The 60,948-nt window shown below is 33.2% G+C and overlaps 2 protein-coding genes, 1 long non-coding RNA gene and 1 pseudogene across 4 annotated transcripts; 2 read left to right on the plus strand and 2 right to left on the minus strand.

The window, feature by feature from the left end:
- Nucleotides 1–16,638: 16,638 nt before the first annotated feature.
- Nucleotides 16,639–19,159, minus strand: LOC146723795 (uncharacterized). Its single transcript, XM_085481024.1, has one exon. It carries the CDS (start codon nt 19,157–19,159, stop codon nt 17,606–17,608), a length of 1,554 nt encoding a protein of 517 aa, XP_085337150.1. The 3' UTR covers nt 16,639–17,605.
- Nucleotides 19,160–22,784: 3,625 nt separating this feature from the next.
- LOC146723796 (uncharacterized) lies at nt 22,785–34,028 on the plus strand. The gene is made up of 2 exons (XR_014924346.1): nt 22,785–22,918; nt 27,547–34,028. It is a non-coding gene; the product is annotated as an uncharacterized LOC146723796 (long non-coding RNA).
- Nucleotides 34,029–34,051: 23 nt separating this feature from the next.
- Fdh (alcohol dehydrogenase class-3 Fdh) lies at nt 34,052–37,285 on the minus strand. The gene is made up of 7 exons (XM_029315419.2): nt 37,011–37,285; nt 35,779–36,022; nt 35,442–35,662; nt 35,047–35,263; nt 34,779–34,909; nt 34,417–34,691; nt 34,052–34,274 (listed from the first exon to the last, which is right to left on the minus strand). The coding sequence occupies exons 1-7, from the start codon at nt 37,029–37,031 to the stop codon at nt 34,250–34,252; spliced, it is 1,134 nt and encodes a 377-aa protein (XP_029171252.1). The 5' UTR covers nt 37,032–37,285; the 3' UTR covers nt 34,052–34,249.
- Nucleotides 37,286–39,403: 2,118 nt separating this feature from the next.
- Nucleotides 39,404–56,075, plus strand: LOC146723797 (zinc finger protein 862-like; annotated as a pseudogene). The gene is made up of 3 exons (XR_014924349.1): nt 39,404–40,054; nt 54,268–55,510; nt 56,019–56,075. The product of XR_014924349.1 is annotated as a zinc finger protein 862-like (transcript).
- Nucleotides 56,076–60,948: the final 4,873 nt, after the last annotated feature.

Genomic DNA, 60,948 nt, shown 5'->3' on the forward strand with positions numbered 1-60,948 from the left:
GCAGAAATGGATATATCACATTGTTAATTTTGAATTAAAATGTAACATAAAGTAAAATTGTATGCAATCATTAAATTATTGTTAAATTGGTTGACGGTTATAAATTGGTAAATTTTTGATTAATGACATTTTTTGTCAGATTATTACTCTAAAAATCGTGGCGATCGTTATGAGAACCATCTTTATAAGATTGAAATATAAAATATCTCGTAAACTATTCACTTTTTAACCATTCTACCTTTATAATTTTGTATGCAGAATATTGTGAGGAATCAGTTTATGTAAAAAAATGTAATAGTTCCATTAAAAAAATTCATGGTGACATTTTATTTATAAAAATTTTTTTTAAATTTTTTATTTCATATTAAAACTTGCGTAAAGCAGATTGATTTTCACTCTATAAACTTTTTTCTAAATTAGCAAAAATGTCCCAAAAATTGTGGCGACCGTTACGTGAACCACCCTGTATATACTTTTTACTATATCCTTTTTAAGTTTAATATACTTTATTATAATTTACATAATAAATTTACATAATAAATTTACATAATATAATTAATATATACGTGATTGACTATAATAATGTCAACAAGAAATTAAACCTATATAAACTTAGTAACTAGTATAGAAATATGGGACAGGATGCATTTTTCTGTTTTCGAGATTTCTATTCGAAATATTCATTCGAGTTGTCTGTGTTCACTATTCGAATTTTAGTAACTTTTCCTCGAATCGAGAACTCGGACTGATATCTAACATCATGGACTTTATACGTATCGACAGAGCGCTAGTAATATCGCGAAGTACTACTAGCGCATTCTCGTGTCAGAAGCTGGAAACGTATTCTTTTTTTTTGTTTTTTGAGACCGCAAGGTGATGTTTAGGCCGGATCTACAACAGGTGTAGTAAGCTCTAAGTTTTAAGAAATTCACCAATCACAGTCAAGAATGAGGGGAATAATTGATTGCGATCGATCAATTTCTTAAGACTTAGAGCTTACTACATCTATTGTAGACCCGGTCTTATGATGATAATGACGACGTATCTTGCTACAGAATTGTCACATTGAAACTTTACATTATATCTTTAATTACAAATCCACGTAGAGCAAAACTAAAGATATTTTTATTATATAATTAAGAGCCAAGCTATCCATTAAGTCGGATCTACAATAGGTGTGGTAAGCTCTAAGCCTTAAGAAATTGATCAATCACAGTCGATTATTCCCCTCATTCTTGACTCTTATTGATGAATTTATTAAGGTTAGAGCTTACCACACCTATTGTAGATCCAGCCTTAATCCTACTAAGAATTCATTCGATTCAATTGTTATTGAGAACCAGTAACATGAGAAACTCGCAACGGGGCCGCTTGCGTATAGATACACGCTTGGCCTGGCTCGTTATTCATTTTTATTATAACAAATATACACTTGATGCCAAACACCTTAAAACATATATGTATATTTAGAAGGGGAATTGCTTTGTTCTTCGTGGAAAAGATCTGGGTATCGATTCTGTAACTTTTTCTAAAGTGAATACGTAAAAAGTGAAAAATTTTCCGCCAATCGCACACCGATTTTATTTTAAAATCAATGCGTGATTGACGGAAATTTTTCACTTTTCACGTTTTATTTTAGAAAAAGTTACAGAATGGATACCCTGAGTCTAAGTTGGGTGTGAGAGAAAAAGGTAGCTTGTAACTCGCGATGCGCAAACGCGAATGACGTCACGCTCACCGCGTTGTTTGAAAATGGAGTTTTAAATTTTAATTGTGATACAATTGACGATGATAGAATAGGTGATAATTAACGTCGGGCAGTGTACATAACAAATAATTTTGCATACTGATGTCACCGATATCTCCTAACCTCCTACAAGCATTGCTTTCACTAATTCGCGCTTGCGTATTGCGGATGGAGGTAACAATCTCCTTCCCTTCAATGCCTTTCTCTTTCTTTAAAACGTGGTTCTTTCTCGCACCCAACTATAGGCTTAATCTTTCATTCCTCTTCTAGGTATATATGTTCTAAGCCAGACACCACCGTCTCTCTTATAAGAAGGTTGAGACATTTCCCATATAGTTATATATCCATGATGTTCTGCGATATACGTCTGCGCACAACCGCAGTTGATGTGCGCAACTGTGGGTTGACAATTTATAGGTTATTGTTAATATAATAAGAAATAGAAATATTGGTAAATAGAACATATAAATAAATAAATGTTCAAATAAATAAATACATTTTTAACTATATGGACAAAAAATTTGTTTTATTATAGATATGTAGACAATATAATATTGATCCACCCCATTTGAACTGCCCCATTTAAAGACATTGACAAAATTGTGAATATGTTCAACGAATATCATGAAAGAATACAATTCGCAATCAAACAAGAAAGTAACCGTAGCTTGAGTTTTTTAGAACTCACAATCGAGATAATTAATAATACAATTTTTATAGACTGGCATCAAAAAAAAACGTGTTCGGGCAGAGTTTTGTCATATTTTTCCAGTTATCCCGAGGTTCATAAAATTGGAATAATTTACAATTTAACAGATAGATACTTATTATTATCACACCCACAATTTTTTAATAAAAATATAGAATTAATAATTAATACATTATTGAGCAATGGTTACCCTCTTGATTTGATTTTCAACAAAATTAACCAGAGGATAAAATATCTCGTTACCAATGACATTATGTTAAAAAAACATGATAATAAGTTAACACAGGTTAAGATTTCAAAAATAGAAGAAGAAAAGAAAAAGATTTTTGTTGTTTCTTACATTAATAGAGTTTCAGAAATGATTGTCTTCTCAATTAAAAAAATCAACAAAAAATTTAACATGACGGTAGGGTATCGCTGTTTAAATAAACTCAATAAAATCATAAGAACTCAAAAAGATGTTAACCAGCATTCACAAAATTCTAATGCCATTTATAAGATCAATTGTAACAATTGCGATGCATTATACGTGGGTTAAATGAAGAGACAATTAAAGACTAGAATAAAATGAACATACATGTAAGAACAACATTAGATTAGATAGTAAAAAACATTCAGTAATATCAGAACATAGAATAAAAAAAAACATAATTTCAATGAGAAAAATGTTAAAATTTTAGATTACGAGAACAATTATTACAAAAGACTGATTACAAAAATGCTTAATATTAAAGAACAAAAAACTGATTAAATTTGAATAAAGATACAGAGCTACTTAGTGATTCTTATTCTGATATACTAAAAAAATTAGTAACCTTAAAAAATCAAACAAATAAACATGACATATAGATTGAGCAATAACAAACAATTTTGTCATAATCCCTGACATATAAATACACACATTATAACCTATTCACATTTTATCGTTGGAAGTGAGATTGTTACAACAACATAACAGATTATTGTACGCTTATTAGGAATAGACACATAGGCCGGTATTCATAGTCCGATTTTATATTTAAGATCGTCTTAAGTCTGGTCGGAGGTTGACTTAAGATCGCATTCAACCAATCAAATGGCTACGTGCCTTAATCTTAAATATAAGATCGGACTATGAATATCGGCCATATGTGAGTAATTTAACATTAATTTTTTAAATTATGTCATCCATAATATTAAAAGCATTCTTTCTATTTAGAGGGTTCTTTATAATTTCGAGGTCTATGACATTTCCACACTTTCAAACAATGGAATTAAAAAAGATTCTCCACATCTAAGACCATATTAAGAATTCCAAAGAAAAAATGCATCTACATAATTCACAGATACAACTGTCCATTTTAGTTTGACATTTAATAAGTTTATATAATTGATTTAAACATTGAGGAAGACTGGCGTACAGTCGAAACGTCTGTTTAACTTTATAATATCAATTTTGTTTACAATATTTGGATGTAATTATAGTATATTAGCTAACAAGTGCGGGGGATCGTAAATCGGCCGATTTATGATCCGTACATGTTGGCTACGATATTTTGTGTGACCGGTGCGTGGAAAGGGAGCCCTTTCTAAAATCCCATCATGTGCGTAAAGGGCAATTTTTTGCGCGCCGGTTGCACAAAATAATTTTTTTTAAGTTTTTAATTTTTTATTTAACATTCTTTTAATTTATGCTTGATAGTTGGCCTTATCAACACATTAAGATTATTATTGTAAATAATACACGAGCGTCATCAAATTTATAATAAATAAATTAATATAAAAGTGTTGTATTTTTCCAATTTTAATTATCTATTTTTTTACAATTGGCAACTATAACATCAATATATCACCATGCATTTCAAATCACGCAATGCACTATGAGTAGCTATATGTGAAATATATAGGCTAATAGGATGTTTTATAACCTTCTTATACAGGGTGTCCGGTAACTAACGGACCAATGATTAAGGGCGGATTCTCTGGCCAATTTGGAGACGATTTTTCCTTAGCAAAAATGTTGAGAAGTCAATAATTTTCGAGTTATAAGCGATTGAAAAAAATGGGTTTTTTGAAAACTAAACGTTTTGGAGTTAAAAGTCTAACATAATTACATTCTTCAGTTAATTTCAGGTAGAGTTTACTATAATAAAATTTTAATTTGAGGCTGAGTTATAAAGATACATAATGACAAATATTGGAAAGTTGTAAAAAATGATGACCTTTTTCGACATTTTCGCTGAGGAAAAATCGTTCCCAAATTGACCAAAGAATCCATTTGTAATCGTTGGTTCGTTAGTTACCGGACACCCTGTATATGTATAATCCTATTAAAATCAAACAAAAGTCTCGTTGAGATGACTATTTAGAGCATATGGCGCAGTAAACAGGGCGCATTTATAAATATAATGATTTATTAAATCGTATAAAAATAGCAAACATTTCGCCTCATATTCGAGCCTTCTTCAGCGCGGAATAATATACAATAAGCCGGTATACAAAAATTATTCGAAATAAACATAGATATAGACTTCTAACCGTATGTAAGAGAGTAACGCATTATGTGAGTTTATATATTTGAAGTCTCATCCGACTAGCAAATTGTTGAAAGTATGTTCCAGCATCTGTAGTAATAATTATTTAACTCATTAATAACCAAATTAAAAATTGCAAATATTAAATAAAAACAAACTCACAACTCCGCAAAATTTGCCATAAATCGCAAAACACACATCTTCTTGAAATTTCACAGTAGTTTTAATTATATTAACATCATCTTATACGTCTACAGCGTTAGCAATCTGAATAATGTTCATAATCTATAATCTTATTGTTTCATATTTCCCGCATAGACAGAGGAATCTACCGGAAACTCTTTTCCGCGGTATCTTATTCCCACACAGCATAAAACATTTCAGAGGCTTTCGCAAAATTTATTAAAAAATGTCTCATATATTTAGAAACGTGAAAATTTTTGCTATTTTGTCACAAATATATTTATAAAAGGTTGCACAAACGTTTGAAATGTTACGTTTTCTATGTTATGTTTTTTAAGTGTTCTAACAAAGTTTTAATGTTATTTAGAAACCATATTTAAAACTTTGAAATGTTTCTGCAATATTTCTGTTGAATTTTGTGCTGTGAGTTGTATTCGGATTTCAACGTGTTGTATAATTATAAGATTCATTGCATTGAATTTTAATCGTACGGAGAAGCATGTAGTACACTCTTTGTAATTTCAGCGATATTAATTTAATTGTAAAATTTGGTGATAATAAATGTTAATGTGGTATTATCTGTCGTGAATGTAGCTTTTATGCATTTAAATTTTAAATGCATATGAGTACATGTTCAGGTTCCTGAGTTTAGATCGGTGTGTTGAAGAAGTATGACATAAACTATAAACTGTACTCGTTCTCTATTTTTAGTTTATTTCAATGTACTAATTTAATTAGTCAACATATGTCATTCTCCGAATTAAGAATTTAGACGCACACTCCGAAGAAAAGATGATTAATTCTTTGTTGTTCTAATTTTATTTTGAAAAGGACCACATCCTGTATGGTTGAAACGTAAAATATATAATAACACCTATTAATTTGAAGTCAGTGTTATCATTTTAATTTTATAACTCTCTTTATTTAACCTTTAAAATGCCAATATTTTTGCATTAAAATAGTAGTTTTTTCCCCAATAATTTATTATATAAATAATATACACGTGCAGAATTTCGAGATTTGTTTAGAGCCACAAAAATGGCTTTCCTGGCAGTCTGCTAAAGGATAATATAATTCTACAGTAACTTATAGATAATTAAAATTCAATCTTATCGAAAACATCAATTTATTTCTATCGCGCAATTTGAATACAACGAAATTATATCAGTGTACTACATCATATGCATATAACGTGCAGATTACATACAAATAGGTCTCAGGTTTGATTCCCGATTTAGCAACTTTTGGATCTATATTTTTCTCTTGCATTTATTTCTTTATTTCTTTAGGGGAGTTAGAGGAGTTTTATGAAATTAAATCTCAAGTGAGATTATTTCATATTATAAAGTTCTGGTAGTACACCAAGAATAATACGTGCCTTGTGCACAATTGTTCATTTCCAACGAAAAATTAAATTTTGTTGAAATGTACGCAGGAACATCCGCGTATGGCTCTTAAGGCTTTTCTTAATTGTATTTATATAAAAAATTTTAATTATACCCTCTCCTGAAAAAAATCTTGCGGACGCCCATGATTGTATAATTGCACAAATATTAAAGAAGATTAAAGGAACTAAACAGTACGGCTAATTCCGTTACTGTAAAAATGTAACGACGGTACCGTTACCGTTACAGATGGAAAAAAATAACGATCGTTACCGAAAGAAATTGTAACAGTAACAGCGTTACAAGTAACGCATTACTTCTCAACTCTGTAAATTCGTGTAATGTATGCGTGGGTTTATCGTTGTACACTCCCGTGGTAATGTTACATTCAATACAAATAATATTAATTCGAAATAAACTGGTTATGAAAGCCTAACGCGGATGTTTGTTTGGATAGCAAAAATTAATTTTTCGGTATGCTTTATAATTATGCATAAGGTACGATTTGTTTGGCACGTGCGAAGACTTTGTTAGGAATAAACATAGATATATTAAATATACATAAAGTTTTGTGCCATCTTTGCCTATATCTGCGCGTGTCAAGATAAAAGACAAATTTTTATTCCTTGCACATGCGCATACGTTTCTATTAGCAGATCTTGTTTGTGAGGTTCTGTGCACAATAAAGATTAAATATAAATATTTAGGATTAAATATTATTTTAAAATAATTCTGATATACAATTAATAATTCAAATATATATGGCTAGTAATAAGAGCGTTTAGAATTCTATATTAATTAAAAAATGTTATAATTATGTTATAAAAATTATAATACAAAAAATGAATTATAATTAAACAATTTATAAAATTAAATTAGCAATTAAATTATAATTATAATTAAATTAAACGTATAAGACGGGCAACAAGAGCCAAATCGCGGATGACAATGCGTTATCCTAACGAAACTAAATAATTTTTCGTTAGAATTAAATACCGGTGCACAAGGCACCAAATTTTTACTTGGACACGGCCAAGATTTTAAATATGAAATAATCTCATATTTTGAGATTTAATTTCAATACCCCTTTTTCTCTTGCATTCATTTATTTATTTTCCGTAGGAGGGTTAAAAGGGGTATTGAAATTAAAATCTCAAATACGAAATTATTTCATATTTAAAATCTTGGCCGTGTCCAAGTAAAATTTGGTGCCTTGTGCACCGGTATTTAATTCTAACGAAAAAATTATTTAGTTTCGTTAGGATAACGCATTGTCATCCGCGATTTGGCTCTTGTTGCCCGTCTTATACGTTAAATAAATAAATAGTATTTGCCAGTACGGTCGAGAGAAGATTTTTACCTTTTTTAAATTCTGTCTGGCGATTCTCAAATATCTACGTTCTTATTTTTACGCTCCTGGACCTGGATATGGAGCCCATATCCCGAACCTTCTCGACACAGGTAATTAATTCTAACGGAAAAAATTTTAGTTTCGTTGGGATAACGCACTGTCATCCGCGATTTGGCTGTTATTGCCTGACTTACACTTTAAATTTATAATTTAATTTAATTTAATGTTTATAATTAAAGATATTGAAAATAAATTTTTTTTGTCAATTATATAGATTTGTTTTACTAATTTACTTCTACTTTTCTAATTACACAGGTAATTAATTCTAACGGAAAAAATTTTAGTTTCGTTGGAATAACGCACTATCATCCGCGATTTGGCTCTTATTGCCTGACTTACACTTTAAATTTATAATTATATTACAGAGCCTTGTTAAACTCTTAAATTAAATTATATTAAATACATAAATTAATTACATTAATTACATTAAATTTATTCAAATTTTTGTAGGAAGCACAGTTCTGATGAGAATCCTTTAAAATCCTTTTGTTTTAAAGCCTTTTCCTATAAAAAGAAAAAACAAAAAGAATTTGTGGCTATAAGAACCGATCGCGGATGTATGTGCGAAAAGACCGCGAAAATTTAAATTTTTTGTGGTCTTATAATATGTGCACAAAGCACGAAATCCTTAGCCCATTGCTAAGACTTGTATAGTGATATAGGTGAGAAAAATATATCTTTTCAGGGGAGTAAAAGGGGAATTATAAGTCTCAAGAATTGAGATTCTTATAAACAAAAGTCTTAGGCCTGGTCTACAATAAGTCGTATGTCGCAGTCGGATGTCGGAACATAAGCGATGGTTCAATGAGGAAATTTTGTTATCGAAAAAGAAATTTTCTCATTGGATCATTGGTTACATTCCGACATCCGACTGCGACATACGACTTATTGTAGATCAGGCTTTAGTAATGGGCTAAGGATTTTGTGCTTTGTGCATAAATTATAAGACCACGAAAAATTTAAATTTTCGCGGTCTCTTCGCACATACATCTGCGATCGGCTCTTATAGCCTTTCTAAATTTTCAAGTTATTTAAAATTAATTATCGCTGTGGTCTGGCTGCGAAAGTGTCTTTCTCATACGAGCTATACGTTGCTCCTCCCAGTTTTTGACTTTGTTCATCATGCACTGAACAGTGTGTTGGAATTATTTTGGGTTAAGTTGATCCCCAAAAACTCTCAAAAATAATTCTGAAAATAACAAAAAAATTTATTATAATTATGTATTTAAAAAAATTAATTCAATATTTATAGAAAAAAAACAAATTTGAGAATACACGTATCTCCTAAAAGCTTATAGAAAGTAGTATCACTTAGAATTTCTTTGCCTTTAATTTTTTTGTGGTTGTAAAATGCATCGCTACATCTCGCACAAGATATCTCCTGACAATTTCTCCCAGGTTTTTGGAAGAAAAAACATCAATATTGATACGTTTCATTTTTTTTCTTTGTAACAAATTTAAATCTAAATAATTTTCTAACTAAAAAACAAACAAATTTTCAATTTTAAATACGTTCATAAATAATACAAAAGAGAACAAAATTACTTACAAATAGGGCTTTGAACTTTTCATCATTTTTCAATTTTAAGTCAAATTAAAAAAAAATCCTCATACGATTGTACTGGTAACTGAATCTCATTGTCTTCTTCTATTAAATCCAGCTGGTCCTCGGTTGAATTACATTGTCGTATTAAATTCCCTATTATTTAAAATGACAATTATACAATACAAAAAAAGATCGGCTCGAATAATAATAATATATTATATAATCGAAATAATTAAACAAAGGCCTTTTTTCAAGCAAATTTTTTTGACAATTAATTTATTGTCAAAGCTGTTCAGTGCATGATGAAAAATCATACACTGCGGAACGTTTCGAACATTTACTTATGTCATCTGCAGCCGCTAATCCTTACGATAAATACTTTACAAATAACATGAAAATGTGTGTAATAACTCCATAAATACGTACATAACTCGACAAGTCAATTATTAGTCATGACAATTAAAAACACAATTAGTGTACATGTGTAATATTTTTATAAATCGTGCAAAAATACGTATAGAGACACAATGGGTTTGTTTTCTGTTCCTGCACTAATAAACTAGTTCACACTGGTGCAATAAGTTAGAGTGAGACAAAATATACTTGTCTCATTCTAACTTATATTGCACCAGTGTGCACTAGTTCATTAGTGCAGAAACAGAAAACAAACCTAATATAATGACATTTTTATTTTTTTGTTTTTTTTTATAGTAAAGCGGGGAGCATACACTCTTGCATAAGCGCATAAGCATACGCATAAGAAATTCGATTGGTTGAATTTCTTATGCATACGTCTATAGACCAATCAAGATTATTATGCTTACGCTTATGCGCCTATGCAAAAGTGTGTGCTCCCCGCTTAACGCTGTTACTATGAACTATATCAGTACTGACACAAGTGTATTAGCATATATATTATCTACAAATTAAATATTTGTCAAAAATTAATATATTTCAATAATAAGAATACTAATTGTAAGGCTCCTTAATATAAAAACAATATACATCTCCTTTATCTCGGCCAATAGAGCCAAACGCGATATTATTGCGACAATTAAGAAAGAAAATTTGAAAACTAAGGAATTTGTATCCTATGGTTGGGATCTCAGGAATTCTTCTTGTTTCTCTCTTAACTTCCCCTGTAAAGAAATAAGCGAAAAAAATATTGGTCCAAAAGTCTGCTGAATCGAGAATTGATATATTTCATTTTCAGAAACGTACTTAGATTGTTGTTCACTCACCTTCATTAATTTTGAGAAATAATTTATTTTTATTTTTATGTTTAATTTATTTTTAGCAATTTATTTTTGTTTAATTTATTTTTAGTAATAATTTATTATTTTTATTTATTTTTTATTTTTATTTTTAATTTATTTTTAGTAATAATTTATATGTGAAGAAGGGGCATGGTATCAATTTTTTCTTTTACCGTCGCGTCGTGCTTAAGGGGTTATACCTACCTGCAAGGTCTGAAAAACACGTATTTTTGGGAATTTTTTTTTTAAATATTTGAAGTGCTTTGGAAAGGAACATTTATGTTTTCAAATATTTCAAAGATATATATTTCAAAGATTATTTAGTATTTTTTTTATTGCAAAATGTTGATAAATAAAAAAGATATGCTTAATCTTCCAGAAGCAGTTTTTTGAAAAGCGTTTTGCGGTGACCACTCTAACTTTGAACTGGTTTACCAGAAATCAAAAAACCCGAGAAATTTAGTTAATATATAAGATTATCTAGTGCCCGATCGTTCATTTTTTTGAAAAATTAATTTGCGACAAAATGGCGGCTGTTCAAATTTGAAGGTATGATTTTGCTACCAAAAATTCGCTCGTTTTTTTATTATTAAAAAAAAAAATACGCAACGAAAAAACAAAAGCCACGATCGGGCACTAGATTTTTTAGTATTAAAGATGTCTACCAAATTTTATTTTAATCGATGCAGCGGTTTTCGAGATATTTTGGTCACCGATTTTAAAAATGCTGTTTTGAGAAAAACGCATTTGAAGTTTCAAATTAAGTTCACAACCAAATAATATATTTATATATATATTTATATATATTTATATATATTATTTATTTATATATATTTTGGCTTTGTATAGAGACCGCTTTTGTCCGCGTCGCAGCTGCCGTTCGATACCTGAGACCCGTTTCTGTACCCTGCTTCTAAACAGCAGGATACGTTCACACCAGTATACCTTTAAACTCACATAACTTCGTTAATTTTTGTCGAATTGACTTGAAATTTGCAGGGAATATTTTTGAAAGTATGTACTTTAAGAAAATATCAAAATCCAAAAATCGATTTTTTTGAAGTTTGCAGGTAGGTATAACCCCTTAAATCAAAGATGACCATTTTTTGATTCACGTCGTTCAAAAGACAAATAGAAACAGTTCTTGAATTTGTTCGCACAACTCACATTTTCATTGCTGCCGAATCACAAAAAAATGTGAATAATGATTTTTCCTTGTTCAAGATAAAACTATTGATTTCTATATTATTTTCATGTCCATTTGGTAGCAAATTCATATTGTCAATTTGGAGTACTATGCTAGTTTAAAACAGTATTATTTGGAGACTTCGTAGTTATTATAGAATTTTTGTATTTAACACGTTTTACTGGAATTTGTCCTCTACCATTTGGACGAAATTTTCTTAAAATTTTAATCCGTGATAATAAAGTTGCTATCTTTTCATTCATAAAAAATGATTCATGTAAACGACGAACAATTTGAGCAAGAGGTCAATTTCCACTCCGAAGAAATTTTTTAATTTTTCCAAGTGCATTTTCGAAAGGGAATGCCGTCAGAAGAGAAAGAGGACATTTAAAAAAACGCACATCTTCAGCCAGATGAATAAGACTATGCATGTTGTATATTAGACTTTTCCGTCCATATATATGTGATGCTGATGTCACAAATGTGATAAGAAATAGTTTTAAATTTAAACCACCTTTCTCTCGACCGAACTGACAAAATTCCTTAATTAATTCCAAATCACAACGTTTCGACTAAATTTTTAGTCCTTATCAAGTGATATAACTATACAAAAACATACAAAAAAAAAATGAGATTTAGTAACATTAGTAATTTCAGATAAGAAATATTTTTATCGGCTCTCAATATTAATAATAAGTATATTTTTTAAATCGGCCAATAGAGCCCAAGCGCGAAAAATTAATTCTTCAGAACTGTATCTCTTGGTTTGAGATTACTAAGTTTCATATATAAATTAATCTCGAACTTACATATGGAGAAATAGGCGAGAAAAATATAGGTCCAAAAAGTCGCTGAAGCGGGAATCGAACCCGCGTCTTTCACTTTCCGAGCGACTGCCCTTATTAAGCTATTCAGACCCTTTTGATCCTATATTTTTCATTTTGCTTTTTAGTAGATGTTAGTAAATAACGCCGTGATAAGGCCCAGGCTTGAATAAAATTAGTAATTTCGCTATTGATATTCTAAAGTTAGATAAAATTTTATAAGTACTTGTAAAAAAGAAATGAAAGAAATTATCACAATTCAAAGATGTTTTAGGAGAAATAGTGTCTGTTGGAGGTTGATAGGTGGAAAGTCCAATAATATATATAATTAGTGCTGAACGAAAGTTTTATTTTAATGTTCTAAGCCGTCCTCTCTACATGGCGTATACTCGTAGTAGTGATGTTTCCTTCTTCTTCTTCTTGCGTGTACCGTTTATGCATGCGCCCTAATCTATATGCCATACGGTATCATGCGACATTTATTACATGCTCATTTAACCAAAATGTATAATAGTATAATATGGCGGTTTGTTCGAAAACATAATTTTCCTACATTTTCCCCCTATAAACCGACACTATGATAATAAGTAAAAGCTTCTTAATAATAATAACATAATATTAAATTAAATACATCTGTTCGCAGCACCACTCAAGTTTTTCTTTGGCTACGCAATTTGTGAGACAATCTGCAATCATGTCTTTGGTGTTAACATATATTATAATAATATTATCATTCTCAATATTTTTATCTCGTACAAAGTGAAATTTTAAATTGACGTGTCGCGTTTTATTAGATCTCGCATTTTTTATCCATTGTATAGTCGCTTAATTATCGCAATAAATCTTTGTAGGTTTATCTAAATAATTGGGTTGATTGAGCGCGGGTGGTTGGTTGGCCATGTGCAGCTAGTGACGGCTAATCGGGCCGTCACAAAATATAAGACTCGTATTTTTTTTAGCGGCGTATCTCGACATTTAGGGGGTAAACCACTCCCTTGAAAAAATTGTTTTTTTTTATTTCTGAACTAATATCGTCAAAACGGTAAATAATATTAAAAAATGTTTCGAGTAAAAGTTTTATGGTTTTTAATACTCTTTAAAACAGTGCAAAAGAATTTTTCAAAAATTTCAAATTTTTCGAAATTTTTTTCCTCCATAATTTTTAAAAATTTTTAATTTTTTTAATAAAAATTTTGAAAGCTTATTTAATTTCAAATCCAACCATACATGTATAAGAAAGTTGTATTCCGACAACGCATTTTTGAGAAATAAGCTAGAAATACTACTATACACGCTCCATTCGTATCTGCCAGACGCTCGCTACTCGTGCAAACTGCAACGTTTGCGAAACGTCGGCATTACGCTGTTCAACCACGCGGCATCCATCCGGAAACCTTTTGCATCGATGATTCCAATGGCCGCGAAAGTCTCAAAACTAGAATATGCTGCATGTTGAATATTACATTTTTTTAAAACAATTATCTGTTTTTTTTTTATACCAGTTGATTGGTCTCATTATTTCATGCAAAAAAAGTATTAAGGTATGATTACTAAAAACTGAATATTTTATAAGATATTTTACATTTCATGTCAAAAAATTGTTAACTTCAAACCTTTATAACTCAACAAGAACTCTATAAAAAACATATTTTAGTATAGGGTTTTGTAAAGCTTTTGAAATAATACATACAAGAATATGTAATAAAAAATAGGTAGTTTTATTTAATAAATTGAAGGTGACCTTCACATGACTATTCAAGGTCAAATCAATAGCACGATCTTATATTCCCCTCGAAACTCTACAACTTTTGTTTGAAACATTTTTTCGTATCTCAAGTCGTTTCTAAGATAAAGAGCCCGGGTCGGACAGGGTTAAACATTGTATATACATATATTATTCAATTTATTATTGACTGACATTAAAATCGGTCTAAATGATCTTGGAAAGTTGATGTTACCAAAATATTTACCAAAATATTCGGCTGAAACATTAAGCAATCTCGATTTATTGCGAGATATCGATTTACGTGATTTTCTCTAAACATATGATAATATTTAAATGTTCTCTGCATTTCTAGGAAAAACCAGTATGGTTTTTACATTATTTTAGATGTATGAGGCCTAAAACAACTCGAATTTTACTTTCCGCTCGAGGTCAAAAAATCGCACTTTTTGGACATTCTCCTTTGCATTCTTACCTGAATTAATCTTATTACTATCTTTCTTATTTTTGCCATATACCGACGTTTCTTGATCCGGTTTGTATTTCTTGCGATGGTAACAATCCTTTACTATATGTCCCTGTTTTCCGCATACATAGCATCCCTTCTGGAATTTCTTACGATATTTTGATGTATATGCTGCCGTAAACCAGCGGAAGCACATTTTACTGCTAAGCCTCGCACACGGCTTATATATTTGTTTATTGACTCAGTATCTACTATTTTTATATTTCTGAGTTCTCCGGCATCGATAGCACGATCCTCGGCAGGTCCGGCATAGGTATCATGTATCGCCTTCCACACCAGTTTTGCATTCGTCTCATTAGCAAATTGTAGTAATTGGCCATCGCTTAGTGACAGACGTATGCACGCGACAGCATCAGCATTCTTCTCGTCCCACTCATCTATTTTCTTTTCCTTGTCGTCACCTCTTGGTCGATTGCTTGATAGAAAATGTACTAACCTTTTTAATTGTAGTACCGATTCCATTTTGACGCGCCAATTGAAATAATTGTCTCTCGTTAGCAACGGGACAATGAGTAATGCTGTTTTTTCCGCCATTGTTTGTCCGATCTTGTGTGCTTTTTCAACGTCTTCTCTCGGGTGCCGGTATTCTTAAGGTCCTTGACTTCTGCTTTCTTCAGTCTATAACTACGCTCTGCTACCAATTGTTAGAGGTTGATAGGTGGAAAGTCCAATAATATACTTATATAATTAGTGCTGAACGAAAGTTTTATTTTAAGTTCTGAGCCACAGTATAAGTAAGAACAGTAGGTACACTCGTGACGATTTCATTGTTGTTTTGTGGCAATCATCCGCCATATTGTTGATTGGGCGCGCTTTCATTTGAATGTAACTAATAAACGAAACTGCTTAATAACTGACATTATTCACATTGTGTCACACACACACACACACACACACACACACACACACGCGCGCGCGCTCACACACACACACACACACACACACACACACACACACATATATATATATATATATTATATATATATATATATATAGGAGGAGAATGATATTTAATTTATTTGCGGATTGTATGTATACGAGTTTTATAATTTTCTGATTGTACCGATTATCTTTTATTTTTGTTTCTTTGTATTTTGCAGCTACTGAAGAAGACCCGAAGTGGGTCGAAACGTTTAGAATTTAATAAATGAGTTTGATTTGAGATCTCATTTTAATTTATTAATTTTGTGCATGTCATCCGCACAGGCTCCGATTGCCGTCGAGATTTTATTTTTATTGTAACACAATAATTTGAGCCGAGATTATCAGTTTTTTTTTTTTTTATATATATATATTATATTAATTAAAGAATAAAAACACAATAGTTGGAAATACATTCAATGATAAAACGTTATATAATAAATCGATATATTTATAAATGCAAATACAAATACAAATACTTTAAGTAATAATTTTAATTTTAATGACTTATATTCTCTTAAAAATATTAAAATTTATAAATATCTAAATGTAATTTATATTATAAATGTATTTAAATGCAATTTATTAAACACTGTACAATTTTTATTTATTAATTTTATATACTAGTTTTAATTATTTTTATTATTAAAAAAATAAATAAAATTTTATTAAATTTATAATAAAAAAATCAACACATTTATAACCACTTCTACTCATTTTGGAAAAATATGATATAATATTATTCACAAAATAATGCTTTTTCGATTTAAAATATTCAAATATTACCGCTGCTAGGCAACAGTTCGCCATATTGTTGGTGTGCGAGTTCGCCATATTCATTACCACCTTTTTAGGAGAGTGTACTTACTTATACTGTATCTGAGCCATTCTCTCTACATGGCATATACTCGTAGCAAGATCCGTAGATGAACGACGGGAGGGGAAGGAAGGTCGTCGCATGAGTCGCCATTTTGGGACCACGAAGTTATGTGTGTTGTATGTCGGTGTGTGTCGTACGAAGAGTTAGTGAAAAAAACTATAGTTGAACAGCTGTTCGGTGGCTGGATTGGCGACGCCATTTTGGGGCTCATGCTGAAACAATGATGCGACGACCTTACTTCCCCTCCCGTCGTTCATCTACGGACCTTGACTCGTAGTAGTGATGTTTCCTTCTTCTTGCGCGTACCGCTTACACATGTGCCCTAATCTATATGCCATACGGTATCACGCGACATTTATTACATGCTCATTTAAACAAAACGTATAATAGTATAATATAACGGTTTGTTCGAAAACATAATTCCTACAGTGTCTAATAGACATCACGTCAGATATATTAAACGGATAAAGAGAGACTAAACGACCTTTATTATTTTGTCGTATATATTACTTAAATTATCGGTGTTTTTTTGTTGATTAATTGTGTTGTTTTTCTTAATAAAAAACATTTCAACAATCTTTTTTTCTAACATGTTTTTTTTGTGTAAGATCTTAAGCATAGATCAATCAAAGTCATGGTCAAATTCTATTTTATGTTTGCTAATTACCGATAAATTGCTGAAATGCATTTTAATATTATTGAAACGTTCTTTTATTCGTGTACTTAAATGCCTCTTTGTCTGTCCAATATACTCTCCAATATATTCTCTAATATGGTTTTGAAGAGGTGACACCGTTAGATAAGAAATAATTTTGCATGTTTCCAATATTTAACTGCCAATTCTTTCAAACAAAAAATTCGACAAGCAGTACTAAGGAGTAAAAAGTTGTTATAAAGATTTTTAGATAATATTTGTTTTAAAATGACAGGTCCAGAATAGAGCAGCAAAAATTTTAGTTCTGTGGCCTTGAATTTTTCGACATCAGTAAGTGAACGAGTAGTACGTTGAAATTCACTGGAACTTGAGATAGGAGTCTCAATAACAAATAAACGTATCTTGGCAGGCTTTCTCAGCTGTGTGGTTGATTTTCTATGTATCCAATAAAGTAAAAGTTTCTTCATTATTCCCAAATAAACAAGATACATAAAATCGAGCACAAACGTAAATATCATATCAATTCTAGTTTTCATACTTAACAATGGTGATATTCCGATGTGGTGCTCTGGCTTAGATAGATTTCGAAACGATTCATCTGTTCTCTCTTCTACATCGTCTCCAAAAATAAGATAAATCATTCGATTTTCAATTCGTTCACCACGTACTGTACATTGTTCACATGCCCAGTATCCATCATGACCTTTAATATTCTTCAAGAATGCACGGGCAGGTCTATCACACACGAACGTTTTAATCTTGATGTTAAATTTTTGTTCTTTTGTTTCAAGCCCAATTTCATGCAATTGATCTATTTCATGCATAAATTTATGCAAATATTCTTCAAGATTTGTTGGTTTATGATTGTCAGAATAAATGACAATTGAGAATGGTTTATAAATATCTTTTTCGGAAAACACTTTACATAAAATAGGCCAGAATTGTTTAAAGCTTGATTTGAATAATTGGAGCCCACTAATTATTAATTCTATTACATTGTTTGTATGGAATTTAGAATTGATTATTGCTTGAAGTTGCTCTTTTATACCTCTTTTTATAAAATATGTGTGTGCATACTCACTAGAATCTTCATTAACTTGAATATTGTATTTGACACTTGCCGTCTTCAAAAAAGTTTTGGAATTTTTAGGTAAACTTAGAAGTAGTCGTACCCTTAATATAGCTAATAATTCGTTAAGTTTTGTATGAGGAATCGTTGGATTTCCTGATAAAGCCCAATTTTGAAGCTTCTCAATTTCAGTTGATTCAAAATTACCTTCATTAATTTCATCATCAACTTCAGTAAATTCATCCTCATTTATGCTAGCTTCTACTAAATCTATCTCGTCGTTTGTGTCAGATATTTCTGTCTCATACTCTTCTTCTTCTAAATTGTCTTCTGGATCAGCATGTGACGACGAGTAAAAATTATTCAAATTTGAAATTATTATGTCCAAGTTATCATTGTCCGAGAATTTATTTTCATTTTTATAAATATCTATAGTAATTTCTTCCTGTTCAATTTGATCTACTTGACTTTTGCTTGAGCCTGCTGCAACGTCTAAAATATTTAATTCTTCAAAAGAGCTTTCGTCATGTATAAATATTGATTGTAACGAATAATGCCGATTTTGACGAAATCTTTGACTACGTAAACGTCCCAACTTCTGCATTTTTTGCTTCTTGTTCTCCATTTTTATTTTAAAAATATTAACACATTAACACAGTTTATTAATACACGATATAAGATTAAATCAATGTCGATATATACTAACAAAATATGTAACCGCACGTATATATAAACACGACGTATATATTGAAAATAACAAAACAATTACACGGAATATATATTCAGAATGACCTATTTTTGAATAACCCCACTTAATCTCATCATATCGTTCAGTCTTGTTTACAACATGTGTTCAATTTTTTTATAATTGTTAAATATAATTAATATTAATGTAATTAGTATATTTAAATTATATAATGTTTTTCATTGCCAATATTTTTGAAAAAATTGATTATTTAAAATTATATATATATACATACATATATATATATATATATATATATATATATATATATATACAGGGTGATTCAGGAGGAAAGGTAAAGATTTTAATGGGTGATAGTATAGGCAAATGCGAACAAAAAATGTCCTATTAACATGTGTCTTATTTTTCGAATTATGAATACTGCTGCTCTCATAAAAGAACGTCAAGATGACCTCAGAAGAGCTACACGTAGTACAGTCAAAAGAATTAGAAAGTGTATTGAAGTCGGAGGTGGCATTTTTAAAAATCAACTTTGAACTTAGTCATTTGCGTCTACTTTTGTTTGTGCCTTTGACTTTTTTCTGCTGTGAGTGGTTTATTGTAACCAATAAAAATAAGACACATGTTAATAGGACATTTTTTGTTCGCATTTGCCTATACTATCACCCACTAAAATCTTTACCTTTCCTCCTGAATCACCCTGTATATATATATAATTGCATTATGTGTATTATTGCAATATATATATATATATATATATATATTGCAATAATACACATAAAAAACAATAATGCCGTATCTAATCCTTATAAGGCGATCTGATCCGATAAAATTCCGGCATATTTATCAACGGATGCATATCTAGACCTGATACGGACCTAATCAGGTAAAATTGCGGCATATTTTTATAAATACATCATATTTACGCCTTATGCGGTCCTGATAAAGTAAATTTATGGCAGCCTTATTTAAGGATACCGTTTCTGAGCCTCACTCGGACCTTATCTGACAGCAGGTATGCCTGATAAATTTTCTACTCGGGTAATTTCAATGTGTCGTATTTCTTTTATGTAAATAATTTTAATTCACCAAGTTTCTATTATATAAATAATTTTAATTTGCCAATTTCTATCGCGTCGGAATATTTTTTTAAAATTGTCTCCGGGACAGTGTAATTAATTATTTCGCGTCGGGATACTTTTTTCAAATTGTCTTTGGGACAAATTATATACATAATAAAAATAAAGAATTAATTTTATGTACAAAATAAAAATTCGACGAATTAAAATTATGTACATAGGTATAAATTCGGCAGATTTCTATTATATACATAATTTTAATTTGTCGAATTTCCATTATGTATATTATTTTAATACTTGAATTTATAATCTTTTTATAATTCGCTGAATTTCTATTATGTACATAATTTTATTTTTGAATTTTTATTATATTTTAAATTTTGATTCACCGAATTTTTACTATGTACAATACATAAGTATTTTTGAATTTCTATTATGTTATAATTTTAATTCGCCGAATTTCTATTATGTACATAATTTCAATTGGCCAAATTTCTATTAGGTACAATTACAGTTATTTACATAATATGTAGAAATAGGGTGAATTAGACTTATGTGCATAATAGAAATTCAAGAATTAAAATTATGTATATAATTAAAATTATGTACACTCACAGAAAAAAAGTTTGTTTAACGCGCGCGAAGCGCGTGCTTATATTATCTAAAAATAACTTTTGGTCCTCCTATTTCTTCTCTTGCCTTGTGACATTATATTACATACTCTCTCTCCTCCTACCATGTCCCTGCCTCTCTTGGTTCTGTTCACTCGGAGATTACATTAGTATTTCTATACTATTTTTAAGATATTATTTTATCAAAATATTAAAATATTTCTAATCTATTGAAATAAAATTAGATATATACTTATGCTTGATGCATAATGCGACAAATTTTCAGTGACATATTCGTAAGCGGACCTGAGTGGTGTAAATGCTTCTCCAAGGCCGAACGTCCATGTGTCGCAGTGCGTAAACGATCATCGCCGGATTCTGCACCTGCATGCGATTCGCGAGGATATTATCGTAGTACTCAATGTCATCGAGGCCTTGGCCTTTGTTGGTGCGTCGACCCGCACGGCGTTGAGTTTGCTGGTACCAGAACACGCGGTACAAAGCCTGATTGCGGTATGTTTTATATTAGTACTTACAATTATACGGTAAAAGTATTGAAATATAAAATAATAAAAATAAAAACAATAGTATAATTACTAAAAAAATATCTAAAGAAATGGGCCAACGTAACGAGCAAGTAAAAATATTCAATATTTATTACGAACTTACATATTTATTGACATATAAAAATAAGATAAAATAAAAATAATGATAAAACTAGACATTAAAATTCCAAATAAAAATATTAACTAAAAATAATGTAAAAATCAAAAGACGTTGACAAATAGTATAATTTTTTAATTCTAAGAATTTTGGATATGTACGAGGGCAGTCCGATAAGTACTTACAATTAGCCTCATCGCCCGATGGTGCCAGTATCGCAAGAGAGTTTTACTATCGTGTAGTACATTCTCGTAGACGGCTACTGTCAAAATTTCAGCCGAATTGGACTCGTAGTTTTGTTTTGACTGCGTGTGGAAGCGGGCGTGTCCGCGGATTTTAGAAAAATGGAAAAAGAGCAATATCGGTCGGTGATTCGATTCTTGTTTTTTGAAGGGAAATCGATTCTTCATTTCGACATCTTTGATTTCGCTGCGCGATTTCTCTTCCAAAAACAAGAATCGAATCACCGACCGATATTGCTCTTTTTCCATTTTTCTAAAATCCGCGGACACGCCCGCTTTCCACACGTGGTCAAAACAAAACTACAAGTCCGATTCGGCTGAAATTTTGACAGTAGCCGTCTACGAGAATGTACTACACGATAGTAAAACTCTCTTGCGATACTGACACCATCGGGCGATGAGGCTAAGTACTTATCGGACTGCCCTCGTAATTGTACATTTAAATATTAATTTGTTAAAAACGAAAATAGTGTATTTTATATTATAATTTGATTTTGTTATTTCTTGCCACAATTTTTAAAAATTGAAAACGAAATATTTTGATAATATAATATATATATATATATATATATATATATATAGTACTGGGTACAAATGTGTATATACATATATAATATATATACACACACGCTGGGTATATATATATATATATATATATATATATTTATACCTGTATATATATATATATATAGTATATGCATTTGAGCCTCAGAACAAATAAATTGTCTTACAGACACGATTGTAAACAAGATGAGCAGCGGTGGACTCAAGACCAACAGTGTAGATCTTGATGACGATGAAGATGGTGATACCGATTCTGCTCAGGATCTTGAAGGCTCGGCTGATCAACCCCTAGATTTTTAGATTATTAGGGAGTAGCGATCAGTAAAAAAATAGAAGTACAGCAGCTTGACCGATATAAGTAAAAATCAACCATACCGTCAAAGAAATGCGTAAAATGATGCGCGCATCCAGTCCATGTCGTCCACTGGCCTCGAGAATAGCCGTTGTAATCGGGATGTCCTCCATGTCATCGGATCATCTGTCGATCCTACTGAGATATCCATGCGTGATAAACAAAACGTAAGCCTAAATTAATTCCGAGTACAACGAAAAACACGACGATCATTAATTATGGGAAAGTCGGATCTGAAGCGAGTCGCGCTGGAATACAGCGATTGTTGAATTGTAACGACTTCAATCCTCCTTCATTCTAGTTAGAAAATCTCAACGTCATCGACGTTAATGTAGCAAATGTCTTGCCTGTCGTAATAATCGCGCATACATCCGATAAGTGGCATTTGCAAACAAGTCTATGTAAGTCATAGAGTTTATATATCTAGAAGCAGGGTTGGGAAAGTTACTTTCTAAAAGTAACTAGTTACAGTTACAGTTATTTCATTGAAAAAGTAATTAGTTACAATTACAGGTTACCGATTTTAAAAAATAACTCGTTACAGTTATAGTTACTCAAAAAGTAACGAGTCGTTACTTTTCAGTTACTTTTTAAAAATAATTATACATTATTTTAAATATAAGGAGCTTACATTTTATGCACAATCACAGTCAAGTATTTAAAAAATTTTTTAATGTAATAATTGATTGATTTGCTTGCGACTTTGCGATTACAGTAAAACCTCGTTTATCCAAGGTAATGTGGGGAAGAGGTACCTCGGATAAGCGAAAACTCGGATAACATGGAATAAATAAAAAAATTCGAAAGCTTCCCTTATTTTTGGTATATTTAAAATGGTAACAAGAGAATTTAACCACATTAACATATGAAAATGAAAAATTAACGAACGTGGATTAATTTTTCGCGTAACAAGCATTACATACTACAAACTTACATATTACAAACGTGGTTTAAGAAAGTCAGTGATAGAACACTGCTTCAACCTGCTCATTCGTTTTTTAGCTGCAATATCTCGTCATCGTTTCATCAATAAGAGATCACTTGCAGTACTTTCCGGCTGTTCCTCGATATATTTGAGAGCTAGTTCAAGCGCATTTAATCCTTCTTCGTGGTTGATTACCGGACTTTCTTCCGCCTCGCCGTCTTCTATATCATCCGCGATCTCTTCTCCAGAATTTACGAGTTGGCCAATTTCGTCGTCTGTAAGTTCTTCTTCACATCGTCACCATGAACCCATTCCTCAGTATCGTTTCTTTTGACGTTTTCACAATCAGGAATCTGCTCCATGATGCTATGCAGGTCTATATTGTCTGCTATTTCATCGCTTTGATTGTTAGAACACAAGATTTTTGCCCATGATCTTTCAAGCCTAAGCCTTTGGACAGCATCCCAAGCTTGAACTGACCAGTAAATAACACTTTTCATATTTAATATAATTTGTAAAAGCTCTTTAAAAAATTAATCAACAATTAAAAGGCAATAAGAGCTAATTAAATTCTATCAATTAGTAATTTATTTGTGAAAGAAAGTATAACATATTAAATAACAGACAAAAATTAAAATAAATTCGTTCGAACGTTTCGGTTGTCTTTTCCAACCTTCTTCAGCGTATACAATTAAAAATAGAGGTTAATAAAATTTTACAATAAATTACTTATAAATGTCATTATACTAAAAATATACAGATTTAAGATATTTTATTTTTAATTAAGCGAAAGCAACGCATTTGTAAAGCATGAGCATATAAACTATTCTTCAAAACATCATTATATGTGATTGTCGCGAAACGGATCTCTCCCTAATTGTTCTGTTAGGAAGTCGGTTGCGAATCTCGATAACTGCCATTGTTAATATGTCTATAAAATCATTATGTACGAAAATTAACAATGCAGATAAATAAAAGTAAAAAATAGACTTACAGTTAAATCAAGTGAGATGAAATCTTTGACGTGAACGCTTTCAGATGTTGATTGCTCAAGCTTGCTATAACGAATGGTTCTAAACTCTCAAAAAGACGACCGCAAAGTGAGAAAAATAGTTCGTTGTTTATGTTTTTTTAACTTTCAAATTTTAGGTAGTCTATGTATAATATCGTCATAAATTATTGGCAAGCCATCTGTCTGTTTTTAAATTGAGACTGTTATTTTGTCTTTTTATAAATATCATTTCTGAAATTAATCTTTTGTTATAAAGAGAGAGAGAGAGAGAGAGAGAGAGAGAGAGAGAGTGATTCTTTATCAAGTATTTTTACATCGTCCCAACAAAATTCATGATTATATTTTAATCTATGGTCAGTGATTACAGATTTTTTTACATTCCTGTGTATATTAGATCGATGTTCAAATATTCTAGTAGATAATTTCCTACTAGTCTGACCAACATACGACGCATTACACTCTTTACAATCTATTTTATATATCACATTGGTGTTTGAACACTTAGGAATAGGATCTTTGTGTACTTTTATGTATTTATTCAATTTGTTAGAACTTATATTTATTGCTAGCAAACACTCTTTAAAGGTACTACCCGCGGCGCTTTTTTCCAGAATTTCTTGCAACAAAAAACGTCGATAATAACGTTTGAAAGTCTCGAGTACGCCTTGATCTATTGGTTGTCCAATGGAGGTCACATTCGGTGGAAAAAATTTTACAATTATATTTTCACTTCTGAGAACCGACTCGTTCGAGTGTGATGGAGCGTTGTCGAGTAACAAAATAGCTTTTCTTGGAAGACCATTTTTGTTCAAAAATCTCTTAACCGAAGGGACGAATTGTTCGAAAAACCATTTTTGGAAAAGATCGCGACTCATCCAAGCACTCTTTTGATGCGCGTAGTAAACTGGCAAGGCTTCCGGTTTGATGTGTTTAATTGCTCTCGGTTTAGCCGATTTCCCGATACACATCAACGGAAGTTTGTGTGTACCGGACGCGTTACTGCATGCTAAAATGCTGACCCTTTTTTTGTTCTTTTTGTACCCCGGAGCAACCGCTTCTTCTCGCGAGGCCAATGTTTTAGAAGGCATCATTCGAAAATTCAGACCAATCTCGTCGCAGTTATAAATTTGATCCCGCAAGTATCCCTCTTCCTCTACAAGCTTATTAAATTCTTCTTTAAATTCATTCAATCCGCCTTTATCAGCTGACATTTTTTCGCCACAGATGCTTAACTGACGAATAGCGTGTCTTTTCTTCCATCTGTCGAGCCATCCGCAACTTGCCGTAAAAGTTTCGCTTTCATCGGAAAACTGCTTTGCAAGCATCATGGCCTTTGCCTGTAAAATGGAGCCTGAAGAGGGAAAAACGATATTGTATCGATGACGAAATCTTCAAACTCCGGGGTGTGCTTACCTGATACTGGCAATCCCTTTTCTCTCATTTGAGTGAACCATAGAAATAAAGCTTTATCAACTTTATCATACTCTACCGGTTTCATCGTTTTATGACTAGTCATCGCACCGCCCGATTTTATTGTGAATTGCTCTAAATTAGATCGATTTCGACGCCAATCGCCAACGGTGGTCTCTCCAACACCATAATCAGCCGCGACATTGCGAATGATTTCTCCTCTATCCAATTTTCTAATTGCTTCCAACTTTTTCTCTACACTCACGACGACTTTTTTTCGCTTCTGCGACATATGTATGTATGTACTCGATGTTTTTTCATTGACTGTTGAAGCCCAACTGTTAAATTCTATCTCACAACCGCGGAGAACAAAGCGTGTACTACTAACAAGCTCGTGCGTGTTTAAACAAAAAAGTAGCAATCGCAAACTATGTATGTTGTACTTCGCGCGCATTGCATAGCAGCGAAGCGTCATCCGTTTCATCCGAGTTTTTCCGTATTATCCGAGCACACAGCTCGGTTAACGCGGAGTGCTCGGATAACGCGGAGACTCGGTTGATCGAAGACCGGATAAACGAGGTTTTACTGTACCATCAATGTATAAACTCAAGGAAAACAGAAAAATCAAAATGATGTCAATTTGATGTTATATTGATTAAATTTATGTCATTTTTTGGTCAATATTTAATCAATATGATGTTAAATTGACATAATTTTGACCTTCTGTTCTCCTTGGGGAATGACCTTTATATACAACAGTAACAATAGTTAGTAACTTACTAAATGGTAATTGCAAAGTCGCAAGCAAATCAACCAATTATTACATTTAAAAATTTTTTTAAATACTTGACTGTGATTGGTCGATCTTAATTATGTATTATATTATTTTATGTACACTAAATATATATGAGAATTGTAGGTAAAAGATTAAATCATATGAAGATTTATATGTTACTGTTATCAGAATTTAATAACAATATAATGGCTACCATATTTAATACTACGCTACGATACTTTTAGCGCATGTTTCCAAAAAAGTAACTCATAAAGTAACTGTTAAAATAGTTACTAGTTACCAAAAAATGTAACTAACAATAAGTTACAGTTACAGTTACAGATGGAGAAAAGTAACGAAGTTAAGTTATAGTTACCGAAAAAAGGTAACTGTAACTGTAACTTCGTTACAAGTAACTCGTTACTTCCCAACCCTGTCTAGAAGTAACTTTCCTTGTAGATAAATAGATAAATAGATAAAGAAAAAGGGTGAGAAGAGGGGAAGGGAGGGAAAAGTGAGAAAGAGGTATTTTAATTGTGTAACCGTAAGGCCACAAAGAAATCAATTACAATCAAATATTTTTATAAGTATAGTAAGAATGTTTGACTGTAATTGATAGATTTGTTTATGATCTTACGGTAACTCAAATTTTCACGTGTAATAATCTTTACAGAATCAAGGTTTCTTGGAAGTGTCTTTTATTAGAATTGAATAACCAACATAACAAAATGAAAAGTTTAAAAGTCGACAGGAGAGACTATGAAGACCTCTGGCGGTTGATTCTGGAAACTATGGATTCGTAATTTTTGTATTATGGTGTCAAAATACAAGAAGACAATCTCAATAAAATTATGATATTTGTAATTAACAGCATTTGTAGGGGATTAAAAAGCAATTTTCTTGTAAAAAGTTCAAAATAAAATTTGAAACACAAAAAATAGATTTATATAAAAATTGAAGTAGTTCTATTTAAAAATATAACTAATCTTCAAATAATCTTGAAAAACTCTTAGTTTAGAAAAAATAACATCAATTTCATTCCCCCTCGAAATCCTTTGCTTAAACCTTTATTTGTATTGCGCTTAATTTCAAGGATATTTGTTTGGGGAAATTGAAATAAAACACTCTGATATGTTCATACATACATACGTCTGCATGATTATAAATTATACGTGCAATTGAATATTATATGAGAAAGAGAATAATAATAAAATAAAATAACTGACAGAGTAAATGAATGCAGTACCTAAGAATAGGTATCTATTAGACTTTGTGATTTATTGCTATTTTGTAGTGATTATGAATTTCTCTTTGAAATTGTCTTTTTACAGTAATTATTATGATTTTTCTTCGATTATGCCAATTTTGCTGTGCATCTGTTGTTATAAAAATACTGATATAGTATGAAAGAATAAATGAATAATGATTTAGTACATTATATATTTAGCCTGTGCTAAAAACTTAAGTTCAAATCTAAAAACATCGAGAATTTTTTCTTATAATAAAATTTATACATATAAATAAATATAAAAAATATTAAATATATTTTCGTAAAAGCAATTATAATTTAAGAAAAGAATTAAAATATTAAAATATTAATAATTTATAATAATAGTGATTATATTAATTTATTACAGTATACATTAATTTATTCACAAAATAAATTTTTTTACACATATATAATGTGTGTGTGTGTGTGTGTGTGTGTACGCGCGCGTGTGTGCGTGTAGTTAAAATTATAAAATGATATTTTTTTCAATATTTTTTAAGATTTTCTCTTAAATTAATCAGGTTTACAAAAAAATATATTTAATAATTTTATATATTCACATATAATTTATTATTAAAAAATTTTGTTGATGCTTATGAATTTGAACTTGAATTTTTAGTAGGAGACTAAATATTATTTTATATTACTTTAATTTTTACTGAAGTAATATATTATTCTTATAAAATACATATTTTCACACTATAGGGTACTTATACAATAAATGTTCTTACATATTTATCGATATAATCAAAGAGAAATTAAGATAACATTAATTTATAAATATGTGATCTGAAAGATAATCTCAAACAAGAACTAAAAACTGTCCTCTCTTTATTGTGCTGATGGTATATAAATATTGATAAAAAAGCAATAAATTACTAACAAGGGGACACTACATCCAGTACATCGAGAATCGGGATGCAGATTTTTTGGTGATTCTAGAGGCCAAAAATATATACGTGTCTTAGCGTTTTGTCGAATGCTTCGTGGTTTTCGAGTTAAAAATTTTGTAAATCGAAAAGTGCAGCAGCAATTAAGAACTAACTCGTTAGGTCGTAAGTTCGATTCCATGTCTCGTAACTTCTTTTTTGTTTTAACTTGCTAGTTTTGAAAAAATCTATTGAAAATAATAAAATAGTAATAAAATTTTAAAATAAATAAAATTTAAATAATATATGCATATATATAATCTATAATAAATAATAAATATAATTTAAATAAATAAATAAATATATTTAAACAATTACATTTTTTCAAAACTAGCAAGTTAAAATAAAAAATATGTTATGAAACACGGAATCAAACTTGCGATCTACGAGTTAGCTCTTAATCGCTGCTGCACTTTTCGATTTGAAAAAATTTTTTAACTCGAAAACCACGGAGCATTCAACAAAACTCCAAGACACGTATATTTTTTTTGACCTCTAGAATCACTAAAAAAATCGGCATCCCGATTCTCAATGTCCTAGATGTAGTATCCCCTTGTAAGTCTAATAAGACCGTGGTCTAATATAAATACCCGCCCTATAAGCGCATGATATTATTTAATATTTAAGCAATATTCTAGGCATATTTTTAGAATATTTAATATTCTAAGAATATGCCTAGAATATTAAATAATATCATGCTTATAGGGCGTGTCTTACATATTAGTTCATTCCGTATATGTGTATAAGTAAATATAAAATTTACAAAAAATGTATGCCTATTGATATTGTTATTCGGAATCTGCCTGGTATTCATCCTGTCGACCCTTAATATTTTTTTTCTAAATATTGTCTTTAGATATGTCGAAATACAAACACAACGATCGTAGCGATATGATCATTAAAAGTTACAGAATCGCAATTTAGATATATAAACTCTATGACACAAATAGATTTCGTGCAATCCTAATTCCGTGCAATATCCAATAGAGTCCATATAGGGAATACGCAGAGATGTGCAAAACGGGTGACCAAACCTATTTGAAATAAAAAATGCAAAACACTTGGAACTTTTCTACTAGAAAGTGTAAAATGCAAAATGCTTTTTAGACACCTATTTAAAATAGGAAATGAAAAGTAGGCATTTTTATAAAATAGTTATTTTAAATAAAATTACTTTTTTAAATAATTATATTCTTATAAATTTAAATTCTTCAAATTAATTCATATTTAAATTCTTATTGTATATTATTTATATTCTTTATTATTACGCTCGAATTCTTATTTATTTTAATATAAACTTGAATTACAAAAATTGAATTATACATATGGGAAAATTTATAAAAAATTTACCTATATTGTTTACAGACATTCAGTTAGTCTTTTAAAATGACATTTTAATTGCAATGCTCTTTAAAAGTGCAAAAGTTCTCAGAAGTGCTGTCCGGAAAATAAGTTTTTAAAGAGGAAATTTTTCATTTTTTATCTACAAGGTTTCATAATTAGAACCAGTAATGTTAATAAAGACGTGATACTAGTGGCATCATTGCGTTGTACATACATATTATTGATATCGATTAATTTTTATTTGCAAGAAATATGCATTTGAAATGGAAAATGCATAATGAAAACTATTTTAAATGAAAATGTAAAATAGTGTTGGAAAAAAATGTATGTTGAATACAAAATAGCATTTCGCATTTTGTATTTCCATTTTAAATAATATGCTATCCATTTTCCATTTCAAATGCTATATAATCTATTTCAAATAATGCACATCTGTGGAAATATGCAAACATGCCCGAAAGTATGTGTGGGTGTGTGAGGGTTGCTGGATAAGCGAAAAAGGTAGGAAATTCTCCGCTGCAAATCGCACTATACAGATCATGGGATTACCTTTGTGCCTATCGAGGTACCTTCACGCACAAAATCTATAAATAATAATATAATTACTTATCATTTACACATACAAAACAAATGAGATTCGTGAAATGAGAAAAAGGAGAAGATTGACTCTGGATGCAAAAAATAGAACGGAGTAATTTTCATCGGAATCCGAAGACAAGTCAGAAAGGTTTCCATATTTTATTTTTACAAAAGCGTTTACATAATTTATAAAAATATATAAACTTATATTACTTTTCAATATAGTCCTTTTCTTCATGGAGGCATTTGATTGAAACCTAGGTAGAAAACCCATAAATCAAAAAGTGGGATCATGATTAAAAAAGTCATTTTTGCACTTTATTATTATTTAATACGTTTATTTATAACTCAAGTTCCATTCTTTAGAGGAATAACTGTGATTAGCCAATCTTAGAACTGCGGAGGTCATTAAACTTGATTAACAATAAGAATGACATTTGGTTATGTGTAAATGTTTAACTCATTGACTCATTGACATTTCAGTTGAATGAAATGCAAAAGAATGAGCAGTACAGAAAGAAGTGCACTTTCTACCAATAGGTTTTTGATTTATACATTACCGTCAAAAAGTTCAAAATCAAAAAATTTATAAAATTAATTTATCATTTCTACCCAAAAAAACAATGCTAACTATTTTTATTTTTATAGTGTTATAATATGATCTTATATTAATACTAAAAAAAAACAATTAACGAAATGTCATATTTTAAAGATTAATTTTGATTTTGTATTTTTTTCGCGATCTTTATTATTTATTACTTTGATCTTAAACTTTTTGACGGTAGTGTAGATCTTTCGCGTTGATAAATAAAGAGGCTAAATAAAAAAAGGATTATGTTGAAAAGTAGTATCAGAATATATATTTTATGAAATATGTCAGTACTTCTTTTATAAAAGTGAAGTATTAAAAAAATTAATTATAGTTGGCTACTTTTTCATTTTTCCTCATAAAAGTTATACATATAACAATTTAAGGATACAAGTGGACGCTTTTACGCATTGATTTTTAACATCTTTATTCATAATATTTAACGTAAAAATATGATAAAATGTGTAATACTCAAAACGTATGATTTGCGTATGGCAGTCAAAATCAAGTTAAATTTTTTTTTTTTTTTTTTTGAGAGAGAGAGAGAGAACGAGAGCGTGTGAGAGAGCGTGAGAGAAAAAATAGAACTATTGTAATAGTGTCACGTTTTGCATATGCTGAAACTTACTTAATCCATACGAAATCAGTAGATTTTCGTAGCTTCCTTCCACTTCACTTTTGGCTATGTTTTAAACGTAATATAGAAAATCTTGCCATTATTTATTACATTTTTGCGATCGGCTTACAGAGAACATTGTTTTATTCTTCTTTTTTTCATAGTCCTCTTGCATGATGAAGATTAGTGTAAAATATACGGAATAAAAAACGACTTATATTTCACGTATTTGTTAACAAACTACTTAATATGAAATGCAGTTCAATCACGACTGTATAAGAGTAAGACGTCGAGTTAATTATTAAGAGATTGCTTATAAAGAATTGCTTATAGAGATATATAACGTGGAATATAATATTATTATTCTATTATATATTGTGCAATTCAATTCGCAGAAAGATTACAATTCCTTACATCACAATCAAAGCAACATTAATCATATATGATGCTGAGAGGTTGTTTTCTATGAAATTAAAAAAAAATATTTGACGTGATTCGTCTGCATTTACTGTAATTATAAGCATTTTTACTTACAACTTTTACTTAAAGTATATGTTACACATCGTAGATATTAGAGTAACATGTAATCTGTAGGAAAAAAAGTCAATGTGATTATGTGAATATGCCTCTGGTATTAGAAGGCAATTTGCGTAGAGATACATAGTTAATGGAAATTATACGTCTCATTTAGAAGGAAAACAAAATTTCATTTTGCAAGCCTAATGTATTTCACTTTGATATTCCTTCTATAAAATATTCAGGGAAATTATTATACAAATCATGTTAATAAGTGACAAAATAGTATATACTGAAAATTTTTTAGTGATACATAAAATATTTTATTTTTTCTGATCAATTTCCATTTTATTCTATATATTGTGGCAAATTTTCTATGTATAATAATATTATGATTTTAGTAGTCTATTTTTATAAATTGAATTTCTTCTTTATTTAAAGAATATGGTAGTCATTGTCAATTAATTCCTAATTTTAATTCTGGGTCCTCGCCATGGTCATGTTGGATTGTGACATCAGAAGCGAGAAAACACGATGAAAATTCTTACAATTAGATGCCATTTTTAAATGAAAAGATATTTCAATGAAATGGCTTTAGCACACTTATAAAATACTTCGAAAACTATTCTTTTCCCTTGACAGTAAATCGACAATCATAAAATAATCATGAAATCAAAATTGTCGAAATGACTGCGTATCGGCTAAGATCAGACGGACTAGGTCTCATTTTACAACTGTTGATTGATTAAAGGGAAGAAGATAGTATTCGAAGTATTTTAAGCTAAAGCCATCTGCAGTGCTGTTTCACCAAAATATCTTTTTATTTCGAAATGACATCTAAGAATTTTTAACGCGTTTTTTCACTTCTGACGTTACAATCTAACATAGCGAAAACCCAGGAGCCTTAATAGGCAAATGTTAAATTTGTGCACTGAAATATGTAGACAATGCTTCAAAGTATATCTACAATTTACAATTTTAAGCGGTAGACTTCGTTTGTAATGAGCTTTAATATATATTTCTTTCTGCATCAAATGCAATCTACACATTCCACTTGACTTATCGACTTAGATTAATTAACATAATTAAAAGCGAACGTAGTTTTATCGAATCTTTTTTGTGCATATTGTATATATATATAATTATATACAATTGAAAAATTGTTAGTGATCTTTGTATCATGATTTTTGTAAGGTATGCACTTGATCCAAACGTAAGAAATTTATACGTCATTCAAGCGCTACCATAAATATCTCACTTAATTGTATATGTGGCTGTAAGAATTCTTTATGAATAAAGATTGTTGTAGAAATTGAGGAAATATTTTCTTCAGAGTTTAATATAGTAAGTATAAAATATATTTGTTTTCAAAGATTCAATACAGATATGTAATAAAATATTGAAAAAATATATTTCGTATATAGATATATGTATTCAATGTATTTGGCATCTTTTCTTTATATAAATTGTGAAGGAGACGCACACATAAATTTCAATAGACCGTAGTTTGTTGCACAAAATACAAAATATGTATTAATATTTGAGAATGGCTCTCAAACTGCAACAAAAAAATATATTATCATCACAAATCTGATAATCGTAATAAGAAATAAGAAGTCATAATTTTATGCATTTTAATTTAATATACACTTATACTAAACTCAAATTTTAATATACATAGTAACTTTTTGAAAACTTACCAATTTCCTGAATGCAACAAATCGAAACCTTCATTGATTTTTTCAAATGGAAAACTATGCGTAATAAATTCATCAAGAATCAATTCTTTTGATAGATATTCATTTACTAATTTTGGTACACTTTCCTTTGATTTCCATCCGCCAAATGCAGAACCTTTCCACACTCGTCCTGTAACCAATTGGAATGGTCTAGTACTGATTTCTTGCCCACTTGCAGCTACTCCTATTATTACGGATGTACCCCATCCTTTGTGGCAAGATTCTAATGCAGCTCTCTAAAAAAAATCAATTTTAGAAAAAAGCAATTTTTTAGAATAAAACTATTGTGTGTGAAGCAAAATTTTTAAAACATTAATATATACCATAGTGTTTACATTTCCAATACATTCAAAGGTATAATCTAATCCACCATCAGTCATCTCGATTAACACTTGTTGAATAGGTTTATCATAATTTTTTGGATTGACAAATTCTGTGCATCCAAAAATTTTAGCTATAAAGCAAAAATACAATATTTATAAATTTTTATTATATGTATTGTATCTTACAAAAAAATGCAGGTACATTTGAACATTAATTTTTATCAAAAGTTTAATTATTGCATTATATGATTTTGTTAAATAAATTTACCTTGCTCAAATTTGGCTGGATTAATATCTATTCCAATAATACGAGATGCACCAGCTTTTTTACAACCAAATGCTACAGCAAGACCGACAGCTCCTAAACCCCATATAGCACAAGTACTTCCAAGCTCTACCTTTGCAGTATTTAATGCTGCACCATAGCCTGTAGATACTCCACAACCTAACAGGCATATTTTGTCCAATGGTGCTGTAGGATTAACCTACAATATTTTTAATAATAATATGTGCCATATAGCCAAGATAGGATAGGCTGAAGGCACTAAGTTCTCCAACCGGGGAACGACACAACCAAAAAAAAAAAAAATTAATAATAATATATTAAATTTTTGCTGTATTTTTTAAAAATATTAATATAAATAAATAATATATTATAAATACCTTAGCAAGAGAAATGTCAACTACCACTGTATATTCAGAAAAGGTAGAACAACCCATAAAATGTGCAATTGTTTGTTCTTTACATGTAAAGCGAGATGTACCATCAGGCATTAACCCTTTACCTTGAGTTTCGCGAATTTTGCTGCATAAATTTGTTTTTGATGATTTGCAGAATTTACAATTATTACATTGTGGAATATAAAGTGGTATAACATGATCGCCTGCAAATATTTGTATAACAAAATATTAACTGAATAAAATCAACATATAGAAATAAAGATTGATTATTATTTATAATATATAAACAAATTCTTTATAACTTTTTAATCAAGTTTACCTGGTTGAAACTCAGTGACACCCTCTCCAACACTTTCTACAATGCCACTACCTTCATGACCAAGTATACAAGGAAATATTCCTTCTGGATCTAAGCCATCAAGAGTGTAAGCATCTGTATGACAAAGTGCTACAGCTACTATTTTAATTCGAACTTCATGTGCCTTTGGTGGTGCTACTTCGACTTCTTCTAAAGATAAAGGCTCCTTCTGTTTCCATGCTACTGCAGCTTTACATTTGATAACCTAAAACAATAAAAAGTTACATTAATAAAATAAATTAAAATTATATTTCTAATGATTATTTTAATATTTTTAATTAATGTGTGTGTATTGAATCATATATATATATTATATATATATATATATATATATATATATATATATATATATATATATATATATATGATAATATACACATATACACACAATTGTCATCTGAAATAATTTATTATTCATTGTTTTTAGAAAAATCTATTTTATATGAAATATTCTTTTCATTTCTTTTAACTTCTGTGCTAGTAGAACAATTACAATCTGGAGTATTAGTATTAATTTCTTTATTTCTTTATAAACAATTCATATTTGCTAACTCAATGTTAAATTTATTTGAAATTATGAAAATTTACTTAAAATTACTTGAGTAATTTTAAAACAATATTATTAAATTATAATAAGAAAATAATAAATCACATAATAATAAAATGTGATACATGACTGTGCAAAAAGTTGATATGATATGCTGGTTTGATAAGTAACATCATAAATAACAAAAAATGCTGTGCATGTAGTAGCTTTCTACAAGGACACATGCTAATCGACACTATCCATTACATCATACTGTTGAAAATTTACTTAAAACTTTTATAAGAAATTAACAGTTTTAGAAATATGAGATGTTTTTGCAGAAAAAACATATAGAATACATGAATAAAGCAACTAAGTTGCTGTTTCAGTATTCATATACTTTGAAGACAGTCATTTCAAGGTCACTTAGCTACAAATCATTAAATTCACTTCTTTATTGGCTATAATACAGTACTAAAAAAAATTAGTCTTTTTTTACTAGAATATCTTCATAAAATATAATTACTTATTAAAATATAAACATTATGAGAAAGAAAGTGAATGTTAAATAATGATTACACATGATATGTTAATAAAACAAAAACGAAAAAAAAACCACAAATTAACACAGATAAAGCATACAAATTAACATAAATTAAATTAGTACCTTTTTAGCCGTATCTGACATTATCGTTTCTTAAATTTATCACACACTTATTTAATTAAACTGCGCCACGGTCTAAACTCCACTTTAAGAGTCGACAGGAGACTCGGCCAGACCACAGGTTAAAGCGGGGAGCACACACTTTTGCATAGGCGCATAAGCGTAAACATGAGAATCTTGATTGGTCTATAAAGCGGGGAGCACACACTCTTGCATAAGCGCACAAGCATATGCATAAGAAATTCGATTGGTTGAATTTGTTATGCATACGTTTATAGACCAATCAAGATTCTCATGTTTACGCTTATGCACCTATGCAAAAGTGTGTGCTCCCCGCTTAAACGTATGCATAAGAAATTCAACCAATCAAATTTCTTATGCATATGTTTATGCGCTTATGCAAGAGTGTGTGCTCCCCGCTTAAGGGTCGACAGGTCGTCCGGCCAGACTCCGAATTGATGTTGGAGACTTCGCGCGGTGACAACGCGAAACTCTGATTTCAGTGTTGCCAACGCCGAGAAACCAATTCTCGGGTTTTATGTAGTGGTGCATGTCTGTACACGTACATACACCATTGCATTGCTCACGCGGACGCATCGTAGAGAGACAAGGACAGATAATCACGTGTTCTTCTTGTTCCTCTACCGTGCCGGTATACGCGAAATGCGGCCAGGGGGTCGATTGTGTAACTTTTTCTAAAGTGAAAACGTGAAAAGTGAAAAATTTCCACCAATCACGCATTGATTTTAAGATAAAATCGATGTGTGATTGGAAGAAATTTTTCACTTTTCACATTTTTACTTTAGAAAAAATTACACAATCGACCCCCTGAAAACGCTTTCTGGACTTCCGTAACAGAAGGCAGTAGCGTAGCATTTTGTAAATTTTATATTATATATAATATATATATATTATATATATTATATATTATATATATATATATATATATATATATATATATATATATATATATATTATATAAGAGATATGTTGACTTCCGTTTCCGGTGCAAACGCGTTATACACGTGGGGTGCGTTCGTAAACCTTACCCGCTGAGGTATAGGTTAACTTGACGGGGACTAGTCAGTGAACGTGTAGGGACACATCAATCTTCAAGGACTACCTAAAGTTTATGAACGATCTTGAGGTAAAACGATCGCGTAATATAAATTTGACAAATATAATTATCATCATATTATTTTGAATAATTATCTTCATCACTATGTTTATTTGTAGAATTCTAATGTAGATGAAATTTAATCTTAGTTTAATTTACTTTTAATTTTTTTAATTTGTAGAATTAGAATAAGATAAAAAGTAAGTTAAACCAATAAAATTGAAATTAATTTGCGTTAAAGAAGTAATATATAATATTTAGAAATAAATGAAAAAATCATACAAATTAACAATTAGTATTAATAATCTTATCGACTTCTAATATTACTATATATTTACCATTCATTATTCAATATTCGAACTATTCACTATAAATATTGCATATTTTAAATAAATAAGTATTTTTGAAAATATAAAATAAAATATTTTAATTTTTTTTTAGCAAACTATATTATACACGAAAGAAAGCATGAGTAGTGACAGAGAAAAAGCAATTATTGGCACGGCAATATCAATAGGAAAAAAACTTTTGTCCAATTACGAATTTGATTCCGATTTATCATTATCTGATAGTGAAACTGAAATTTTATTGACACTTATTTGCTCAAAAAAAAAGAGAAACAAGGCTAAACGCATTGAAAGATATGTGGAAGAAACCATTCATCATTTCACTGACAAACAATTTCAGTCAAATTTTAGAATAACGCGTGAAAGTTTACTCATTATTGTTGGTCCACAAATAGAAAATACTAATACTACTGGAACTGGGAGACCAATGGTCCCAGTTGAAAAACAGTTATTAGCAACAATATGGCTATTAGCGACGCCAGATTCTTATAGGTATCCTGACATTTTTTACATTTTTTTAAAATACTTTTTCTTCATGTATTTCATTTTTTCTTTACATTGTGCTGCAACAAAATTATAGCTTTCGCATTTCATACCACAGGCAATTTTAGTCCAGATATCGTCCTTTTTAATGCAATTGGAACTAAAATCATTTTGATACTTTTTGTACAAATGTAGCAGCATTGCTCTACTTTTATCTGTCCATAAGTTTTTCATTCCTTTATCCAGAACTTTTTCATTGCTCTCTTCTAAGGGTATCAATATTATGTTCTCAGTTTCTTCTAAGATAGATGTCGAACAGCGAGATGAATTTTCTGTATCAACATTTTTTTCGGGTAACATAATTTCTATTCCATACGGTTTGAGCAAAGTTTCAATAATATATTCCGTTAAAGGAATATAAGCCATTCTGCCTGTTGTAAAATATAATTAAAAGAGGTTATGTTATTTGTAAACGTTTTTTAACAATTAACTTGAGAATTATACAAAGCAATTTTTACAAAGGAACTAGATATTAAGCATTTATTAAGCATAATTCGTTCTTTGTCGTGTCTATTAAGACACAACAAAAGGCGAAATAAATGTACCAAATTTCTAAACATATATTTTGTAACTTACTTTTATTGTCACGTAAATAAACTTCCGACATTTCTGCGTTGAAAATTGGATTTCTATCGGCACCTTCTATAACTTTATACAAAGCTTGGGATTGTGATATCTTACAATTAGACATATTTGGTACACTATTGTAATTTCACTTATTTCACGTACGGACAGAGAGGTTTCTTTCCCCTGGTACGGAATTCTTGTGTAAAATGTGAAAAGTGCGTTTCTGCGCATGACGGGTAAACTCTACCTCAGTCGCGAGCAGGGTACATAAGGAGCACCCTGGGTAATTCCTCAAGAACTTTCTAAACGCATGTGGGTAAAGGTAACTTTTCCACCATAATGTATTTTTCGACTTTCTGAACGAGTTCAGAGACATTTATACCCTGCGGGTAACGTTTACGAACGCAGCCCAGGGTACATAAGGAGCACCCTGGGTAATTCCTCAAGAACTTTCTAAACGCATGTGGGTAAAGGTAACTTTTCCACCATAATGTATTTTTCGACTTTCTGAACGAGTTCAGAGACATTTATACCCTGCGGGTAACGTTTACGAACGCAGCCGTGGAGTGCGAGTGTGGATAATTGAAGGGGGTTAGAGAGTATAGAGTGCAAGTGAGAGAGGAGAGGATAGTGTGAGGAGGAAGCGAGAAAAAAGTGAGAGGATGTGAGAATAGTTGAGGAGAAAATAAATAGAAGGAAAAGATAAGAAAGAGAGAAATAGGAGGCTGGATGACAGCTGATTGTAGGCAGGGAGTATAGAAAGTATAGAGAGGAAACAGGGTAAGGAGAGAAAAGAGAGCAGGCGCTAGGGAATATCTAGGGAATACAGAAAGTAAGAAGCAAGGAGCAGGGAAAACATAGAGGGGTAAATAAGTAGGTAGAAAGGAAAACAAGGGAAAAAGAGAATAGAGAGGAAAGTGGTAAGGAAAAGGAACATAAGAGCTTAGAAAGCAGGATAATCGGAAAGAAAGAAGGAATTAAGGGAAAGGAAAGAAGTGGCAGCTTACGAAATATAGAGGAATTGTTGAAGAGAAAAAAAAGGGAGTTAGAGAAAAAGAATGGAGAGGAGGGAGCAGAAATCTTTAAGAGAAGCAACAAAATAACCAGATCACCAGAGAGAGAAGGCAAGGAGGAGGGAGAGAAAGGAGAAATTAAAAAAATATTACAAGAGATGTGGCAGGAGATGAGGGAGATGAGAGAGGAAATAAAGGAGCAGGGAGAGAAGATAAGAGGGGAGATGGAGGAGATAAGAAGAGATTAGAAGGAACAGATTGAAAAATGGAAAGAAGAGAAGGAAGAAATAAAAGAGAGCATGGAAGGTATGAAGAGGAGGATAGAGGGACTGGAAAGGAGGATGGAGGAAGGGAGGGAGAGAGAGAGAAAAGGAGAGGTTCACAGGGGGTGAAATGCAAAAAAGAGTAGGGGAGATGGAAAGGAAATGGGAGATACTAGAAAAGGAGGAAAAGAAGAAAAACATAGTGATAAGAAGCCTGGAGGTTAAGGAGGGGAAAAGAAGAGAAGGAGTGGAGAGTTTGATGGAGGAGATTGAGGCAAAAGTGAAAATAATGAAAATAAGGAAGAAAGGAGAAGATAGAGAGAAAGGGAGAAAGATGGTGGTAGTAGAACTGGAGAAAGAAGAACAGAAATGGGAGGTGATGGAGAAGAAGAAGAAACTGAAAGGTAGAAAAGAAAGGATAGGCATGGACCTAACGTGGAAAGAAAGGGAGGTAAGAAGGAAATTGGGAGAAATAGCATGGAAAGAAGAGAAAAGAGGGGAAAAGACATGGATAAACAATGGCAAGATAAGATAAGGAGAAAAATGGTGGAGACGGGATGAGGTAAAAGAGGTCTTGAAGAATGAGAAAGGAAACGTAAGGAAAGAAGTAATGGGGGAAGAGGAGATGAGGAAAGAAGATTTGAAGAGATAGAGAAGGAGAAAAGGAAGAGGGGGACGGGTGAAAAAGGATGGAAGGTAAGGTTTTGGAATGTGGCGGGAGTAGGGAACAAGGATAAGGATTTTTGGAAGGGATTAGAGCAGTGCTCGGAATTATCTCAGCATTTCAGCCGATTCTCGTATGTCGACCCCTCCTTTCCTCCCTTTGCCGCGCGCGCTGCAGCCGCTAGGACGAGCGCGGCCGAGCCTCAGGAGCGGTACTATCCAATTATGATACGATCTTTCTCCCTTGATTTTTAAAATTTCAAAAAATGTATTAAACATAATTTTTTTAATTGTTAAATTAAACGTAGAAATATTTCAATAGATTTCCACGTCACTCGCGAGGTACTATTGCCGACGCGTTTTTTTTATAGTGGTTTCCCCAGTAGGCCTATTTAAAGAAAAATCAATGGAATAGTCCACTGTAGAGAGAAAAATAGAAAGAATTTTTAATTAAAAAATAAAAAATAAGAAAGTAAAAGACTAAATATGATAAAGATATTCTTCTTGGATTATCTCATTACATGGCATTTGAATGTTCATAATTAGATTTTCTCGGTCTTTTATGAGACTGAACAAGTGATGCAATGTCTACGTCGATACTAGATGAAGTTGTTCGCATTAGTGAAGATAATGTCTCATCATTTACAGAAGAACGTTTATCTGTTTTTAAATTTTTCATTTTTGAAAATGAGCATTTACATAAGTATGTAGATCCAAACATAGAAAAAATACGCAAACCAAAATTTCTTAAAATGGGATATATTGATTTATCTAAAATTTTAAAAAATTCTACGTCCTTCTTTGATTGGGATTTTAAAGAAAAATCATTTTGCAAAGTGCAGAGTTCCTCCTGATACTGCAAATTTTGTTCTTCAATTTGTACTGTAAGAGAATTTTCAAATAAAATTAAGTCGCTTCGAAGCGTTGAAAGATCATTGAAACGCGTATTAAATTGATTTATGATTTCATCAAGAATGTAAACATGTTGTTTAAAATTACAATTTATACCGTGTTCATTAAAAAGAATCTGATAACATGGGTAAAAATGGAAAATATCTTTTTCTAAATGATTTTTTAATAGTATTAATTTTCTTCGAAAAGAATCAATATGAGTAATTAATTGCGAAACATTTTGATTCGCTTTTTGCAACTGCAAATTTAAAATATTGAGGTGATTAGTTAAATCAGTTACAACAGCTAATTTCGAAAGAGTTTCTAAATTTTCAAAAAAAGGTTTAAATTCTTCAAATTTCAATGTTGAGAATTCTTGCAAAAAAAGGAAAATTTCTGTCCGTATTGCAAAAAATTTTTCTAAACATTGTCCTGCACTAAGCCAACGAACTTCACAATGAAGAGAAATATCCGTGTAAGCTGCGTTATGTTCAAAAAGAAATTGTTGAAATTTTCTATGATTTAGAAACTTATGACCGCCTTTAATAGAATTAATAATTTTTGTGACCGTTTGCATTGCGGTGCACAGTTTAATAACTTTTCCACATAATGCTTCTTGGTGTATAATACAATGAATGACAGGGATCTCTAAATTCCGTTGTTTTAATTGACCAAGAAAACCAATTTTTGATCCCGTCATTACTTTTGCACCACCAGTCGCGATGGCTGAGCATTTTGAAAAATCAACGTTAAAATTTTGAAGCGTTTTTTCTACGGCTTTAAAAATGTCTAGTCCTGTTGTGCCATGTAATGGGACTAAATCTAAAAGTTCCTCGATACATGAAAAATCATCCTGTACTATTCTAACAAATATACTAAGTTGACTTACGTGTCTAATATCGGTACTTTCATCAATACATATTGAAAAAAAAGAACAAGTAACCAGTAAAGATTTTAATTTTCCTTTAATATGACTCGCGATATCTTTTATTCTTGATGCTACAGTTTTATCACTGAGAGGAATACTGGCAGCATTTTCAAGAGTTAGCAAACCTCCGAATGCTTTAGTTGCCTCCATGAGGCATTTTTTTACAAATTCACCGTCAGTAAATGGTTTCGAATTATTTGCGAGAAGATAACTAATATTAAAAGACGCGGAAAAGAAATGTGAGAGCATTTTTTGAAGATGTACTTGTACTTTCATAATTATCATGAGAAATTCCGTCACTGTTTTGTTGATAAACTAATTTTAATCCCTGAATTAAATTATACTTTTCTTGGCCCATATACTTATCGTACTCATCAGAATGTTTTATATTATAATGTCTTTCTATTGACTGTTTTTGAACTAACGAAGGTTTGAAACCGTATAATAAACAAATAGTTTCATTAGATATTAAAGTAAAAAAATAATTTTGCCATGCTTCATCAAACGGTTGTTTGTATTTTTGCCCGCTGTTAGCCATGTCTTTTTAAATTAACTGAATCACTATCACTATCACTAATTGTTTACTTTACTCTGACACGTATTCAAAATACGTATTGAAGAAACTAATAATTAGTATGTCTCTCTGTAAGACTGCACGTCACAAGCGCTGTGAAATAGCGATCTGAAGCCTATGAAGACTGAAAAAACAATGCGTAAAATCACGTAACAATGTGACGATCTGTTAAAAAACATATGAAAGTCGACATTCATTGTTTCTTCCCGATTCAGCGACTTTCATCTCGATATGTTTCTTGCCTATATCTCTTCACGGGGGTACACAGTGGTTATTAAGAAATTTATTTCTTTAGAAATAAATGTATCTCAAATTGAAATCATTTTAATACTTAGGATTTACTAAGGTAACTTGTCCCTTGTGCACAAAACTTAAATTAAATTTCTTAAATTTTTAACACAAACAATTAGTAATAGTGATTCAGTTAATCTAAGAAGACATGGCTAACAGCGGGCAAAAATACAAACAACCGTTTGATGAAGCATGGCAAAAGTATTTTTTAATCATAAATTTATGTTTATATTTTTATATTTTTATTGTTTAATCATAAATTCTTCTCTCTATTTTTTTCTCTACAGTGGAATAGGCTTACTAGGGGATACCACTATAAAAAAAACGCGTCGGCAATAGTACCTCGCGGGTGACGTGGAAATCTATTGAAATATTTCTACGTTTAATTTAACAATTAAAAAAATTATGTTTAATACATTTTTTGAAATTTTAAAAATCAAGGGAAAAAGATCGTATCATAATTGGATAGTACCGCTCCTGAGGCTCGGCCGCGCTCGTCCTAACGGCTGCAGCGCGCGCGGCAAAGGGAGGAAAGGAGGCGTCGACATACAAGAATCGGCTGAAATGCTGAGATAATTCCGAGCACTGGATTAGAGGAATGGGATGTGATAGTGTTGACAGAAACATGGATGGGAGAGAAGAGTTGGAAGAAAGTTAGAAGAATTTTGCCGAAAGGATACGTGTGGGGAGTACAAGGAGCTGGCAGAAAGAGCAAGAGGGGAAGAGCGATAGAAGGCATAATTATGGGGATAAGAAAGGAGATAGTAGAGAAAGGAAGGAAGATGGAAATGGAAAAGGAAGGTTTTGCGATAGGAAGAGTAAAGGTGGGGGGGAGAAAGATGGAGGGTGATAGGAATATATGCAGAAGGAATAGAGAAAGTATGTAAAGAAATGGAACAGTGGACAGAGGAAAAAGAGAAGGAGGTTTACACGATAATAGGAGAAGATTTTAATGCGAGGACGGGAAAGGAAGGGGGAAGAGTGAGGGGAGAAGAAAATGCAGAAGAAGAGAGAATAGGGGAAAGTAAAAGGAAGTCAAAGGACAGAGTAATCAACGCAAAAGGAAGAAAATTATTAGAATTTTTAGGGGAAAGAGGATGGAGCATATTGAATGGGAACACAAAAGGAGATAAGGAGGGGGAATGGACCTTTACAGGAGGAAGAGGGAACACAGTAATAGATTACGTACTGGGAGACGAGGATAGTAGAGAAAAAGTAAAAAAAGTTAAGAAGAAGAGATAAAGTGGATTCAGATCATCATCCAATGGAGGTGGAGATAGAAGGAAAGCAGAGAGGGGGGAGGAGAAAGAATCGAGAAGGGAGAAGAGGAGGAACTTGGAATGAGGAAAGGCAGGAGGTTTAAGGAGAAGGTGGGAGAATTAGAAGGAAGAGAGGAAGAGATAGATGGAGAATGGAAGAAAATAGAGAAGTTGAAGGAAGCAATGAATGTAACAGAGAAGGAAGAGAGGAAAATGAAGAAGGAAAGGAGTGGATGGTGGGACGAGAAGTGTGGAGAAGAAAAAAGGAAGGTAAGGAAAGAGCTGAAGAAGTGGAGGAGAGAAGAAGGAGAGGGAGAAGAATACAGGAGAAAAAAAGGAGAAAACAAGAGGTTATGTGAGAGGAAGAAAAAGGAAGAAAACGAGAAATGGGAAAGGAGGGCAGCGGAGGTGAAAAAAGAAGCAGAAGTGTGGGAAATAGTTAACAAGGAGAAAAGGAGAGAGAAGGGAATAAATGAAGAAATTGAGATGAGGGAGTGGAGAGATTACTTCATGAAGCTGCTAGGAGGAGTGGTGGAGAGGAGAGCAAGAAAGGAGAGAAAGGACAGAAGAGATAAAGAAGAGGAAAAGGAAGAGGAAATAAGTAGGACAGAATTGCTAGAGGCAATAAAAAAACTGAAAAAAGGAAAAGCGTCGGGGATAGATGAGATTCCGAATGAGGTCTGGAAATACGGAGGAGGGAACTTGGAAAATTGGGCATTGGATTTTTGTAACAGGATTTGGAGAGAAGAAGGCTGGCCGGAGAAATGGAAGGAGGGTGTGATAGTACCGATAAAGAAGAAAGGAGAAGGAAAAGTGGTAGAGGATTACAGGGGAGTAACATTGATGCCAACATTGTATAAAGTGTATACAATGATTCTAACAGAAAGATTGAGGAAGGAGATGGAGGAGAAAAGAATAATAAAAGAAAATCAGATGGGATTTAGAAGAGAAATGGGTACGATGGACAACATTTATGTGATGAACCTGATTAACAGACAATTAGAAAAAAAAGGTGGAAGAATGACGGCACTGTTCGTAGATCTGAAGGCAGCGTTCGACTCGGTGGACAGGGGGAAAGTAATGGAGACAATGGAAGAGAGTGGAATAAGGAAGGGACTGAGAAAAAGGATAGAGGAAGTGATGAGGAAAACGGTATGTAGAATAAAGGTAGGGGAGGAAGGAGTAAGGCAGGGGTGTCCATTGAGTCCGTTGTTATTTAATATCCTGATAGCGGACTTAGAGGAAAAGATGGGAAAGGTGAAAAGGGGAAGAGTGAGGCTAGGGAAGAAAAGAATATACACGTTAGCATACGCGGATGATATGGTGTTGCTGGTAGAGGAGGAGGAAGAATTAAGGAGCATGATAGAACAATTAGAAGAGTACTTAGATCATAAAAGGCTAAAATTGAATGCGAAGAAGTCGAAAGTTATGAGATTTAGGAGAAAGGGGGGAAAGTGGAAAAAAAGGGAATGGAGATGGAAAGGAGAGAGAATGGAGGAAGTAAAGGAATTCACGTATTTGGGATATAGGCTACAGAGGAACGGAGGACAAGAAGGACAGGTGAGGGAAAGGATGAGGAGAGCAGCATCGATTATGGATCAGATGTGGGGGATAGGGAAAAGAAGATTCGGAAAAGACTGGGGAAGAAGGCTTTGGCTGTTTGACAAGCTGGTGTGGACAGTGTTGAGCTATGGGGTAGAAATATGGGGATGGAAGGAGAGAGAGGGGATGGAAAGATTAGAGGAAAGATACCTTTTTTTTTTTTTTTTTTACGTCAGGAATGTGTTCAACACATACCCTCCACCTCGGGGGAGGCTTCGGGTTATGCGGGGATGGGAATGGGCAGAAGGCCCATTCCCGACCCGCTAAACCTGACGGTGGTCCTCCTGGCGCAACTCGGAGGCTCCGGGAATCGCTTTCGCATGCAACCGGTGCCTCCGAAACGCCGTGACGCACCCCTTTCGGGTGCGTCCCCTTTGTTTGACGAGACAAGTCCCGTCAGGCGGAGAAGAGTGGAGACCACCATCACTCCTCTCCCCTCGTTGGAGAGCCGCGTGCAATGAGTTCGAGGGCCCCCGCCCTCGAAATCTGCAGCTCTCCCGTCCCAGGTATTGAGGCTCCCTCCGCCCCCAACACCTAAGACCTCTCCTGAGAGACCACCTTCAAAGAAGGAAGTCTCCCTATACGGGAGGGAGGGAAGTACGACTTTCCTGAGAGTGTCCATCTCCCCTCCGTCCCGCACCATCTACTACTAGGATCCCCCGGGGGTCCCGGCTCCCTCCCTCCCCCAAGAGGGATCGGGATTCGGCCGGGCACCCCGGGGGGTCCCCGGACGGGGTAGTCCGTCCCCCGGAGGAGACGGGCCCCCCCGCCCCTTCACTTCTGAGGGAGAGGCGCTAGGAGTTTGCCCCACGCGTCTCTTCCCTCCCCCTTCTCCTAGAAGGGATGGAGTCCGGCCCCATCCGTCCCGAGAGCTGCCCCCCGGCGATAACGCCGGGGCGAGCCCCCGGGGCTCCCCCCCCTCCTCCGCCGGAGGTGCCGACAGGCATCCCGGACCCCCGAGTCGGTGCCTGGCCGGCCGGTTAAAGTCCACCAAAGCGGACATCTTCGGCCGGACAGGCACCCCACCATCTTGTGTCCAGGGGAGCCGCAGCGGTAGCAGCGGCGTCCCCTGTCCACCTCCGAGGTGCATCGACGCCACGTGTGGCCAGGCCACAGGCACCGATAGCACCTCGCCGCCCCCATTACGTTGGCGACAGTGGATTTGTCGCCAACTCCCCCTTCCTTGCCACCCTTGGCAATTTCCCTCCTCTTCTTCTTCTCACCTTTATCCCTACCCCCATTCCCCCTTTTTACCCCTCTCCTCACAACTTCCACCCACCCCCCACTTTCCCCAGTCCCCCCTCGTTTACCTCCCCCGAAGCCTCACGGGCCACACCCGCCCGATCAGCCTCCATCCGTCTGAGGCGCCCCTCCAGTAGCCCCAACCGGTCTGAGTTGGCCGCCAGCCTCGAGGACATGTCCTCAAGTCTGGCCGCCAACCCCCCCGGCAACGGAGCCTCCCCGACCGGCGCCCCTTTCTCCTCCACCTCCATCTCGGTGCCCCAATCCCGCGCCTCCACGCCGCGACCGGGCACCTCCTTCCCCTCGTCCGTCTCGGTTCCCTGCTCGCGCGTCTCCACCTCGCGACCAGGGACCGCAACCGCGCTCACGCCGTTCTCCCCCCCGAGCCGGATGCATTCGCGCCGCGTGAGTTCTGATACAACCCACGCGAACTCCTGCACCCGGCAGAAAACGTTCTCGGTGAACTCCTGAACTAGACCAGGTATCGAATTCGCCATCCCTATCTCGAAGCACGTTGTTATGTCCTCGTGATGGTCCCTGATCCAGTCCTCGAGTTCGTCTCTTTCCCTCACTACCTTGAGGAACAGCTCCGCAGTGGGAATCTTGGCACCGGCCTCATCCCACCACGGAGCCAAGTCCTCCTCCCATTGGAGGCCCGGCAGCAATACTGCCGGTCTCGCGTGGTCTGGGATCTGAGCCTCAACTTCCATTGAGGCGTCAGATCCCCCCCCCCTTACCTCGCACCCGTCGCTAGATAACGACGGAGTGGAGGCCGGGATACCCCCATCTCCGCCGGGCCCTGTGGCATCCGACTCCACTGGGCCGGTAAAAGTCTTTCGACTTTTCTTTCTCCCCATATTGATTTTTTTGGCCTTTTTTTACTTGGTGGCCGTCCAAGGGTGGCGAGCCGAAGCCCTTTTGGCCCCACCAGGCCCATCCGTCCATACACACATGCACACACACATTCACCCAATGCCGGGAGTTAACCGGATCTCACCCACAGCCTGTCCGACTAGGGTGACCCTGCCAGGGACCGAAGTCCCCGTCGGCATAGCCTGTGGGATCATTGGTCCGGTGCTCCCGACATAAAAACTCACACCAGCTCGGGACCCCCGGGTGCGCGAAACCCGTACCCCACAGGGGGGGCACATGACCCCCCCTGCAGAGTCCCTGAAGTTGCCCTCCTATACCGGAGGGCCGGTGTACCTCCCTACAGGAGGTACGGTCCGCTCTTGGCACCCCTCGCAAGAGTATCCTCTTGCGAAGGGTGAGCCCTCTCACCACGACAAGGTGGCGGACAACGAGAGAGAGAGGAAAGATACCTGAGATGGACATTAGGGGTAGAAAGAAGGACACCAGGATACATGGTGAGAGAGAAGCTGAGAAGAGAAAAACTAAGAACAAGAGCTGGGAAGAGAACGCGGAGCTTTGAGAAAAGAATGGAGGAAGGAAGAGGAAGCGAGTTAGCAAGAAAATGCTGGGAAGAAATGAGAGAAAGGGCGAAGGAAGGAAAGATGGGCTCAGAATGGGAAAGGGAAAAAGAAGAATACTTTAGGAAAAGAGGGAAAAAGATAGAAGAAGTAGAAGAGAGGAGAGGGGAGGAAGAGGGGTGGTTTGGAGAATTGTTAAGGAAGGATTGGGAGGAGCAAATGAAAGGAAGGGAGGAAAGAATAGAAAAGTCAGAGTATAATAAATGGTATAAGGAGATTAGAGTGGAAGGAGTTCCGGAGTATTTAAGAAAAGGTTGGGGGGAGAGCAGGTGGAGAAGAGTGGCGAGATTTAGATTGGGAAATGAGATGCTAGAAAGTAGATACTGGGAGGAGGAGGAAAAGAAAAAATGCAGGTTATGTGGGGGAGAAGAGAAATCTTGGGAACATATTTGGGAAAAATGTAGAATAAGTAGCGAAAGAGAGAGGAGTTGGCAGGAAGTAGTCAGGGAAATTCTAAGAGAGGGAGGAGAGGGAGAAAGATGAATGATGGAGATAGAGGAAGAGAGAGAGAGAGAGAGGGAAGGAGAGAATGGGAGGAATGGAATGAAAGAATGAGAGAAGGAGAAGAAACGTAAAAGACCAGAAAAGCAATAGGAAACGGAAGTCGCAAGCGGTGAGATGTGTGTATGCGTGTACTGGGGGGTGAAGCGGAAGCCAAGGGGAGAAGGCCACAAGGGCGACCCGAGGTGGAAGCTCAACCCCCTGGAAACCCCCTGGAAATTAGGTTAAGTAGGTTAAGTTAGGTTAAGTGGATAATGTAAGCGTTTTTATTTTTGTTTTTGTATTTTAAATTGTAACCCTACGGGGAACAATAAAGTTTTTATTTATCTATCTATCTATCTATAAGAGATATGTTGATTATTCTTGATTTCTTTTTGATTATTGATGCTATTGTATCATTTGCTCCAAATACTTATAACGTGAAAGAACGTTGAGTAATGTATAATCAATGCAAGAATGTTCAGTATATCATCCAGTAAATTAGAGTTCAAATATATCAATATCAATTTTTTTTATAATATATATATATATTGGAATATAGAAAAATGATAAAAAAATATATTTTGGCGATTAAAAAATTTTTTAATATATTGAAAATATTTTTACTACATACACTATATATAAGTGTAAAATAATTCAGAAAATAAATTTAAAAATAAATTTAATAAAAATCTACATACCAGCTGTGTGCATGTGTGCAATTGATTTATTACTTGAAATATATTTACGGAATTATTTTGCATTTATATATTTATAGTTGTAAAATGATTAAAATATTTTCAATATCAAATTTTTAAGTTTATCGCCTATATAAAAAATATATTTCTATGATTTTCTATATTCTAATATATTATAAAAAAATTGATATTGATATATTTGAACTCAAGTTTTTTACGTGATTAAATATTCTTGCATTGAGCTATCATATGTTACTCGTAAGTTCTTTCACGTCATAATTACTTATGTAGCAGAGAGAAAGAAATGAGAGTTATACAATGTAACATCAATAATCGGAAAAAATCAAGATAACGGTTGTCATATCTGTATATATATTCAATTCAATTCTTTATTCGTCCCCTAAGGGATTGAAGGCGCTTTTGAAGGAGCGTTCCCCAACCTTACAAATCTCTTACAATCATACTTATAACTACTCTTATCTCTACTCTTACATCTAATTTACAAATAACTTAATTCTACCTTAACCTACTTATCTACTACTTTAGAGAGAGAAAGAGCCGTCCCTACCTATCGCTTCGCTTCGGCTTCCGGCTCCCCATATATTCTCCACCACCTCATTCATACCTCCACTCATTCTCCTCCTCATACTTCCTTCCTCCTTTTCCCCTCCCTCCCCCTTTTCTTCCGTTCTTCCCTCTTCCCTCTTTTTCTCTATTTCTCTCATCCATCCTTCCCCTTCTCCTCCTTCCTGCAATATTCCCTTCATTCTTTCCCACCAGTTTCCCTTCTCCCCTTCTCCCCCACATTCTCCTATCACATGCTCCCATGTTTCATCTTCTATCCCGCATAACCTACATCTTCTTTTCCCCTCTTCCCAGTATCTCGCCCCTCTCATCTCATTGTTCATTCTGAACCTTACTATCCTTCTCCCTCTACTTTCCCCCCATCCCTTTCTCAGGTATTCCGGTAAACCCTCCTCCTTCCATTTCCCATACCATCTATTATATCTCGACTCTCTTATCCTCTCCCATCTTTCCTCCTTTTGTCTTTCCCTGTCTTTCTGTTCCCATCCCTCATATACTTCTTCTTCCCTTCCCCTTTTTTCCTCCATCTCTTTCCCTTCTATTCCTCTTTCTTCCCAGAATTTCTCTCTCTCTTTCTCCCACATCGTTCTTTCCTTTCCTCCTCTTATCCTCTCTTTCATATCCTCAAAACATTTCCTCGCTAAACTTCTTCCCCTTCCTTCCTCCAACTTCCTCTCATACCCTACCGCCCTCCTTCCTGCCCTTATCCTAAATTTGTCTTTTCCTATTTCCTTTTTTACCATATACCCCGGCGTGCACCAGTCTACTCCTAACGTCCACCTAATCCATCGCTCCTGCATTGCCTCCACCTCTCTCCTCTCCTTCCATCCCCATATTTTCGCCCCATATTCCAACACCGTCCCCACCAACCTTTCCATTAGCCATATTCTTTTCATCCAGTCTCCTGCAAACCTTCTCTTTCCCATTCCCCACACCTGTCTTATCACCGCTCCTGCTTTCCTAACTCTGTTCTTTACCTGCGCCTCCTGCCCCCCGTTCCTCTGTAGCTTATACCCTAAATATGTGAATTCTTTCACTTCCTCTAACCTTTTTCCTTTCCATCTCCACTCCACTCTCTTCATTCTTCCTCCTCCCTTTTTAAACCTCATTACCTTTGTCTTATCCACATTCACCTCTAACCTTTTCTTGTCCGTATAACTTTCCATTTTCCCCAACATATGTATCATCCCTTCCTCATCCTCCGCCAACAGTACCATGTCATCTGCGTACGCCAAACAATGCACCTTTTCCCCTCCCAGTTTCACCCTCCCCCAACCTCCTTTTCTTAGCACTTCCTCTATATCCGCTATTAGCAAACTGAATAAGTGCGGACTCATTGGGCAACCTTGCCTCACCCCCCTTGCCGTCCAAAAATTTTCTCCCTCCTCCTTCCCCACTCTTACCTTACTCCTTGTTTCCCTGTACACCTCTTCTATCCTACTCCTTAATCCTTCCCTTACTCCCCTCCTCTTTATTGCCTCCATTAACACCTCCCTATCTACTGAATCAAACGCCGCCTTCAGGTCCATAAATGCCGCGACTACCTTTCCTCCCTTTTTATTTACCCTCTTATTCACCAGATAGTTCAGCACATAGATACTATCCATCACCCCCATTCCCTTCCTAAAACCTGTCTGACTCTCCGGTATCATATTCTTCTCCTCTATTTCTTCCTTTAACCTTTCAGTTAAAATCCCCACGTATATCTTGTATAGCGTTGACATCAATGTCACTCCTCTATAGTTTTCCACTTTATTCCCCGTTCCCTTTTTCAACAGTGGCACTATTATCCCTTCTTTCCACCTCTCCGGCCATCCTTCTCCTCTCCATACTCTGTTGCACATTTCCCATACCCACTCTTCTACCCTTTCCCCTCCATATTTCCATACCTCACTCGGTATCCCATCCTCCCCCGCTGCTTTTCCTTTCTTCAGTTTTCCCAGCATCCTATTCACTTCCTCCCTGCTTATCTCCTGCTCCTCATCCCTCTCCCTTTTTTTTCCCTCCTCTTACCACTTTTACCTCTATCCCTCCCAATAAGTCCATGAAGTATTCCTTCCATTCCTCCGCCTTTATCTCCTCATTCACCCCTTCTCTCTTTTTCTTTCCCTGTTTATAATCTTCCATACCTCTCCTTCCGTTCTTGCCTCTATCGCCTCCTTGTACCATCTTAGCCTCTCCTCCTCCCTTTTTCCTTTACACATTAGCCTATATTCCGCCCTTACTTTTCTATATCCTTCTCCTCCTCCTCCTTTTTTCCTCCATTCCCTTAACTTTTTCCTCACTTCTTTCCTCTTCTCCTCACATTCCTCGTCCCACCACCCTTTCCTTTTCCCTTCTCCACTCTCTTTTTCTCCTTCTCTCAATTCCTCTTCTATTCTTCCTATTTTTTCCTCTAGCTTCTCTTCAATCCCCTCCTTCCACCCCTCTCCCCACTCTATTTCCTCTCTTATTCTTTCTCCTCCCCTCTTTGTCCATCTCCCTCTTTTTCTTATTCCTTTTCCCTCCCCCCTTTTTCCCTTTTCAGCTCCTCCTCTTCTTTCTAGCGTTACAATCAATGGGTGATGGTCCGATTCTATGTTATCTCCCACTTCCATTCTCTTTATCCTTTCCTTTACTCTATCCAGTGTTGTGAGACGGGCCCGGTTTTCTCGCGCATGCGCGGCCATGTTGTCTGTTAGGCTAGTATTAACAGACACGTATCTAGATGACTGTCTGCAGAGGATATGGGCGCGAATTGGCGCGAAAGCTTTGGCCCAACAGAGGAATACAACGCGAAAGCCCAACGGAAGAAGATTGAATATCAGTAAGTAAATGTAAATTATGGATTGTAATAATAACAGTAGTAGTAGTAGTAGTAATAGTAGCAGTAATATTGGTAAAGGAGTTATCAAGAAACGTAGACTTAGAAATTTTCAAAATTCTTGGTTAGATGAAAATAATTTTAAAGGATGGTTAACTCCTCATCCTGATATTCAGAATAAAGCGCTTTGTACTGCATGTAATAAGGCCATTAGATGTTGCAAAACAAATTTAACTGCACACTCACAGACGGCAAAACATATAAGAAATATAAATTTGTCTAATTTTGAAGCCACCGTTAGTGTTAATAGTAATTTATCACATAAAGATAAAGTTAAACGCGCCGAAATAAAATTATCTGCCTTTTTTGCTGAACATAACGTAGCTTTTTAATGCGCGGATCATTTAACTCCTTTATTAAAAGATATTTGCATAGAGCCCAAAGTCGTGCAAGATTTTTTACTTGCTCGAAATAAGTGTGCAAATATTGTTAAAAATGTTATAGCAAAACGCGAAGTCGAGACAATTATTCAATATTTGCAAACATGTAAATTTTCAATTTTGATCGATGAAAGGATATATCAGATACTAAAGTAATGTGTTTACTCGTAAAATATGTTTCGCCTTTAAATAAAAAAGTCACGACTCAATTATTAGAATTGTTAGCTTTAGATGCAACGGATTGTTCCGCGAGTAAAATTTTTGAAATATTTACAAATTTTTTAAAAGAAAAAGAAATTCCGATTAAAAATATTGTTGGCTTGGCGTGCGATAATGCATCCGTTATGATTGGATGCAATAATTCTTTTATGTCTCGTCTTAAAGTAGAAGTACCGCAATTAGTAACGTTAAATTGTATTTGCCACTCATCCGCGATTATAGCTAGTAAAGCGTGTGAAAATTTACCGAATTCTTGCGAAAATTTAATTAGAGGAGTTGCCACTTATATTTCGGGCAGTGCGAAGAGATGTGCAGTTTTGAGCGAATTTCAAAATTTTTTTGAAGTACAAAAAAGTAAAATTTTAAAATTATCGGAAACAAGGTGGCTTTGTTTACATAAATGCGTTGTTAGACTTCTCGATAATTGGGAAGTTTTAAAAAGTTATTTTCTTTTAGCATTAGTAGAAGATAAATTAAAATCTGCCGAAGTAATTTTAGAATCTTTAAACGATGATTTTATTAAAGCATATTTACTATTTTTAAAATATTCGTTAAATTTTTTTAATAATTTTAATGCATTATTTCAATCGCGTGATATATTAATACATAAATTATATGAAAGTAGTCGGGAGTTAATTTCAAAAATTGCTCAAAATTTTGTTACATTTGATATTTTAAAAGATATTAATAATTTAGATTTAGATAATAAAAATCATATTCAAAATTTAGAAAATATATATGTAGGGCCCGAATGTGAGAGTTTTTTGGATACATTGTCTTTGGAATGTTCGCAACAAATTAGAATGAAATGTTTGGATTTTTACATTACTGCAGTTCGAGAAATGCTTAAACGTTTGCCTTTTAAAGATACACTTTTTCAACAGTTAACTTTTTTAGATCCAAAAATTGCTTTGTATTATAAAGGTAGATTAAAAATTAAAGATTTAACTTTTATCGCGAAACGAATATTGAATGATATTGACATAACTGATTTAGCTTTTGAATGGAGAATTTTGCCATCAAGTTTTAGTGAAGACCGGAAAAAAGAATTAGCTTGCTTAGAAATAGATGAAATGTGGCAAAATATTTTTAAATCTACAAATTTCGATGGGGAAAAGATGTTTCCAAATTTAGAATCATTAGTTAACGTAGTTCTTTCTTTTTCCCACTCAAATGCTGAGGCCGAACGAATTTTTTCTATTGTAACCGATGTAAAAAATAAAAAAAGAAATCGTTTAAGTAATGAGTCACTTTCTTCTATTTGTGTAGTTCGTTCCAGTTTTCAAGCAAAAAATATTAATTGTATAAATTTTCAACCTGACTCAAGGCATCTTGAACTGCATAATGCTCAAAATTTGTACGGAGAAAAAGGCACATCTGATGGTGCTTAATTATGCTTGTTTTTTAATTTATAATTTTTTTTTGCTTTTTTATTTTTAATTTTTAATTTTGCTTTTTCATTTTTAATTTTTTTGCAACATCTAGCCAAGATTTATTAATGCATGCTACATACATGTATCTTATATGTGTATATTAATTTTATTTATTTTTCAGATTTACTTCTTGCCAAAGATGCGAAGTGCAATATTTTTATTTTTAAATAGATGTATATATTAATTTTATTTATTTTCCAGATTTTCTTCTTGCCAAAGATAGTGCAATATTTTATTTTTTAATTATTTTTAGTTTTATTATTTAATAAATTTAAGATATTTTTATTTTATAAAGTTATTAAATGTGTAAGCCATTAAATATCTATATAGAATTAATATTTTTATAAATTTTATAAAATTTTTAGTTTTAAAGTTATGGCAAATATTTTTTATTTTATTGTTTATTATCTAGGACGCAATATTTATTTTCTTTTAAATTTAAATATTAATATAAAAATTTAATTTTTATATTTATAAAATAATTTTATTTTGTATTTTAATAAATGTACTTTTGTTTTTTGAATACTGGTAAGGTTTTTGGCAGTTTCCCTTACCCTTGCAACAAATGTTGGTATTTCATAATTTTTCTGCCAAATAAAATTTTTTAGTTTTTATATATCTTGTTTACAGTTATTTTTATATCCCTCCGTTTTGTTTATCTTTTTTTTAATAAAAATTTACAAAATTATAACTTACAACTATACGGGTGACTAACGGTACACCTTTTTACATATGGAGTTACTTCACTGATACTACGTTCGCCGCGCATGCGCAAGAAAACCGGGCTCGTCTCACAACACTGACTCTATCCTCTCCCACCACGTAATCTATCACCGATTCCCCTCTTCCTCCTGTATATGTGTACTCCCCCTTTCTATCCCCTCTTATCCCTCCGTTAAAAATTCCCCATCCCACCTCTTCCAACTCTTTTATCAACTTCTTCCCTTCCTCATTAACTTTCTTGTCCTTCGATCTTTTTTCTTCTTCCTCCTCCCCTCCTATCACTCCCCCCCTTCTATCTGTCCTTGCGTTGAAATCTCCTCCCAAAATCGTCCATTTATTTTCTTCTTTCTCTTCCATCCATTCCTTTATTTTCTCCAATTTCCTTTCCATGTCCCCGTTGATGTACCGCCTATTACCCTCCACTTTTCTCTTCCTACTTCTAAATCCGCCATCATTATTTCCTCCGCCTTTTCTCCCATTCCTGATACTTTTATCTTCCTCCTCTCCTCCCTTACCCCCATGATCATTCCCCCCATCGGTCTTCCTTTCTTCTTTCTCTTCTTTGCTGCTTGCTTCTCCCATCTATATCCTTTCGGAAACCTCTTTTTAATCGCCTCCCATCCCCTTTTCTCTATCCATGTTTCCATCATCACCACCACCTCCCATTTCTATTTCCTTCTCATCTTCTATTTCCTTCCAGAACTTTTCTTCCTTATTCTTTAGCCCTGCCACATTCCAAAAACCTATTTTCCATTCCTCTCTTACTTCTCCTCCTTTTTCCTTTCTCTCCTGTTCCTTTCTCCTTTCTGCCTCCGTCTCCCTTTTTCCTTCCTCCTTTCTCTTCTTACTATTGTTCTCCCCTCCTCCTTTCCTCCTTTCTTCTCTTCTCCCTTCTTCTATCCCTTTTTTTCCTCCATTCCTGTCTTCATACCCCCTTCTTCTCCCCTCATTTTCTCTATACCTTCTCTAATTTCTCCTTTCCAGTTTTTAAGCATACCTTCCTCCTCTTCCCATCTCCACCATACATCATTGATTTTTATTCTTCCATAGCTCGTCCATACATTGTTTCCTTTCCTCCTTTCTATCTCCGCGATCTCCATTAGTCTCCATTTTATCTTTCTCTCTTCCCATGTTAAGTCATCTTCTATTCTCACCCTCTTTCCTCTTAATATCCTCTTCCTCTCCATTACCTGTCTTTTTTGTTCTCTACTTCCTAGTTTTACTACCATCATTTCACCTTCCTTTCCCTCCTTTCCTTTCAACATCCTTATCTATTCTATCTCTGCTTTCGCTCCTATCTCTTTCATTAATTTCTCTACTCTTTCCTTTACACCTTCCTTCCCTTCCTCCATTCTTTTTATTACTATGTTATTTCTTCTCTCTTCTCTTTCCTTCCATTCTAATTTCTTTCCTATGTCTTTCACTTTTTCTATTATTGTTTTTTTCTCGTTTATCCCCTTACTCTCTCCTTCGCCCCCCTCTCTTTCCTCCTTTAATTAAATTTTACATTAATTTATAATAGTATTATGAGGTAGTTAATACATGAAGATCATATAAGATGAATGCTGTACATCGATTAGCATAATATGATTACAAGTCAATAAATGATTTTGCTAATATTATATTTTGAATAAAAATTAAAAAAATATAAAAACAAAAAAATGACATTAATAAATTTTCTTCATTCTTTGTTTTCTTCTTCTATTAATTATTTTTTTTATTATTTGAATAAAAGATGTATTGTGTGTAATAGATTAAATAGATAGATAATTTATATAAATATATAATTACGTTTTGAAATTTATATATATATATATTAATTTCAATATATACATATATATATATATAAATTATTATTTATCTATTACATACGATACGCCTTTTATTCAAATAATAGAAAAAAACAAAGAATGAATAAAATTTATTTATTTCATTTTTATTTGTTTTTATCAAATTTTTATTCAAAATAATATATTAGCAAAATCATTTATTGCGACTTGTAATCATAATATTACGCTAATCGATGTACAGCATTTATCTTATAAGATTTCTATGTGTTATTACCTCACAATACTATTATAAATAAATGTGAAATTTAATTTGCATTACTTTTATATTTTCATATATAATGAACAGATGTAAAATATTTCTCATTCGTGTGCGTAATATATTGGTTTTTGTATTTATACTGATTTTACACATATCAAATGCAAGAGAGACAAAGATAGAATGATACTCTCTTCTTGTCAAGCTGTCAGTATGTTACCACGAAAATTTTCCCATGAGTATAGATCTAGTGAGATTTGATCATCCCAAATATTACATAAAAAGAAGTTACGTAGCTTCGTGAAATATTTTTTAATATATTCTTTATATAATAAAGCAAGGAGACAAAGAGTCGAATTTTGCATTATTGCTCTTAAAAATTTATAATAAATTAAATACGATCTCGTGGCTAATCCAACCTTACCCGCTGCTAGCTGCGCATCTCCCCAAGTTATATTATGAATTTTATATTTCATCTTTTTTTTTCCAAAAAATTAATCTTTGTCTCCCTGCGGACAATCCTATTGATTAAGAATATCGTAAATTTAATAAGATTCATTAAGTATTTTGGCTAATATATGGGATGAACGAATCCGTAATTCCCGGCCGGCCGATAGGCGTCTCCACCATGTCGCCTGTCGACCCTTAATAGACATATCGCCAAAGGCCTGTCTAAAGAAGAGACCGCCATCTTCGTGTGATAGACTTTGCCCCTTACCGACACACTTTGCCCCTGGTTCGAGTCCGTGCTAAATTTTGTAGACTTTACCAAAACCCAGATAACAAAATACTTCCACGGTACCGGTACGGAGAGCGTACGTCGTATTTTATGTATCAATACGGTACCTACCACGTACGTGCGTACCGTAGGAGTACATTACCAATACATCGTATTAGTACGCGGTACGGCTACTGTAGCGCCACTGTATCACCACTGTATATTGAAATAAAATTTTATCATACGCTGTACTCTTATAATACTAGTATGGTATCAGTACGCTGTACTCTTATAATACTAGTATGGTATCAGTACGATACCAGTACAACATCAGTACAGTTCCAGTATAAAAAAGGAGATTTTCGTACACGCTTCCTCCTCTTCTTCCTCTTTTCTTTTTATTATTATTTTATAATTAAAAAAAACAGTAAAATCAATTTTATAATTAAAAAACAATTATTTATTTATCTCATATAAAAAATACATATAATTTTTTAAAAAGTTATAAATATAATATATATATGCGTATTTTATGTTACAATGATGTAATAATGTATATGTATAAAAAAAAATTATATATATAATATATGTACAATACATGTTTAATAACTAATATATCAATTATAAACGCAAAGTACATTTATTTTAATTAAATTATAAATTAAACTATTACCGCTGAAACTACTTGTAACAAGAAAATCTTACACTGGAAAAAAAATTTTGTTGGATTAACAAAAATTCTGTTCGAAAATGGACGAAACGGAATTACTGGTTGAATCTACCAGAATTCCTTTTAATGCAACAAGCATCTACCAGAATTCCTTTTAATGCAACAAGCATCTTGTTTGTACAACAAATCAGTTTATTGGTGCAAATAAGATATTTGTTGTATTAAAAGGAATTCTGGTAGATTCAACCAGAATTCCGTTTCGTCCATTTTCGAACAGAATTTTTGTTAATCTAACAAAATTTTTTTTTCAGTGTACTCGATCTTATTTAAGTCCTA

The sequence above is a fragment of the Nylanderia fulva genome, unplaced genomic scaffold (assembly GCF_048542155.1).
Source record: "Nylanderia fulva isolate GAGA-0341 unplaced genomic scaffold, ASM4854215v1 Scaffold167, whole genome shotgun sequence".
NCBI classification, from domain to species: Eukaryota; Metazoa; Arthropoda; class Insecta; order Hymenoptera; family Formicidae; genus Nylanderia; species Nylanderia fulva.

Coding starts and splice junctions, on each gene's coding strand:
- LOC146723795 (XM_085481024.1), bottom strand. CDS start 19,159: ATGGAGAACAAGAAGCAAAAAATGCAGAAGTTGGGACGTTTACGTAGT.
- Fdh (XM_029315419.2), bottom strand. CDS start 37,031: ATGTCAGATACGGCTAAAAAG. Junction 35,264..35,441: donor TTGACATTTCTCTTGCTAAG/GTATTTATAATA, acceptor AAAATATTGTAG/GTTAATCCTACAGCACCATT. Junction 34,910..35,046: donor TCCAGCCAAATTTGAGCAAG/GTAAATTTATTT, acceptor TTTGCTTTATAG/CTAAAATTTTTGGATGCACA.